We start from the raw sequence: 68,094 nt of genomic DNA, 5'->3' as shown, positions 1-68,094 counted from the left end.
AAAATATAATGATTCATTCATTAAAAAATATACTAATAAATGGAATATATCAATAAATAACAATTGATTATAATCAACTCACATTCACATGCGTGATAGTAATTCTTATCACATCAGTGGTTAGAAATTTAAATCACCAAATCTTTCTCGTTCTGCTGACATTTTCATTGTTTGTGATTGGTCACTCTTGCTTCTTCTCTCGCATCTTATTTTTATTTCTTGATGGTTGAAGAATAGAAATGAATTTATTATTGTCAATCTTTCTTTCCTTTTCTTTTCTTTTTTCTTTTTGAATATCAACCTGTGTTTTGAGCATCTACCCGTGTCTCTTCTTCCTTCATGTTTTTACATTATCAAAACAAAAAAAAATTAGATATATGATGGAATTAATTTAAATGTGAGATTTTAAATTTAAGATTCAAATCTATCAATACAAACATCACCTAAAATTAATTAACTATGCAAATTTCAGTAATAATTTTGTAAAATATAAAAAAAATCCGACTTTATTTAGTTATTTCAAATTAAAATGTCTCTCCACTATAACGGCCAACATGATATTAATTAATAAATAAATTTAAAATATTTAAAAATTATCCTCTAACATACTTCACTCCCTCCATTTAAAAAGGTAAAATATTTTTTAAAGAATTAGATGTTAAAAATATAAGATATTTTTAATATTTAAAAATATAATTAATGTGCTTTTAAAAAAAATTTCTTAATAAATGCATCATTTTATATTTCTTTTTAAATAAATTTTTTTATTAAATAAGGTAAATAAAAAAGATTAAAAATGTCTTGAATTTGACTCAGCTTTTTAATATACTTCAATGACTCATTACTTTTTTACTATTTTTTATAAAAAAACGAACCTCATATATTGACACATTATGAGGATAGTGACTGTAATAGTAGAGGAGATAGAAAAGTGAAGTAGGGGTGGAGTAAGTGGAGTGAATTTTGGTGGCATGTGTTTGTAAGGAGTAAGATGAAAGGAGATACCTTAAGTTACAACTACAAGGCTAGTATTGTTGCATTGGTAATCACAAAGTATAATAAAACATACATACAAGTAAGGTAAGTAGGTAGATATATAGGTGAGAGGAAGTAGAGTTTAAGGGTGGAAAGTGTCCTTGCCCTATCTTATAAAGGTTGCCTTATCCTTTCACTATTTCAAGCAAACATTAAAAAATGGTTGATTCATACTTTTCCTAAAACATAATCAGTCATTAAATCAATTAAAATTATCAATTTACAAAATGCTCATTCAATTCTCATCATGAGTTACTTTTACTAACCTCATCAACATTAATAAAAAAATAAAAGTATGTAAAACTCTAAATATGTTTTATATAACAAATCTAAAAATGATTTCACATTATTTTTTTTATGAAGAATAGTTTTAAAAATACTTTTTAAATATTACCTAAAAAATTATATCATGACTTATAAATGAAATTAGAGAAAGTAATAGTTAAAATCATAATTGAATCGGTTATAAATAAAGTATTTTATTAAATCAGTTAAAATTTTATTTAATGGTTTATCGATTTAATAAAGTTAGTTGATCCATATTTACATGCTATGAGATTTTGCAATGGGTTGACACATACTCCTATGTCACATTTTTTTTATTCTATCAAAAAGATGACATATATAGGACTTTAAAAATATTATTTACAATTAAGGATCTAAAAATTTTAGAAAAGGACTGTGGTATATAATTAAAATAAAAAATTTCATGACTTAATTTTTTCTATGCTAATTTTTTTTCATTTTTAGTATTCATTTTTTTATTTTTAATATTTTTAATAGTCATCTTTCATGTTTTTAGACTTGAAAATTTTTCTAACATTATCAACTAAATTAAACATAAATTGGTGTCTACTGTAGAACAAAAGTTATGGCTTATATCTCGCAAAGGCATGCGGTTTAAACCCCAAGATTAGTAAGAAAATCTCATTGATAAATAATTTATAAATAAATATATTTATGACCATTCTTTAAACTAGCAGGCCATTATTAACTTGGATAAGAAAAATTTTTAGATAGACTGAATGCATTATGTTGTTTGTAATCTATCCAATTAAAATACTCTAAATAATATAAATAAAATCTTGTATGATATTTTTTAAATTAATTTTATTTTCAAAACAATGCAATTTGATTTCTTTCATTTTCTTTTTCAACTATTATTAATATCAAAATTAATTATATTTAATACTATATTTTTATTGAAAAGACCATAATACTGACACGGTATATCAAATCTACCTAAATATTCTTGATTAGATGAACCTTCAATTTATCCAAACTTTAAAATTTTTAATAATATACTTCCTTGGTTCTATTTATTAGGTGTGGAGAGAAGGCTTTTTTTTTTTTATCATACTTATACACGTCATTAAATTTTTATCATAATTTTTTTTCTTCCATAAAATATTAGTAGAGAAACTATATTATTAAAACATGTATTACCTCTATCCTAATTTATGAAAAACTTTTATACAAAGTCACACAAACATGTACCAATAAAGGTATTAAATATATTTTATAACTTTATTTTTGAAAAAATAAAAATATAAATTTTTAAAAATGCCTTTTATTTGAGGACCTCGTTGAAAATGAAACAATCAAACCACAAACACGCACACAAAATATTCTTCATTGTTTCGCATCCTCTGAAGAATTGAGTGTAATGTTGTGACCAACTGACCATCACTTTCTCTATATATTAATATAAATATAAAATAATAAATATAAAAAAAATTAATATTGTTCACGGCTCCACAGTGTTCACAGCTGTATAATTTAGTTTGGACTCCATACAATTATATAATAATTATACAAGACTTCTTTAATTTTTTTCATGAATTAAAACTCACAGTTTTAAGTTTGCAAAATTTGTAATCGAGACACCTTTTAAAAAAAAAATTAAAGTATCTTTTTAAATTATACAATTAAGTTTTTTTTAAAAAAATTATTCATAAGAGATCAGGAATTGCCATGATAATTTTATGTCTTGCTTGGTAAACAATAATTAAAATAAGATTTATCTAAAATAATTCTTTTTTAATAAGCTTATTTCAAAATCTAATTAATTGACGCTGCTTTTGTGACTTCTTTTGTAAAAAAGCAAAAGTTTAGATGAATTAGGATTCAAAAACCTACTAGAGTCATGACATGCCTTCAAAGTCAAATAATGCTTATAGAAGTATTGACAAATCATTTACCAATAAGGGTTCTTAGCTTATTTGATCTCATTAATATAGTATATTTAGAAATAAAGCAAGGACATAAATTGCTTCATAATTATTCCATACCTTTATTGCACACTTTCCTCAATTAGGCATGCATAACCCATTCTTTCATATCACGTTCTCTTATAGAAAAAAGTAATAAGAAAATGATGCAAAACTTTCCCAAAAAACTAAAGTTTAAACATAATCTAAAACAATCCGACCGTTTTGATTATTATCAACCCAAAGTTAGTGTAAGGGGACACTTTTGAGTGTACGAATTCTGGACCAACCCATTAGGGTTATTCCCACAATAAAGTAGAAAAAATGGCTAATTTACAGCAATACATTAATATCATTTTTATACAATTATCTAATATGAAGTATTATGAAATCCAATCAAATTTAATTATATTATCATGCCAAATTAGAAAAGCTCTTTCGACATTTTGTACCATATTTACGATGCTCAAATCCTTAATTCTCCTTAAATCCCTTTCACTCATCTAACTCAACATTAGTTGTAATTTTTTTTCCTTAAATTTTTATATATACAACCAATTATTAGGTTATATTTTAATATTGTTAAACCCAATTAGGTAAAATTTCCCTAGCGTGATGTCTGCATCCACATATAAGATTCAAATTCTTAATGATTATCTCTAGATTAGTTATTACTAATTTATCATTGTCAACTTCACATCATTACTACTCAGATCTCCAAACTGTAAATTTGCATTATGACAGCTTCACAATCTAATGACCAACACTTTTAACAAACCATAATTGATATAACAAAAATTAATGGAGTTTGTAATTATTTGACTTATAACCCACAATGTCATAAATTCATATCTCACTACTAAAATCTTTTATTAATAGGTAATTTGTAAAAAAATTTGTGAACACATTTTAAATATGAAGACATGCTCTTACCTTAATGGAAACCCAACTCACATCAACTCGTTAAAAAAAAAAAAAAACTACAGATAATTGATGTTCCACTATCTTTCACTGGACATTCTTGTGCTACTGCTTAATCACGTGAGTTGGTAATGTCCATCTGCTTAATCATTTGTGAAATTTACTAAAGAACCATACAACTTTCTTGATTAAACAAAATTTAAAACACAAGTAATTGACCATGGTCAAATATAAGAAGAAAGAAAAAGTTAGGTAGGCAAGTTCTGATGATGTAACAGAAGCAGAATCATGAGGATGACGGATGACATGAAAATCAACATCTTCTCTGCTAGTTTCTGGAGGAGGAGGAGAAGAAAACTGAAAAAGTAAGAGAAAGAAATGAAGGCGAGTGAAGCAAAGTCGCAACCTAATGATAAATATGAATAACGTTGCAGAAAAAGAACCGAGCTGGATATGAATAAAGTCGCTGCTTCTGCCACAAAGACGTAAACCCACATACGGACAATTCGTTGATTCTCATTTCAATGCATCATCACTCACACACTAACACCAACATTGTACAACACAAACACGTATCTCTGTGCGTCTGTGTGTGGATACATCAGATCTTCATGAAAATGGCTTCTGATTTAGAGATCTCAGAAATATGTTGGAGGTGGTAAGAAATAAACCCAGAAAGTCTCTTACAGCAATAAGACAGACAGGAAGATCGTCAAAAAAGCAAAGAGGGCTCTGCTTCAGATATTGCAACTAATTAATTAACAAGCACGTTCGTTGACAAAATCTCAAGATTCATGTTGCTTAAGTAACAATGTTGAGATCACAAATGTGAAGCCTTACGTGGAAGGTATATATTTTTGTTACTATTCAAGGAAAGTGACAAGTAGATAGCTCCAAAATACAAGCACCAATTATTGAATGCAAATACTCGCTCAGAACCATGATGGATGTGAACATGTAGCATTTAGCAAAAGGTTCGATGCTATAAAATTTGAGATCACTCTTTAGGTCAATTTACCAAGTCTGCTATATCATTTTAAACATCACTCATCATATCATTTCTTTTGTGTGCACTCCCTCCCTCCCTCTCTCTATAGATAAACCTAGATACACCACAATCACTTCTTATACCGTGTAACAAACAACAAATCCTTTAAATCAGTGACAAGGAAGTTGAACAAGTTTCTTACCCCCCCCCCCCAAAATGTGCACCTAGTGTCTAAAGTCTTTTGACCTCAACTAATCCAGATCAAGCCAGGTTAAACCACAAGGGCGGCACATGCTCCCAATAAGTATTTAACACAACTACATACCCAAGGATCGAAATTGAAACCTAGTTAAGCTAGCACAGTTTCAAACCAGCTAAGCTACAGGTTTTTGGAAACAAAACATGGTATCTATTATCGTGGACCTAGGTTTAAGCATCAATGAACCTAGATAAGAGGAAACTGTACTAATAGTCTCTTCTACTAGACCTAACCAATGTTAATATACAGTAAAATACATGCAAAATAAGTGCCAATCAATGTGAGCATTCAGGGGTGCAATAAATTATAAAAGAAAGTCACAAGTGGGCTGTAAATCTTGCATGATCTTTTATTTCAGAACAAACAACACCACCAAATGCCTCAAAGCCAAGGAAAATAATAGACACAAGAAGAACATCATCACACTTGGAAATTTCAAGTGCTCTCATGTAATCCTAAATGTCATTTTCTGTCCAACATGAGAGTACCAACATTTTTGTGTGCGTGTGTGTGTGTGTGAGAGAGAGAGAGAGAGAGAGAGAGAACCAGAGACACTGCCCCTTCACCTACCATTTAAGTCATGGGGCAAGCAAGCAACAAAACAAAATGGCAAGAATATGCCAACCACATGATAAAATCCACCACCTTGTTATATATATATATATATATATATAATGTGTGTTTCAGACAACTAGAGGAGGATGGCATGTGCAAGAATGGATAATTCAGGCATGCACTGAAGATAGACAGTGATTCATTTTTTTATCAGAGACAAGAACAAGAATATAGGAAAAAATATAATAATCAACACACGTTTAATCTTTCAAGGACAGACAGGAATTTTCAACAATTATACTGTAATGGAGAAATGATCAGGATTAGTATTTTAATCCATGTTTTGTTCTCAAACGAAACAATAAAAAATTGATGGTGACGGCGAAAGAGATAAACAAATCAATGAAAAAAAGACGAGTATGATCAACATCATCAGTGCATAAAAATCAATTAAGGTGCTTATAATGCCGCTTAAAGTGAAGCATCAACAATCTCAATAACCACATTAAAGCTATTAGACAACAAATCTCTAAGAGCCTTTCATTTCAGCTTTTTGATCACACAAAACGAGCCGGCGGAAACACTTGCTGAGTCAAAACAAGTGCCCAAGAAGCATAATCTCTTTACCTATCATAGAAAACCAAGCATGTATCATAAATTGTGCGTTTCATACCTCAGAGACTCCTGCAACAATGTACATAACATACACCTCCGAAAATGTTGGATCATATAGAAGAGACAAAAGACAATGGTATGAATTCCACATAGAAAAAAGGAAATCAAAAGACTGTGTTTATTCATGTATATATACGTACAGGAACTTGGGGTTGTTATGATTAATAAACTACGAACTAGCATTAAAGTACAGGAATGAAGGTGACATAACAGCTACTTTTTAACGTTAGAGTGTAAAGCAGCTGTATTTTTTTTCCAATTTGTGCACTGAACCAAAACCAATAAAGCTGAAAGAACAGAAACAAGGGCCAATAATGTAAAATAATATCATCTTCTCCGGAGGAAAAAATATCATGAAAATAGTATATCATGCTCGCATAAACAGAAAGAAGCACATTCAATACTATGTACAGAAATATAAATTCTGATAACATAATATAATATTAAAAAAATAAGAACTTTCATGATGATCAATACTATTACACTGTGCATTTCCTCTTATGACAAAATTACCTCAATTCTTACAAAAGAAAAGGAAAAATGTAAAAATAATTAGAGTCATGAGTGGAAACAAGGACAAGGCAAACAGTAATATATTACAGATTTATAGTAGGCAAGTTCTTAGACTGTTCATGAAGATGAACATTTGAAAATAAAAAAAAAAACATGCTTTCTCAGTTTTCCTTTAATTTTGTTATTTTGGTGGACTATGCTCTCTACAGTCACACAATGTAGATCCCTCGTCATTAAATGCTCATTTTATGAAATGACAGAGACAAATTGGCTACATATATATATATATATATATTGTACGAATGAAGCCAAAGGAGTTCAAAAGTGGGGAGTGATACACATTTTCAATAAGATACAGGATTTGATTACAAGCCCAGAAGCTCCTCCAATAATCGCCACATGAAGAAGAATCATTTTAATTAGCTTACAAATTAGTGTTAATTTATTGGATTACCATAAGTTGATCCTCCTCCAAGTAAGCCACCACCTGAAGCTGCATAAACATCAGAGGGATCCAGCATTGGGGATGAAGATGAAGCCCCATTTCTCCCATTGCCGGAGCTGCCAGCGCCGCCAAGATGAAGCTCCGATAAATTTGGATACACATGTCTACTTTCAACCCCTTGGTCATACAGAAACCCTTTGAATACATGGCCGCAAATCTTCACAGTCGTCTGATAGGCAAACTCGTCCTGGCCGGCATCGTCCACCGCCGTCACCCGAACACACTTGAACACCGCCGGAGCTCGGACTTGACCCGGCAGTGATTCCTTAAAACCCGCATCTGCACATTGATTCAATCAAAACCCTCCTCAATTTTTCACTTCAATTTGCTGAACTAACTTAACAATTCGTATAGATATATCAGAACTTGACAAACTATAAGAAATGAAAAGATTAGCATGAAATATAGAGAAAGAAACACAGACCTTGATGGCTTGAGCTAGTATCGAAGCTTCTAGGAGGAGTGGTATTAGATGTGGAAGTGTGAGAGTTTGCTGTGGTTTGTTGTTGTGATGTGACAAGTCTAGGTTTCTTGGAACCAGAGGTAGCCCCGATGGATCCACCAGCCGTCGCTGCCCCAGCGGCAGCAGCCATCAGGCGGCGTTCCCTCCGTCGAGACTCCGGCACCCACGTGCTCTTCACGTGAGTAGGGCAGTCGTAATTCCGACTTTTGCAGCAAGTCCTGCACCTCCTGTAAGTACAATCCTTCTTCGCTTGGTTGCCACAATCCTGGCACGTCGTTCCACCACTGTTCGTGGCGGAGGCGGTCAATCCATTGTCGTCCCGAACCAGATTTCCAGCACTGTCGTTGAGCTCAAACATCATCGTACCTTGTTTCTTCAAATAATGACCATGCTCGGACTCCTGGTCTTGCCACAGCTGAATTGCGCCACCTCGGCTTCGATTACTCATCAATGTCTCGTTCTCGGCGCTGATGTTAGATGGGCCGAGACAAGGCGTGGAGGTGAGAAGAGGAATAACACCGACGCCGAGCGCAGTCGCGGGGTTCGAGCTGTTAACCGAATGAGGATCGGTCATGACAGACTGGTCATGGTGGTGGTGGTGGTGGTGGTGGTGAAATGACGACGCCGGCGCGACGACATAGAGATCGCGGAGGCCGAGCATGCCTCCCATCTCCGGCGAGAGACCGTAATTGACTGACCTCGCGGCAGCACCAGACCACATTCCTGAGGTGGGACCTGCGGCGGTTCCCCCGGCCGCAGCAGCGGCAGGTCCGGCATTGAAGCCGAGGGAGAGCTCGTCGGCGGGGACAGCACGGCCGGCAGAAGAAGCTACCCAATCAGCAAAAGCGCCAGAATCAGAAGGCAACCTCCTTGCGGTAGCCACAACTGAAGATATATACGAATACCTCTCAATAGGCGTCTCCCTCTATATATACACACACAAAAACACAAAAACCAATAAGATCTTCTTCTGAAGGCAGGAAGACAATTTATGTAATCAAGTGGGGTCTCTGCAAATTTATCAGAAGGGAATTTGCTGAGAGAAAGCGAGAGAGAGAAAATTTGTGAGAGATTGATAGATAGATCTTGTGGTTAGGGTGGTGGGTGGACCTTTTTAGTGTATTTTGTTGTTCTTGTTCTCTCTCTAAATGAACAAGAGAGAGATAAACGAACCCACTACGCTTCTGCTTCTTCTTCTTCTGGTTCTGCTGTTTCTTTCTTCTTATGCGATTCTGCTTTCTTCTGCTTCTTTTTTGCTGCTGTTTGTGTTGGAGGGTTACTACTATATCAAACTACGACTGTCTGTCACTTTGGCTTCTTTTTACAGAAAAAAGAAAAGGTTTTTCGGTCTGTGAGAAAGAGAGAAAGAGAGAAGTATTAGTGAGTGAGTGAGAGAGTGAGGTAGAACAAAAACGCAATAACGACATTTCTTCTTACTCTGTATTTTACTGTCGTTGTAACTGTTGTCGCCGATCTCAATCTCTCTCTATATCTCTCTTATCATCACCATCATCACTATCATCTCCTTTTATCTTTCTCCTTCAATCTTTAGCCTAGCTTCGTTCGTTTCCTTCTTCTTTTCTTCTCTGTGCTTTCTTTCTTTCTCTCACTATCAAAACAAAACCCCAAGTTTTATCTTCTCTGGTTGGGATGATCCCTTTTATTATATATCTCAAACTTTTGTTCTCTCGAAATAATCCTAATCGGGTTTCCTATAAAGCAAAACAGAAGGAGGTGGGTTCCTTCCAAACAGGTCTCTCTCTCCAATTATATAAGTCTGATAAGATAACTATTCTAGTACAGAGGTAGAGGGAGAGGGGGGAGAGAGAGTGATGAAAAGATGAATGTAGACTTTTGTTGTCTAGTTTATTGTAATCTTACGGACACTATCTCTCAAAAGTCACATGAGGCCTCTCATTGCTCCTTGGCGCGTGGTGCATTCGCCACCCCACGAATTTTAATTTGTTTTCAATTTTTTTATAAATATTTACTGTTAAAAATTCTGCCTTTGATTTGTGAACTTTTCAGACTTAAATTAATCTTCAAATAAAATAGAATATCACAAGCCTAAATATAATTATATTTTTTAAAAATAATTACTCCCTCTGATATTAGTTAGTTATATGGTGGAGGGAGAATAATTTTTTAATACTCCCTTCATCTAATATACTTCTAAACAAACTTTTATATATTAATAAATTTTATTAATTACATGTAATAATTTTATTTTTTTAAAATAAAATATAAACTTTTAAAAATATCTCTCATTCAATATGTTAAAAAAAGAAGGGATAAAGATTAATTATAAAAGAAAAAGGTTAATGTTAAAATTAGTTCATTTAATGAAATTTTAATATACCCAAATCTTTTATATTTTGAGACAAAAAAATTCTTTTAAAAGTGCCCTATAATTTTGAATAGATAGTGTTATTTATAAATCACATCATTAATAAATGTCTCTAAATTGGGGAGAGAATTTTCTCTCTTCTTTGGAGAGCTTTTATCTTTCTTTTCTTTACCCTAATTGTCTTCTACCTTTGCTTCTTGTCCTTACTATTAGCCTTCTATCTTTCATCGGAGAGTTTGTCTCCATACTTTCTCCTCCCTGTTCGATTTTTTAGGTATTCTAAATCTTCTTCTTCCTTTATTTCTTTCATCTTTTTTTTTTCTATTCTTAACTCAACCGCCTTCTTTTGCAATCTCTATCCATCGCCTTACTTGACCATCGCTTCCATATTCTTTGTATTGTTTTGGTTTTATCACATTTCCCATCTCTACTAACTCTTTCGTTGTCCATCGTTCCTCCTTTTTTCTGGCATTGCCTTTCTACTTTCTTTAACCTACACTGCCTTTCTCTTTTTTATATTATCTTCTACTACTCCTCTGCTTATACTCTCTTCTTTAGCACTTTAATTTTCCTTTCCTTTCCCTTATCCTATGTCTTTAGGTTTTCAATTGTTTTTTAATTCAGGCTTTATTGTTTTTCTCAACCCTCTTGTCTTATTGTTAGATAATTTATTGCTTAATCCTAGATTTCTTGGTTTGAGTTTGCATGAATTGAGTAGTGTCATGCTTTCCCTTATTATTCTAGGGTACTCATCCCTTCATTTTCTAGTTTAGCTACCCATCTTCTACGTAAATTTTCTCCAATTGCCCTACTAATGGAATTTTGGTCATTGGATGAACCATGGTCTTTGAATCAGTAGTTATGGGTCGCTATTTCTAGGTTTTATGCCTTTTATCCGAGATCTATTTGTTCTCATTTCTATGCCTTTGTGGCATTCTTTTCATGAAGATAGGTTTTAATTATTTTTGCATATGGTTTCATCTCATGCTATAATGTCCCAAAATTTAAGAATTAATTAAATTAGTTGATGAGTTTAAAAATTAATTAAGGTAATTATGGCTTAATTGAGGAGTTTGGATGACCGTTTAGGTCCGTGGGGAACCTATATAAAGCTTAGAATAGGGCATAGGAAGTTATTGGACCGCTTTTTACCTAAATTATTGAGCTTTAGCAGGGTTGTTGTTTTGGGCAATTCACCGCGATGGATAGTGTTATGCGTCATGGCAAATGTAACATCTCAAAAAATTTTCTCATGATTTTTTAACCTAATAAAGGATAATTATGAAAATTTAAGTATAATTGGATTTAAGGATAGTTGGAGATATCTATTAGGTTTGGCTTTAGCATTTGGATTAGGTTCGGAAGTGAATTCAGTCACCCAGGCTTAAATTGTAAAGAGAAATTAGATTTTTAGCTCACAGTGCGTTATGCTGCAGCATAAAAAAATTATGTCATAGCATAATTTTTTGAATTAATTTTCAAAACATGAAAATCAATTCAAAAAACAAAGTGTGGGATCTGAAACAAAGAGGGGGCGATCAATAGAGTGTTTTCTCTATTAGGACATCAACTCTTAGGCATTTTAGAGGTATTTGAAGCTTGATTTCACCTAGGTATGCCTTCTTTATCTTTTCTTCTTCCCTCTACACGTTTTGGAAGTGAGATTCAAGGTTGGAAGATGATGATTTTTAGATTTAAGGCTATCAGTCCGAACCCATTGGTCTAAATGGGACTAATGGGAGTTGCTTAAGTATTCTACACATGGTTTAGAAGTTTTTGCAAGGTTGTAAGCTTGGGTCATCCATTTTGAATGAATCCTAAACCTCTAAAGTGTGATTTTGGATGGTTGGGTATTATGTTAGTGATTATTTAATTTAATAGAAGCTAAATGGAGTTAATGAGAATTAACAAACCAAATGGTTATACTTAAGTGCAAGAGATTGAAATTTTGAGTAATTAAAGTGTTGGTTTATGGAAGTTGGAAGAGTGTTTATGATGATTTTAATAATGATTGGTATAATTAATTATAAATCAATCATCTTGTGCATCATTAAAGCTTTGGTATAGCTTGTGAAGGACTTTTATTAAGAGGTAAACTTTTGACCTCTCAAAGGTTTGAGGTAACTAGAGGAAACCCAATTTTTTATAGTTAAATATTAATTAATTATTTATTAAAATGGTTGATTTGGAATATGTTTAATATTTTTAAACTCATGATGCAAACTTGGCATGGTTGGTAATATATTATTATTGTAAATTACATGTATGTTCATATACATGCTAATAGTGATAATGAATGAGAAATTATGATTATGTACTAGTTGATGTATAGAGTGAGTTAGGTGTGAGTATGGATATTTGGATTCATGATATGAATGGTTGATTAGAATGCATATACATATGTGATATACGTGCATAGCATGATCATTGGCGGGAGTTCGTCTAGGAAGAGGAGTAGTTGACTAAACCCACATGGTATTAACAACGACCGTTAGAATCGAAAGCTTGCCTTGGCATCAACCGCTGGAATCAGGAGGTAGCCCTTTTCCCATGGTGGATCTAAGACTGTCCCACTTGTTTTACGAGAGACTTGAACCTAACTATTATCCACCAGTTCATGAAAAGGTTAGATTAAATGTACGACACCCCATGGTTGTTAGTATTTGGGGAAACTAGATTACACAAGTGAGTGAGTTGACTATATCCTAATAGTTCCTCATAAGTGGAAGACTGGGTTAATCTATGAAGGGCATAAATCGGAGCTAATCAGGAGGATATAAGGTTGGCATATGATCATGCATTTAGTTCCGGCCACATGGTTGTTAGTATTATGGTTCGGTGCTATTTAGGGGTGCACGTTTGATATTATTGCGATCCCAAGTTGTGTATTATTGATACACACACACACACACATATGATTATATGTTTAAAGCCTGGTCATATAGTTGTTACCGTGGTGGCCGAGGCTATACGTTATCTTACATGTTTATGTGTGCATTTATTGTCAATTACATTCGTTTCTGATTGATATGCAACTATATAGATTAGGTGAAACTTAGTTATTGAGTAGTTATACTCACCCTTAATTCTCAATATTTTTAAGGCCTAGCTTATTGGGTCAAGACCAGGGAAAATGAGTTGAGGCATAGGATTGTAGAGTAATCCTTTGTATGCCTCTTTATGTTGCTTTATGTGTATTAAGAATGTTAATTTGCCAACTAGGAATCACATGAATATTTTTTGCACTACTTGCATTATTATTGTATCACACTTGTGGGTTAGTGAGTTTTGGTTGTAAACCCTAATATTGAGCCAAAATACTTATGCAAGTAGGAATATGTGTATTTTGACTGGTTTGGAGTGAAAACGATTGTTTTGTTTTGTGCAAAAAATTTCTCCCCTTGTGTTTTATGTGTTATGGGGTTGAGTAGTAAATTTGTGATATATGTGTTTTTGATTAAGTATGGTGTATTGCACCAGTCTTATAAAGTCTATTGAGTATGTAGTCTATGGGTGATTATGAGCTTACGGCACTTGGTTGTGATTTTGAACACCCTTATTATGTTTTGAAAACACAAAGGGGTTAAGTTTGCAATTTGTTGTCTAGATTTTGATTGAAAAATGATTTGAATACGAAACTAGTGCCATCAGCTAGAGCTTGGAGAAAGCTTTCTGTAGACACCTAGATTGTCTCAATCGGACGTCGAACGGAGATTTGGTGCACGTCGAAAGTCTAGGCAAAAAATCTACTATGACAGCTTTTTGCTATCATGAATTCTATAGTTTGTGCTGCAGCATAAAATTTTATGCTATAACGTAATTGTTCCAAAATTCTTTTTTTTTGCTATGTTGGCCCCATTTGATCTTATCTTACCTTATAAGATGTTCATGCTTTCGTATACATGTTTTGCTCTGATTTTATTTTTTTAAAAATGATTTTAAATGATTTTATAGCTTTTTAAGGTTTGAAAACTTGGGATCCCATTTATGTATTTTTACAAACTTGGTAATTTACTTAGGTTAGTCCCATAATTACCTCAATTATGAAGTTAATTATGGATTAGTAAGGAGAGGAACAAAGAGTTTAGCGAGAAAGGGTTGAAGGAGCTCTACTAGAGTTTCGCTTTGGCATCTATTTGAAGTGTTTTTTGACTTTTAACCTCTTAAGTAACTTTCCAGTCTCTCTTCTCTTCTCTTTCTATGTTCTTGAGTTTTTTTTTTAGATTAGGATCTTATGTTCAAATTTATAGGTTGGTTCTAGCCATTCATATGACCTCTATATGGTCTAATGATGGTTATCTACACTTCTAATCTCAGGTTTAAATTAATGGAAATGATTAAAAGCTTTAATGATAGGTTTAAGATTAACCCTAATGCTAAGCAAAATACTTTAGGATGATAAGGTAGGAGAGCGAGGCTAATCCAGTCACACAAGTTGGTCTTTTGTAAGTTAGAAGTCATGGATTTGGTTAGATGATATAACGAGACGAATAAGTGGTTGCACATAATCATGCATTATAACTAAAGCTAATGCATATTATTGCTAGTTTTTAAATCGACAAATGTGACTCTATACCTTGGTTGCTTATTCTTGCCTCACTTTTATATCCTTTAACTAAACTACTTGGTTATTGGAGGTTAAATAAGTTAATAAAAGTGAGAAATGGGACTAGTTTTGCATGATCACACTTAACAAGGGGTTAAGGCCTTAATCATGATTACGGGTTTATTAATGACAATTAATCATTAATTATGTTTGCTAATCTTAATCTACAGATTAATTGCTTCAAAGCTTGTTAGAAAGCTCCATTGGAATCTAAATTGTGCTCTTAGGGATGGTAAACATAAAAAGTTAAGGTAACCGAGAGTTGAATTTTACTATATAATTGTACATACAAATTATGAGTTGGGATGTTGTAGCATGAAGTATGTGGCAATATATTGATCATGATCATTTGCTTATATGAGTTATCGTCATGAGTGGTAATTCTTGAATATGTTGAAATAAAGTTATAATTAGTAATAGTATATGTTATGTGATGGTTAGAATGTGAATTGTTATGCATGGGGTGGAGCATGTGATGAATTAAGTAATGCAAGTTTATGATTTTTTGAGATTAAATTGAGATGATTATGAATATGCCTTGCATATGTACAAAATTATATGTTCATGTATGGGTGGGAGTTCACTCGAAAAAGAGAGAGAGAGAGAAAGGCAATATTGGAAAATTCATGTGGTGTGACCTCCATTAAAAGTTGTGCATAATGGCTAACATACATTATTACTTACACGTGCCTAGTGTTTTCATTAACTTATGAGTATAGCATAGGTTGAGTGTGATACTCAATATCACAGGGTCTTACAAGTATGGTATAGGCCAAGCAATTGTGATGCCTAATTATTTGAGAACGGAGAAATCATCATCAAAGAGTAAGTGTGGGAGCCTTTGACCAAGCAACTCCTCACAATTGGAGAGCGAGGCTAATCTGATCACACAACTTGATCTTATATAAGTCAGTTCCATGGATTTGGTCAAATGATATAAGAAGAGGAATAAGGTAATTATATATGATCATATGTTATAACTAAAGCTAATGCATATTGTGTCCGTTTGTGAATTGAAGAATGTGACTTCATGCCTTAATCACTTATTCTTACCATACTTTTATATCTTTTGACAAAATTAGAGTATATAATTTGGGTTGGGCTTATTCAGATTATGCTTAAAATATTATCTCTTTTTAAAAAGCCTATGTAGTTAAGCCTGGCCCTAACACCTTTAGACTTATTCAGGCCGGCTCAAATACTTGAAATTTTTTAGAAATATTTTTTCTTTATTTGTTAACTAATTTTAATTTTTAAATAATTCTGTTAAGCATAAAATATTATTTAAACTTTAAAATAATAAAAAAATAATAACTTATCAACTTTGTACTTAAATAACTATGTTACTTTTTTTTGTATCATGTGCAATTTATTGATGAATGTTTTCCTTACTTATAAATTAATGTTTTAGTTGTTCAAATATTTATCTTATCATGGTCATATATAAATATTTTATATATTTTAAATTATAATCAAATTGATCTAATTCAACTATGCTTAAACTACTAATTTAAAATTATTGTCCTAATTAGTTTAAAATTTTTAATAACTTTTGGGTAAACTGAACTTTTTATTTTTAAAAATATAAAAAAAATAGCATCATTATATTATATGAAAAAAATCATTTAATTATGATAAAATATTATTATTTTTTGAATTGTTTTTCTTTAGCTTTTTATATTATTTAATCTTACATATAGGGGATTTTTACTCTATTTTATTTTTAATTTTTAACCAAGTTTGGCATGGATAATAACCAAATAATTATTCAAAAATATTTTTTTATTTATTATATTTATCTAATAGTAGAGTCAGGTAGAGCTAGAAAACAGGTAGGCTCAATCATAAGGGCCTGTGCCCTTAAGTCCGATTTTCATTCTTCACTCCTTTTTTTAGGCACATCATTTGTTTAAAGAGCTTAACATCAGGTCGAAAAAGCCCTATTCTAAAAAAATTAAAATAAAATTAAGAGCTATAAATCAATTAAAATATTTTAAAATTCAAAAGAAAAAATCGCAACCCTCATAATCTTTTAGAAATTAAACAACACACATTTAAAAGTTTATTAATAAAATTCAAATCTTGGTTAAAAAGGCAATTCATTTTTTATAAATACGCAAACATAATAATTATAAAAAAAAAAAAAAAATATTAAAAATTTTACGCTGTACATTGATATTTATTAAATTATATTAAATTAATTTTAAAATAAATTAAATTTGATATAATAATAATATAATTGAGTTTGAAGGGCCATCGAGCCTAAATCCTTTTTTACAGGGCCAGTCCTCAAGTCCAGTTACTTTAAAGAAGTTATTTTTAAAGATCAAACTTTTATTTAAACAAGCCTCCAAGCTCAGCCCTTATTATTGGATCTAGAGTTAGGAATTTGTACATGCCCAAATTTATTTTTATTTTTAATTTTACTTTAAAATTAATTATTTTATTTTATAAAAATATAAAATAGATTTTTTTTATACGCAAGTGATGTATAGGACTCAAAACCTATCAAAAAAATTAGGTCTTAAAATATGAAAATATATTTTAAATATTTTTTGAGATATTTTATTGATTTAAAATAATAATAATATGAAAATATAAATATTTTTATTTTTCTTAAAAAATAACTATAATAGCACTCATATAATAGCACTCAAATAAGTAGTATTTTAGTATAAAATGACATAAAACATAAAGAATTAATTAATATTTATTATATTTTAAATTTTTTAAAAAAATTAATTTTTTATTCTAGGATTCAAGCCAGCTCGAATAGGCTCAAACATTAAAAATTAATATTTTTTCAGGCTTCACCCTAAATTTTTCAAGTGGGTTCGAACTAGTTTGTCGACCTTAGCCCAAATTACCAGCTCTAGACTAAATTGCTTGGTTTTTGAGATTATATAATATCACTCTCATTTGTTAATATTTTTTCAAAAGACCCTTAGATTAAGAACAAGGGGAAAGCTTTGGCCGCTAGGGATACTTAAGCTTCATGGTAATGTCTATAATTTAGCTTCTTTGTGTCTAAATAGTATATTCGCCACCATTAGGGATTGTATTGTTTGTCCCTTGTAGACTTAAGCATTTTTTTTATTAGTGGCCTCTTGTGTTTTTGAGTTGATGCTAAGCATGGAAGTATGTGGTTAAATTCTAATTGTGCAACTAGAATAGCATGTTGAGAGTTTAAGCATGCATAGTATGATTGTAATTTGTGTTGATCATGGTTGTTATAGCTAATGGTTAAGTGTTGGGTTGTGACACTTGGTTGATTGGTGAAAAAGCGTGACTTGTATGTCTTAACCCGAGTGTCCAATTTACCCATACAATACTAGATTAAGGTATGATTGAGGTGGACTACTCTGTTTTTGCATTAATACCCTTTTTAACTTTGACTATTTTTAATGCTTAAACTAATTTCTATGCTTCTGTAATTATTGGTACTGTGATTTTATGTGCTTTTAAGAGACTTACCTACTTGTTTCTAACCTTAAGTCATTTTTAGGATCCTTTTTGCATGAAGGTCTTCTTAAATTAATCTTTAGAATTTTTGAATAGTCAAAATAGATCATATCTTTCTTTTGTACCTTTCTTAATTTAATTGATTGGCTTTACATGTGGTGGTTAGTTTTGAGTTAATGTCTTGGACACTACACACGCTCATGGGTCTTCCCTCAGCTGGTAACCACTTTTCTCATATGACCACTATTTCATGCTAGGGCTTTCTTTTAGAGTGATTGTTTTTTTTCTTGCCCTTAAATTGGTCTTCCTCATTTTTCTCATATAATGGAGATGCTGATATCCTTGGGATATTAGTTACTTGTTGCTACTATATGGCTTTTTAACCTACCAAATCTATTGTTTAGACAAATAAAAATTCATATATTGATTTATTCTTTATAATTTAGGATACTTATTCTAACATGGTTATTCAAATATGAACTCTAACCTTTTTAAAAGGAAAGGACATGAAATTTGAATAGCCTATTTTATTGCATCACTCATTTTTTGCTAATAAGCTAATAGATGGTGAGACCCTTATAGTGTAATGGCGTTGGCACCCTTCCTCTAACAAGGATGTTGTGTACTCGATCCATATGTGTGGGAAATTGTGGTGCACGTGTGTTTCTACCCACCAGTAGGAGTGTAGATAATATTGATAATTGGCCTATACCAGAAGAAGAAGAAGAAGAAGAAGCTATAGATATCTTTAATTCTTTTCTTTTCTGTTTCAATGTTTTTCAACTTCAATCTCTTTCTTGTTATCGTTATTAGTCACCTGTAAATATAAGATTCATAGTTTAGACCTTTAAAATTTAAATGTGAAGTTTTAGATTTGGGATTTTAAATATAAATCTATCTATTTAAATATATTCTTGACTCATTCAACTCATTAATAAGGGTAAGGTTCAGCAATGTAGTCTATACTACCTCTGTTTTAACACATCTTTCATTCAAACTGCGGATTGGGTATTATAAACTTTTTTTTTTGGAAAACATCAGTGTATTGGTGTACATATTACTTCTGTTATAATATATTTGTCATTTAAAACTATAATTATAAATAGTATTTAAAAAGCCGTTAAATAATTTAAATTATAGTAAGAGTTGATATTGTTTGATTAGTAACTCCGCTAACAACAGAGAATATTTCTCCTAAGACGTTGATGATTAGAATATTTTTTTATTAATGAATCGAGAAGATATTCAGTTTGCTTTAAAATAATTGTCACTTTGAAATTGTGCGTATAGATTAGGGAGAATGACAGTAAAAATACTTTCAAAATATACAAATGATAAATAGGGTCTGCAAAATGTAATTATTATTTTATAGTCCATAGAGATGACCTAGAAACTTGTTTGTGTTTTAATTTCATGCAAAATGACATGTTTGCCCCCCCTTTCCCTTTCTCATTCTAACCCTCACTTCCTCTCTCTTCCTCTTCCTTTATGTGTCTCCCTCCCATTCTCTTCCTCTCACCATCTCCAACCACATCTCCCACCTTGAACTAATTAGATAATCCAATAGGATCAAACAATTTGAACTACCAAAACGATGAACACTACTATATTCTTTGGTTGTAGTTAGATGTAGGGTTATCTTTTTCTTAAAAGATTGCAACAATTTTCATGCTCTAGAAATTTAAACTCCCCTTAGCATCTACATTTCATATCCTCTAAAGGCGCAAATCATAGAACTATGATTTACAACATCCTCAAGGTGAGATTTAAAACAAAACTAGCCCTCTCCAATTAGTAGTTGCAACCATCTGAATTTGGGGAATCGAACCTTGGAGTGAGCCTTTGATCTTGTTGATGACAATCGACGTTTTGATGAAGATTGCTAGACCACCTTGCTACAGCTAGAGAAAAATCTAAGGAAAGCTTGGGGTGGAGGATCATGTGGTGGTCAGGTTTCCCATGGAGGGATGGTGAGGTTCAAGATAGTTGAGATGTGGCCGAAAATGGTGAGAAAGGAAGGGAGAGAGGGAGAGACGTGAAGGAAGAGGAAGAGAGAGGGGAACTAAAGTGGGGGTTAGAGTGAGAAAAAGGGAATAGGGTAAACATGTCATTCCTCATAAAATAAAAAGATAGATTACTGCCTAGAGACTAGAAAATAATTACTATATTTTGTAATATCTATTTGGCATTTATATATTTTATAAGTATTTTATTATTATTTTTTCAATAGATTAAGTAGTTAGTAAATCGCCAAAATTTTTATAAACGTCATGCTATATTTCAAAAATACCTTTGTTGATTTATTATGGTCAAGATGAAAATTACCAATTGACTCCTTCGTTTTCAAATGACTGATGTAGGCAATGAACCGGCAAAAAATGCAGGTAGATGCCTAAATAATTTTTTTTTCCTTACAATACTTGAGAGATCTAAAATAATATGGTAAAAGTTAATTTAATGGACTTGGCAATGTTTAAAAATAACTCAGTCAAATAGTCATAACAATATGATTTGATGATGTGAAAACTTTAAGAGAGGCGAGAACTTTTCACATGTAAGGGCCATATGTATTTCGGGCTCAACCTTCAGCCCTATCAATAAGAATCTAGTTTGAGAAAAGTGTCAATTTTAAAATAGTCCTATAAAAATTATGTCATACTCCTTTCATCTTAAATTATAAAATACTTTTAAGAAAAGATCAGTATTTTAAAATATAAGACACTTTGATAAAAATAAAGTTTTGTTGGTGATACTTTTTTAATATTAAATTTTTCATATATTCTCTTTCCTTAATATTCTTTTATAATGAAGTATTAAATGAAGAGTATCTTTAAAATTTTATATTTTCATCTTAAAAAAGTAAGATTGTAAAGCATATTTAATGAGTTTTATTAGTATGTGAGATTTTGTCTAAAAGTATCTATAATTTGGGACAGAAAGAGTAATACTGTTATAAGATTATTTGAATTTTATTCTCATATATTAATTAAAATTCTTAAGTAAATTACATAAATAAAATTACAAAAGAATTATAACAGTTTAAGGATTAGTCAAAACTAAGTTCGTCATTGCAGGGCCTATAAAAGTAAAGCTTCAGACCCCTTTTGAACCAAAATATTTAATTTTTTTAAGTTTAGTCTTCGAAAAATATAAGGTCTACAAAATGAAGAGAATTGCTGTAAGACAATCCTAATTCACAGCTCTAATGTTTTGGATTGGGAGGATGATTGACCCGATTTTATCAACATTTTTAAAACTTTAGTGTTTGTGAAGAAAAGGGTGCAGGGCTTTTTTTCACAATTAATTAATATTTCAATAAATAGATGGCCAAGAGAAGTTTTGAATTGAATAGCATGGCGCGTGCGGCATATAATTTGACAGCTGTTTAGAAAGAGGGGGAATAGGGGTCTATAGTCTAACACTATTCTGTAGTCTATCCATAGAGTCTCATTCATTCGTATCTTTCGCCCTTTTGCTCATCACATTCTCCCCCCCCCCCAACCACACAGTTTCTTTTTATGACTTGTACTAGTGAATTAATCATCAATCTTATTTTATAGATAATTAAATTTTTTAATATATAAAAACTAAGAAATTTTTAAAAATAAATCAATCTAAAAAATAATAATAAAAAAATTTATAAAATATATAAATAATAATTTAATTTTTTAAAAGTATCATAATGCATCTAAATTTTTTTAAGATTTCTCTATCATTAATAAATTTAAAAAAATTATTAAATTATTATTATTGAAAATAAATAATTTATAACTTTTTTTTATATTTAGAATAATGCAACAGTAAATAAATAATTTGACATGTAAAATTTTAATTTGTCATTATATTATTATGAATTTGAGAAAAAAAAATTGTGAATATAAAAAGAAAGTTATAAATCATTTATTTTCAATGAAAATAATTTAATAATTTAAATAAATTTATTAATGACAGAAAATTTTTAAGACTTTAAAAAAATTATAATATTTTGAGTAATTAAATTATCATTTATATATTTCAGAGGCATTCTTTTATCATTTTCCCATCAATCTATCTCTCTCTCTCCACAATTTCATTTTATAATTTATGCTAGCAAATTAATCATGAATCTTATTTTATAAACATTTTTATAAACGATTTAATTTTAAAAATATAAGAAGTTTTAATAAATAAAATCTCTTAATTATTATTTTAAAATTTATTTATTTATTTTCATTTTTAAAATAATAATTAAAATACACTACTTTTCTTTTTTATTAATTTTGGTATATATAGTATTATAAATTGAAATATAATATTCATATTTTTGTAATACTAAATCTATATCTTGTAAAAAATATGATGCATATTAAATTTTATATGACAGTAACACAGGCTTATGTGTGTGAACAAAACAAAATTATTTATTGTTTAAAAAAGTGTTAATATTTTTGTAATCAATTAATTAATTTGTTCATTACATCTTGTTACACGAATTCAGATTTTTTTTCTTTGTGGGTCCAAGCATATCAAAGCCCCGCGATTTTTTTTTTACTGTTTTCAAGCTATAAAATTTGTAAATAGCAAAAGCTCTTATGAAAGAGTGATTTTTAATTGAAGGTAATAATATATGAATTTTACTTACTCAGATAATCAAATAAAAAAATTGTGTCTGCCAAAAATGAACAAATAAAACTGAGTTATGTATGGGTGTCATGTATGTAAGAGTTTTGGAAAGAGTTAGATTTATATCCTTAATATTCTCATATCCAATTAAATCATGAAAAGTAAATCTTAATATGTTAATAAAATTAATAGCAAGAATTTATTATAAAATAATTAATTTATTAAAGATTCATGTGTCTTAATTTAATAAAACACAAGCATGTTAAATATATAAAACTAAGTATATAAATTTTTTTCTTTAATAAATTATTAAAAATTAGGTTTTTTTTTTCCTTTTCTCCCAACAAGTTTTGCCCATTACAAGTTTGTTATGTTCTATATTTATAAAGACTTGTCAATTTAAGAAAGTTCAAAAAAGTTTAAAATTAGAAATCTTGCTACAAATTATCTCGTTGCTACTGCATCTAAGGGAGTGGAGCCTTCAAGCTAGATTTGAGAACCTTTACTCTTTTTTTCATCAATACCCTTTAAAGATTCATGCTTGTTTTAGACTACCTCACAATAGCTCTCTTCTGATCATGATCCAGAGGGGATTGCCTAAGTTATTTTATATCTTTTTGTACTATTGCCTTTGTCATTGGCTTACGGTCTAAACTCTTTTTTCTTTCCATTTAATGCATCTTTCCGCTTTGCTCATCAAAAAAGAAAAAATGAAGTAGATGAAACTTGGTATTTTTTAAATAAAATGCACTGCCTTTATGAATTAAAAAAAAGATTGATTGTTTTATTACTTAAGCAAACTCTAGTGACAATAGTATGTTGGACATAGGTAATTATCAAAGGTTGAAACTCTCTTAATATAATAAAAAATATTAATATTTTTATTAGAGTTACATATCATTGGGCCAGTATATTTAAGAATAAAAAATAAATCATTTTTAAAAAATTTATGAATTTTATAAAAAATATTTTATAGAAATTTTATAAAAAAATAAACATTATTTTATGTTTTCTTACAATAATAAAAAATGATTATTAATTATTTATTTTAAAATTTTATGATATCTTTTTTATTTCTATTTCATACAAATGATTTATTATTATACTATTTTAAAATTTTATAATATTAATATCTTTGTGTATCTCTTTTTTTAAAACATTCTCTCTCATCTATCACATTAAATTATTTTCGAAAGCTAATCAAAATAATTTTTTAAAATAATCAAAAATATATTTTTTCATATTCTAATTATTTTTAAAAATTTAAAAAAATATGATGAAAACTCACAAAATATATTTTTTAAAAAAAGCAATTTTTTTCATAAAATAAGCTGAAACAATGAAACAAGTGGCACATTATCTCTAAAAAATAAATCAGCTCCTAAATTATAGATTTAGAAATATTTTACTATAAGGTTAAAGCACAAAAATATTTTAAAGCTTTTCATGAGGAGTGCCTGATATTTTAAATTTTTTTATAATAATGTTATCCTAAAACTTTAAAAAAGCATGCAATTTCATGCTATCCTTAAAAACTTTCACCTTTAAAATTGAGATTCGACTAATTTACTCTTTTGACCGGTTTTCGGTCTGCCTTGAATCGAACATTATCAGACGACCACATACTCAGACGGTGCTGGGGTGAGAATCATTTGCAGAACAAATGGAAATCACAAAATCAAAAGTCGCAGGAGAGAATTATTGAATTGGGATGACATCCAAAAGATGAAATACTCATGGAACTTGGCCTGTGAAGTCATCAGATTTGCCCCTCCACTCCAAGGAGCTATCAATCACTTCATCTTCAACGGCTTCACAATTCCAACGGGCTGGAAGGCAGCGCTCATCACATTACAATTAATCTTCTTAATGATTTGGAAATATTATTGTTTTTCAGAGTAATTAATAAATGTGTTTCTGATTATCTAGTGATGAAAATAGTTGTATTGGAGTGCAAATTCAACTCACAAGAACATGGGCTGCTTCCTAAAACCAAACATACTCAATCCAATGAGATTTGAAGGCAAACGGTCTAACCCTTTAGTGTGTATTTGGTTTTCAATTTACATTCAGCAAAAGCTCATTCGGACCCAACTATTTGTTGGATCTGATAAAAATGCATTTTAAATGTTGTTTAAATGTGCTTTTAAAGGTTATCGAAACAGGCTCTTACACATTTGCGCCATTTGGTGGAGGTCTGAGGATATGTCCTAAGAAAGAGTACATTTGTGCCATTCGTGCACGCACATGTATCATCTCCAATTGATTCACCATTGGAGGAATGAGCTTGTTGTGGATCAAATCTAATGTTAGACATATTTAGAAGTCGAAAAATTTGAAGTAGATGAGAAGGAGAAAACAATCAGACAGAGGTTGAATCATGCTTGGATTGAATCTAATATCTTCTAAGCCATTCAACAGGAGTTGATCGAGTTATCTTTGTTAAGCTCCAACAATACTTGATCAAGTTATCGTATTTGGCGATTTTTTTTTTTTGGTAGAGAATTGAAAGGAGGGAAAAGTAAAAAATTCCTTTGGTCAAATCTTATTTTTAATAATCATTGTTTCTAAATTTAACAGTGAACAACATTTCATCTTTTTTAAAAGTTTTAAAGTCACACTGCTTTAAAAAAGTTTAAGATACTAAATATCATTTACAAAAAAGTTTGAAATATTTTTTCTCTCCGATCTTTCATTATATAATAGAAAGAATACTAGTGAACGTTTAAAAAGGGAGCGCCATGATCATGGAACAAAAAACAGTACCCTAAATCAATTCATTATTCTTTAACTTCTGTTATCTTCTCTACATTTTTTTGTTTGTGTTGAAGTATTTTAGTTGGGAAAATAAACGAAAAATGTGTTACTATATATATATATATATAAAGGACCTGCAAATGCAAATAATGAATTTTGCTGTTAAAAAGAAAAAAGAAAAGGAAGTGCAAAAAGAGGTGGGACCAACAAGAAGGGTAAAAAAGAAAAATCCTTATTCAAGTGCCGTACACTACCTCCCATGTTACAATTAATCATTGTCCAAATTCCATAAATATAATTGAAATTCGTAGATGATGATAGGTAGTAAGCCTCACAAATTATCAATTCAATATAAAATGATGCCTGTTTAGAACACTAGGCTGGATGGGCATCCATTTTAAGAACTAAAATGATAATCATTGTACCCTTTAAGGAATTAAAGAATAAAACATAATTTTTATGATATATATTTTCTCAATAAATATTTAAATGAAGGGAAAATACAATAATATATCTCTATGCTTTCATTGTGTTTTATTTTTAATATTTATAATTTTATTTTTTTGTTATCAGTCCCTTTAGTTTGACATGTCTTTAGCATTAGTTCTTATAGTTTTAAAATGCACATAATGACCATGAATAGACACTAATGGAGTTAATTTTACCATAATCTTACCAATCCTTTGTTGATATAATAAAAATATACAAATATAAAAATAAATTGACTAGGGATGATTAAAAATAAAAGGAAAGGGGCCAAAAAAGATTCCTTGAATATTTGGACTAAACAAAATGTGACAAATGAAAAAAAGATTAACTACACTTCAACAATATGGTTAACAAAATCAAGTGTCGTTGTCAACTCATAACCATTATGTGCATTTTTTAAATTATGAAGACTAATGTCATGTACAAATCAAATTATAGGGAATGAGAATAATAAAATAAAACTATAAAAACTAAAAATAAAATATAGTCAAAATTCAAGGACCTATTGTTATATTTAGGATTCGTGGGCATTCTAAATATTAAACTATTATGCAAATAGTATCATAAATCCTTATAACATCTTGAAAAAATTAATCAAGATTAAATAAGTAAGAGAGAGTAATTGAATAAATTAAGTAAATTAATGTGGTGTGTGATCAAAGAGCCTAATTGGTGTAATTGATTATAATTTCAACTTTAAATGCGAGTCCAAAGTGAAGTTAAGCCACTCAGGCATCCAAAGTGGATGAAAAATTGAAGAAGAGTCTTCTGTATCACATGCTGTGATGTGAGGAATGTCCGCTACGGTGCACAGAAGCAACCAACCTGAGCTGGGCCTCTCTGTGTCATGTGCCACGACGCATGGCCAAATTTTTTTATATACTGATCTCGAAACAGATTGAAACTAGAGGGGAGAAAAAGGAGAAAATGAAAAGCACGCTCATTGCTTTATTAAGGCACGAATTTAGAGATCATTGGAGATATTTTGGAGCTTCCTAACTCACAAAGTAATACATTATGTCTTCCTTTTCCCTTTCCTTCCATTTTTATAAATGTTAAAATTAGGGTTTAATTTATGAGAGTAATTTTCAATCTATATAAGCGATGGGTCCAAACTCATTGACTAAAATGAATACAATGGTAGTTGTTTAGAGTGTTCAAACCTATCAATAAATAAAGTTGTTGAGAGTTTTTGATGGCTATTAATTATGGTTTAATGACTTATTAATGACAATGTGTATTATTAAAATCTAGTAAACCCATTGGTATGATGGGTCATGAGTTTAAAGCTTTGATGAATAGGGGTATGTAAAGCTATGATATGGGAAATTGCCCAAATATAGGGTGATAATGAATATCCTTGTGATTTGATTATAAATTATCAGTTTTGTCACTATTCAAGTTATTTAGAAGCTTTGAAAGTCAGTATTTTAAGGGGTAAATCTTTGATCCTCAAAAGTTTGAGATAATAGGAGAAAATCTTATTTATATAGTTGTATGTTCATTATTTGTTTGTTGAACTAAATTGTTTATAGATTCATTCGGGTGCTTGAGAACTCATTAGTATAAATGTTGCAATGTGATGTATTGTGATGTGGATTTTGTGTAGGAGTGTGGAGAAATAATATGCATGTTTATTCAATTATGACTAAGGTTGATGTTTGAGAACATGCTTTTATGAAAATGATGAATGAAAATTAGTATGTGTTGTATGGTAGAGAGGATATGATTAAGGATGAGATATGAGATGATTGTTGGTTGAACTGCACAATATGTGTAATATGTGCATAACGTGATCATTAGCAAAAGTTTTTTTAGGGAGAGGAGTAGATTGACAAATCCACGTGGTATTGACAGCTTATCGTTAAAATTAAAAGTTTGCCTTGGCACCGATTGTTAGAATCAGAAGGTAGCCATTGTTCTATAATTTTTGAGACTGTCCTACTTGTTCTTTAAAAGACTCAAACCTAATTAATCTCTAGCGATTCACTTCAAAATTTGTTTTGGCCGACAACTTTTTGGTGATAGAAGATGATTCAAAAGTCTGAAAATTTTAATAATAGTTGAAAATAATGATAAAGAATTTCAATGATTTTCAAATAAATTCTCCGATTTTAATTTTGTAAATCGGAAATATTATATTAAAAAACTTTCTTTTTAATTGAAACAAGACCCAAATTTGAGTAAATCAATGCTACAAAGTATCAAAATAATTCCAGATTAAAAAAATAAAAGTTGAAAAAGCCAAGGAAGGAGAGTTACATAAAAAGAAATAGACATTAGTACTAGTAAAAAGGATAGTAAGTAATAACTACTTAAATATGGGAAATTTTTGCATGGATCGATGCACCCTATCATCCGTGGTCTTTTCAATAAAAATATATCATGTCAAATGATGATAAATTTAAAGGACAATTATAATCAGGTTTTATATAAAAAATTAATTACTGTAAAATTTATTAACAATTAAATTAAATTGCATTGATAATCAATTATTAATGGATCTTATAATAATTAATTTTTTGTGTGTGAAATTTCAATGTAATTCTTCTTAACTATAAACTAATTCTATCATTGATGATGATAAAAAAAGAAAAGCCAAAAAATTAAAAAGTCACTCTATTTTAAAAATAAAGTCATTAAATATAATGATACATAAGATTTTATATAGTTAAACTGGTGCAACATGAAATACTTTTATTAAATATATCATAGATGACATAGTACATTCAGTTCATATAAAAATTTCTCAGTTAAATATGGGGCCTATAAATTCTAATTAATGTGACTGAAAAAAAATATTTATTATATGGTGCCTAAATAAACTTCTTCACCTCAATCACTTGTCTTAAGGTTGATTAAAATCATGCTTTCTTTCTCCTTTTCTCTTTACAGGTTTGAATGCGAGTTTCAAAGTAACCCCTTTTTCTCAGTGCATTGCAAACACTTCACTCTCTTTCCTTTTCTTTTGTTCACCATCCAACTCTCTTTCATTGAGCATCCTCACAGTTATTATGCTCCACAAACCTACTTCAAGCTTTTTTAAAATTGAGCAAAATAACAGTTAAGTATCAAAATATTAAATTAGTCATATTCATATCTTAACAAAAATTTAAAAAAAATTTGAAGATGTGTATTCAGATAATTGCAAATTTAAAATTTTATAAGGCAATTAAGATTTAAATACAACTATCATATCATAACTACAATTTTTATTTATAACAGTGTGAATCAATATTTGCAAATTAGTTTTCAGAATTTTTTTCAGCGCTTAATTAACTGTTTTTATTAATTCACTTTTTTTTTAAATCTAACTCCATTCTCTCTTCTAATTTCTCTCTTTTGCGGGAAATGACACGTAATTATCATGAAAAAAAAATAATGATCTTAAAAGATTACAAATTTATAAAACCAAAGAGAATAATTGATCTTTTTAATGAAAAAGTTCCCGCAATGATTAGTCTGGATGATAAGGGTTTTTGCTTATAACATAAAACGCAATGGGCTCAAACCTTGATGTGATGGCGTTACTGATGAATAATATGTAAATTCCTCTGAAAGAAGAGTAAGTATCTATTTTTCCATTGATAAATAATTAATACACTACTGTTATTAATAAATAAATATTCATTCAATTTTATTTATAAATTAATTTTAATATATTTTATTAAAACTAATAAAAATATTAATACACATTGATTTTGTTTAAAAATTTAATAAATTTTTTAATTTTTTTCTTTTTAGTATAGATACTTCAATTTAATAATATACTAATACTTTCTTTCACCAATATTTAATAGAGATAAAAAAAATTAAATAAAAAAATTTAAAAAACGATGATATGCTTTTTAAATACGACAACAAATCATTTTCTTTATATCATAAATTAATAAAATCATATGGATTATAAATTAATACTGGCTCTGATTTTTATTATAAAGCACTTTCAATGTTTTACATGAACTAATGAGAGGTATTTAAATTATTAATTCTATTTAAAAATTAAATAAATTTTTAATTTTATTTTTATTTAAAAAAATTTTTAAAAAATTTTGCGTCACATTTTTCTCATAATTATTGAAATTAAACAGAAATAATATTAAAAAGTATAATTGATGCTGCATAGTATACTTCATATTTAAGAGAAAAACATATACTCTCTTTGTTTTTATTTGTTAGAGAAATTACCACTTTTAATTTGGTTTTTTATTACAAACAAAATTACATATTTTAATGAGTATTTATTATATATTTTTTAAATTATCTCTCATAATTTATATTAATGAAAAACAATTATTACATGCTTATGGTGATTAATACAAAAAATTTTAATTCAATTTTTTATTTTCAGGCATAATTATTATATTTAATCGATTTTCTTAAATTGTAAGATAAATTTTTTTTATATAAAAATGGAGTAATAGGAACTATAATTACTATCAAAATTCAAGCCAAGCCCGACAAATCATTCTAAATTTGCTTAAAAAAGTTAGGGTCTAACTTGACTATATAAACTTTTTTAAGAGAGTGAGATATTTTAAACTCAATTCAAATTGAACCTATCACTGAAATGTACAACTCTATATTTATATAAAGTTTGTAATTTTAATCAAGTTCAACAAGTCAGGTTAAACTTATTCAAAAAGATTAAAAATGAGCTTGACAAATACTTCAAGCTTAATATAAATAAATTTAATTTAATTTGAGTTCTATTTAAATAAATCAATTTCGTCCAAATTACGTCTACTACCAAGTTACTATTGTTGGGCAACTCTTTTTCTCTCTGGCAACCAAAAAGCAATTTCTGCCTTTTCTTTTTGGATAAGGTGACAAGCTGCATTTATTAGTGATTGCCACTGTTTCTGACTTGCGCTTCAGTTTACGAGTTTTTGGCATCAATTGTCCTCCACTCACACCCCACCAAGCGTTGTTTCTTGCAATGAGTTTCAATTTGTTTGTGTCAAGTGCATTAATTAATTGAAACTCTCAATTATACTGTGCCATTCTTTATTACTATAATATACAGATAAATAATTCACGCTTCAGAAACTCATTAATTAACAATTAATTTTGGAGGCTGTGCATCGATACCATTCCTTAATTGTTCATTTATGGAGTGGAATTTAATTGCATTAACTAATCAGTTGAAGATGCCATCGCCATTACCAAAAGCATTTTGTTATTGTTTAATCATAGAGCGCATCAAAAAATTCATTATTACTAGTATATTTACATAATTTACAATTTTTTTAATGAGATAAAAAAGCAAAGTAACCCTTATATTATACATAGATCAAGGAGCGTTTAGAATTTTAAATTTATTTTTAATATAATATTTTTCTTTAAATTTTGAAAATGACTCAATCTGGTTGTTACAGTTAACAAAAATTAATTTTGACAGTCAATTGATCAAAAAGTAAAAAAAAAGGACTAATAAATTTTTCTTAGTAATTTTTTTAAATAAATTTTGGATCCTTATATATAATTTTTGAGTCTTTTACCATATGTTTTTGTCATTTTTTAAGAAAAGGAAAATATAATTACATCCTTTAGTTTTTCTAAAATAATAAAATGATAGATTTTTTTTTATTTTCAAAACCTTTAATTTTTTTTTTCCAAAAAGTGTAGGTGAGTGAGATCTCGAAAACTTATTAGAGCTATGACATACCTTTAGATTTAAAGAGCATTTAAATAAATTCTAATATATCACCCATTAAAGGTCCTCAAATATGCAGCAAGGTTTGATTTCATGATCTTTAGATTATGTGTCAAATTCTTATTAATTGAATTAACTTTTAATTTAATCCAACTTTTAATACCGGTAACAATATAATATTAAAGACTTTAAAATATTTATTTTATTAATTGAAATTAAGTATGATTATATTTATACAAATGTTTTGAAAAAATGTTAACATTAATGCAAATGAATTACATTAAATTTAATAAAAATTGAAATTATATTAACTAATTATCCATCTTTCTATTAAATCCCATTCCTTATCCTAATATATTAAATTTTGTGCACTTGCGTGTTTTAAAATATCATATTAACCGACTCATGTATTTATATTATAAAAGAGTTACTGAATGAATTGGTTTATATAACTAAAAAGTTTTAAATATGGTGAAAATTTTAAAAATGCTTGTATTAAATTTTTTTCTCTTATTAAATATTTTAAACTTGATTATTATTTCAATATTAGTTCTCATTATTTTACTATTTAAGTAAAGTTCATTCATTTTTAAAAGTTTATTAAAAATTAATATTATAAATGGTATATTTAATGAACTTCACTAATATGCATAATTTTGACAAAAAAAAATACTTTGTAATTTGATATTATTGGAGTATTAGTGTAGTTTTAACATATTAGGCTCAACAAGGCACCAAAAAAAAAAAAGCATATTAGGCCCAAACCCTTAAAGCTAATACTTCCTCCAATCGTCTCGAAGGAATTAAGAAGAGATGGTTAAAAAATTAATTTTATTTAAAAACGTAATAAACTTCTACTTCTAATTTTACTTATATTTAAATGAAATTTTTTAAATTTACATTATATCTTTTCTCATATTTAATAAAATTAAATATACATAATATTTAAAAATATAATTAATATATTATCAAATATCTTATATTAAATGTCAAATAATTTTTTAGAATAGATGTTAAGATAAAGACGGGAGCTGTGTTAATTAAAATTAAAACCATGCATCAAACTTGTAATTAAAGAGTATCTGTACTGTTTCTGCCCCTTGGGTCACTAGAGTGGCTTTTCTTTAAATGGTCACTGACCGTGACCGACATTCTCGTTTCAGCCAAACAGACAAAAGTTTAAGACATCATTTAGTAAAAATGTGCCGACTAAGTTGGCAAAAAAAAAAAAAACAAAAGAAAAGAAAAGAAAAAACGTTTTTGAATACAAGACAAATTATTAGATGTTCTTTGTCTTTATTTATAGATAAAAATACAAATTTTAAAAAATATCTATCATATTTTTTAAAACTATCTCTCATAAAATTAATGTTTATTTTTATTATTGATTGTTTATCAGGAAAATTTGTTTCGTTAATTATAAGAATATATGGGGTTAGGAATGAGATTTTTTTTTTTTGGCCTAACTAATTTTAATCATCACATGAACGATTGGGATTTGGGAATATGAAATAGATTTTTTCAAAACATTTTCCATTTTGTTACCAGAAAAGAGACAATTTCATCAATCATTAAAAAAACATTATAATCACTAATAGTTGAAGTTAAAAAAAAAACACTTAAAAAAAACTTAATACAAACTAACACATCCAAAACTCGCCAAAACGCTATAAAAAAAAAAACCTCAGTACAATCTAACACACGAGCTTACCAAAACAATTAAAAACGAGCAATCATGAAACAAAAGCAGCAAATTAGCCAATACCAACTCTATTCCAACAATACAAAAAAGTTATTATCGGAACCTCTAGCAGGCTGCAAATCAACAAGTAAAAAAAGAAAAAAAGAAAAAAACACAAATAAAGAAGATGTTGCTTTTGGAAGCTATCTAGATGGAGATATCTTTCTAAAACTCATCACCATTTATTGTTGACCAATCAACTGCTTCATTACCTTAGTGAGCCATTAAAAAAAAAGAAATTTTTTTATTTAACTTATAATCAGCTAAAATATCTTGTAAAATTTTAGTACAATGCCAAACGTAAGATTTAGATAGCTTGCCTATAAGATGTGATAAATCACCTCACAATTCATTTCAATGACAATTTTTTTTCCTTCAAATTTATCAACAATTTTTGAGCCTTCCAAAAGACTTCATGAAAAAAAAGACAATACATGAATAAAAGATATTCAATTCGGCCACATAAGAAATCAATATGTTGATACATATTATTGGCGTTTAAATAAGTTGAATCCAGAGACGGATTTACGGGGGCCCCCCAAATTACAAAAAATTACTTAAATGTACTTGATTTTTTTGTGTTAAAAGTGTTAAAATTAATTTTAAGCCCCACCATAATATAGTTTTGCATTTTTGGCCCCCCATAAAGCCGGTTCTAGATCCATCCCTAGCCGAATCTAAATAGACTTATCTAGTATAAAGGCTTGTCACTCAAGACGAACCTAGTGACATACATACAGATTACTTGTTAATAATGGTCTTAAGATGGGATTTCATTAATTAAGTCCACGTCCTTGGAAGATTTGAATCATATTTTTATCAACTCTAAATTTACTAATATTGATTGTTATTTTGAGAGTTATTGAATAATTTTGTTTTAAAAATTTGTCTAAAGAAATAATTAATATATTAAATTTCAATTGGTGCAACCTTTTTGAATTATCAAATTTTGAATTAGAAGGACCAAAATATCGTTATAACCTAAAATCATTAAAAGATTTTGGGTTGAATTATTCTAAATGACACTAAGTCATAATTTGAGCTAGTGTATGGTCCAGCTTGATTGCTAGAAAATAATGAAATGAATTAAAAAATAAAAATAAAAATAAAATGATCAAATTGTAAAGATAATAGGTAAACTATGCTCATAAGGGAAGAATAATAATTTAATTCATGAAATTGAAAGTCATTATTCATGAAGTTTTTGGAGGAAGGTGATGATTTTTACAATTGTGGCATATAATATTGAGTTGTATCATACTTGACATAAAGAGTAATGGTGATTTAGTTTTTTTTTTTTTTCAATTCATACAATTCCTATCATTTATAGCAACCAAGAGGGACTTGTGTTACTCAAAAGCATGCAAGTACAAACAAGCTAAGTCTGTATTTAGTCATGGTTAAGCTTGCGCAAGCTAAGACTTGTCTATGGCCAAAATAAAGGCAAATTTGGACTCTGCTTAATCAAAAGTACATGGAGTGTTTAAAGATAAAGTCAGTTTTGCATCTAAATAGCTTCAAGTAAGGTATCTAAACAAAGTTCAGAAATATGAATCATTGTTAAACATTGATATCAACTTGTTAGATTTTTCTTCTAATTTAAATACTGATGATCTAAAGATATTGCATTAATATAAAATTTATAATACTAATTGGTCCTTTAAAAAACTTCAAGGGCAAAATTACATTTTAACTAGAGTCAGAATTTTTCAATTAATGGTCAGCATTGGTTAAAAGTTACTGCAGGAAAAAATTACATCATTTTTAAAACTTCTTAAATAATTTTACACCAATGAAAAGTTAAAAATAATAGTTATGCCCGGCAAAACACTTCTAAGATGAATTTGCCTTTTAATCTTTTTTTTTTTCCAAATTTTACCATATGCTAATTCTTCTTCAAATGAAAATAGGACATACATTTATATATACATAAACATGTTAATGCTGAGTTCAAACTTAAAACTTTTTCTAAAGGGGGAAGGGTTCAGTTTTTCTTTATAGTAACATTTGGCCGATGTTAAACATTAATTGAAATATTCAGCTTATATAAAAATTTAATTTTATTGTCTTGTGACATAATTATAGTTTAAATCTATGCATATATGTTAGAACCCCATCATTCAATGGGAGAAGTTTTAGCCTATGTTAGTTGCTATACATGTGGCGAGCTTATAATGAACTACGAAATGAAAAATTGTCACATCATTTAGAAAGTGCTTTAAGTTAAAATATTCCAACATCAACATCTTTTATTCTCTGTTCTAATTTGATGACTTTTACTTTTTATCCTTCACAATGATTGTCCTCTTCGTGATAAAAATGTTAAATTATGAAAATTCCTATCTTAATTTATTTTTGAAAGCACGAAAGTTATAATGATTGTCTCCAATAATAACTTCACGTCATATTCAGCATTTTACGTTTTCCTTTAGCAATTTTTATTTTTAAGTGTCGCCTTCGATACTTGGACCTGCTGGTTCAGGCTTAAAAAATTAAACGGGACCCGGATTAATTTAAATTGAATACTTTACATGATTGCATTTTCAAATTCAAACTTTTTTAATTAGGTTGATGCAACTCTTTTAACAAATATTTAAAATAACACTTCTTCTTACATGCATGCATTTTTTTCTTGTTGCGGGTTATCATTGATACATTATTGAAATAATTATTCTGAGCTTCCTCGCATTACAATTAAATTCTACAATGGATTTTATAGTATTTAATTAATTTTATTGTAACGAATTTATATGTATTTTTTTTCTACATTATTTTGTTACATTCACTTAAAGCTATGGTTAGTTTCCTCTTCAGTAATTAGTGAGTAGATAATTAATTTTTTTGTGTTAAGACAACATATAACAGGTTTTAACTTTGATTCATGTCCTATTTACAAAAAAAAAAAAAAACCTATCTTCGTTAACTTTGGAAGTAAAACACAATAATAAAATTTTACCCAAAAAAAACACAATAACAATTTATGATTCTCGAGAATTATTGTTTGCTCCTTTATAAAAAAATATAAAATATTTTTTAGGTGATATTAAATATAAGGCATTGTGAGACTTTTAAAGTATAATTAATGAGGTTTTTTTTTAAATACCCTTAATATGAGTAGGGAGTGTAATTAATAAGGTTTTTTAACTAACATACTATTAAATAAGAGTAGACATAAAAAATGTGTAATTTTACAAATAAATAAGAAGAAGAAATTAATTAGAAATGGAGTAGTATAATATTAATATATTTTTTGCTAAAAAATACTTCCTCCATTCCAAAATGACATAACACTTTAGATGAAATCTCATCTATTAATAAATTTTATTAAAATATACTTAAAAATTTTATTTTTTAAAATAAAAAATATAACTTACAAAAATATCCATAATTTAATATATTAAAAAAGAGAAGTGATAAAAATTAATTATAGAGGGAGAAATAATAATATTAAATTTGATGCATTTAATAAAACTTTATTCCCTCTATAAAAAAATAGAAGACATTTTTAATCAAATCTCCATACTCCACATAAAGTAACTACGTACTTTTAAACTACTCCTATTTTTTATTTTATCTCTATAAAACACCCTATAATAAATATAAAGTCATAATTAATAAGGGTACCTTTGAAAAGAACAATAATTATACCTTAAAAAATATAAAAATACATTCAATTTCTTAAAAAATATAAAAATTTTAATGAAGAGAATAATTTTTTTAAAAAAATTATTTAAAAATCTTCTATAAGATAAAATCGTACTTCCAACTCAGTAGTTTGTAACGCGGCAAAGGCAATGCTGGTGGACGCTTGGAATGCTGGTAGGGGAGTGCCACGTCAGAGAGAGAGAGAGAGAGTGAGAGAGATGTGAGGTCTAATCAAAACGCACCGTTGACCATGCAACAGTAACCCTTTAGTAATGGTATTAATTACCATTGTCCATAATTTTTATTTTTTTCGGACCAACATTGTCCATGATTCTTTCACTTCCCAATGATCCATGGCCTTTCCCTGGTAAAGGGATATTCCATGATCCATCCCACCTGCTACTATGAAGCATCGACTTAATTATTTTACCCCAAGTGAAAAAACAAAAAAATATATTTTATAGACTTACACTTTATTCAAGTAATATATAAATTCTTGTATTTTTTTTAATATTTAAGTTTCTCTATGAATTATATTATAGAGATTTAAAATATTAAAAAATATATAAAAACTTATAATAAAACTCGAATAAAATATAAAAATTTAAAATTATATTTTTTAAAAAATAAAGAAATAAATATGAAAAAATAAAAAAATTACATGATAAAAGTAAACAACAAAATTTAATTAAGTGTAAAAATTTAAAATTTAATTAATCATTATTGAATTGGTTAAAGTATTATTGAAAGGGTTGGATAGGTCCTCTCATATGTGTGGCTTGCTTTTCTTTTTATAACCAAAAAGTGACCACCTCTCTTCTTGAAGTATGAGTTGGGTTAGGAATAAAATTATATTTTAATCTAAATAGTTAGATTTGGGTTAAAAATTATATTTTAGTTCAAATAATAGGAGTATCATTGTAACTGCACAAAAAATTATTTACAATAAGGGATTTAAAACTTGATAACAATTTGTGCATTTTTGGGACTTTATGATAATTGGAATGGAATTATTGTAAAGGACTTCACATTATTCTTCCTAAAATTATTGGATCCTTTCTCATATCTCTTTTCACCTAATTGATTAATGTGAAGAAACTAAGAGCATTTTTATGAAAAAGTAATCACTGCCGGATATAATTTTAAGAAAATATTAAAGAATAGCCCAAAAAATTAGAGAGAAGTATACATAGAATAATTAATAATATCATAATAATAAAAAATAATTTAGAGCGTAATGCACATTTTTTTTATTCCAATTACCTTCAATAAAAAAAATATAGAATGTATTACACACTCTTTATTTAAATTTATTTCTTTTATCTTTTCTCTGAATAGGGATGTTTGCAACCTAGCAAGGTCAAGTGTATCAAAACCTGGCGTCTGACTTCAGTCTTCAATCACACGCTCTCTGAATTAATTCCTCAAGCTATAGTCTAAGTTGTTGATCAAACGGCAGGTCATTCCAGGTCAATGCAAAACTCGGGAGACGTGATAAAAAATGATTAAATAAAAATTAATTTTATTATGGATTAAAAGCATGACCCACCTTATTCAATATACATTAGCTTCAAAGTACAATATATTTTGGGGTGAAAAGTAATATTATTACTCAAATTTGTAGATGCATAATAATTCAAAAAACTGTGTTGTATCATTTTTACTTAGTATCAAGAAAAATAGTTTTAAATAATAATAATAATAATAATAATAATAATAAATGAGTAGTCACTGTTATTCATTTTAAACTAACTTTTATTTTTTTTCAGATTTGTAGTCACTGTTAAAATTTTCAAAAGAGTAAGGCTTAGATAATTAGCACTATATATTCATATATCTTTATTTAATGAAATCAAGACAAGAAAATTTTAATAAGGTAATAATATTAGTGACAAGAGTTTGTTATAAAATAAATAATTTATAAACAAAATTTAAATATCTTAATTTAATTAAAAATAGGTATTTTAAATATATAGATTAAGTATATAAGTTTTTATTTTTCAAAATTTTTCCAAAAAAGTTAGAGATTTCAAATTAAGATGCTTAATTTTTTTTTTTATCGCGTTGTGGTAATATCAAATTTTGACGTAGAGAACTTGACTGCCGTTTTGCATCTCAATGTATTTGCGTTATTTTGTTGCATTGCTGACTTAAAGTTACCATCTTTATTCTTTAGTGTCGTCGGAAATGATTTTAAATACTTTAAAATAATTTTAAAGTACTCATTTATATTCGGTGTCTTGGAAAATGACCTCTTACGAAATTTATAAATCAAAATCATTGTCGTGTGTATGTAAAGGAAATCACACTCAGTAAGCACAACCTCATATATAAATAATATTGTTAATTATTTTTTCACTTTTAAATTTTTATCACAATTTGGTTATTATTATATTCTTTATATTAACTTGCTAAGTATGACTAATGATAGTCTACTTCATTAAAATAATTTAAATTATTTGTTTAAATATATTCTAAATTTTATATATTCATGATTTATTTTTAATTTTTACATATGAAGTTTCTTTTATCTCTAATATTTTTTATCTGTTACTTTTTTGTTTTTTTTTACTTGGCCTTGAATTTTTTAAATTACAAATTCCTCAGGCCGTCTATATTATTGTTGTTATTGTTATTATTTGTACTTTTATCTTCGTCATCTTCCATTCTTCCCTTTTCTTTTCCTTCTTTTCAACTGTTTGAAGGAACTAAATCAACTTATTTGAGATTTTAAATTTGAGTTCTAAAATAAAAAATAACAGTCTTATATAATGGGGATTGATATTAATTTGAGTAGGTGTTGATAATATCTTCAAGCTTCCCTTAACACTAGGCGATGGAATGAAAAACAAGTTTTTATGTTAAAAATAATATAAATATTGATTTATCAAGTGATTTCCCCAGAGTACAACTTAAAATCAAAATACTTTGTATGATATTTTTAATGATGGCAAAAAGGAGATTATGATTTTACTTTCAAATGAAATTTATTCAATTAATTAATTGAAAATACTTAAATATATTCAACGTAACTTTTAGTCTTAATAAGCAAATGAAATTTAAATTATTACTTAAAATATATTCAACATGAATATTTTTACATATATAAATCGGAATCCGTTGTGACAAGACCATTCCTATTATGTGTGTGTGTCTTTTAATGTTTTGTGGGAGACAGCTTGCCAAAATAAATGTGTACCATTCAAATCAGTTGCTTTTATATAGTCTCCTCCTTTAATACTTATAATATTGTGAATGAGAGAATATTTTTTGTTTGTTTCTATTGCATGTCAATTCCATTCAACAATTTGTTTTCGCAGGGATGATGTATATAATGGATTATGGATGATCTAAAGCCAGAACAATTTTTCCACCAAAAAGTAAAAATATAATTTCAGAAAATTTAATATATTTGTGGTTGTATAAATGGTTATGCTTGATTTTATTTGAGAAATAATTATGCAATTTTTCATAAATTTAATTTTCCATTTTCTTGAATTTTTATTGTATAATTAAATACCTCCTTTTATTTTGAATGTGCGTTTTGTTCATTTTATTATAGTAGAATGTAAGCAAAAAAAATTCTTCTATTTCAACAATACTGGACTTTTGAATCTTGTTAAGGAATAATACTTGGGATTTCAATTGTTAACGCATATAAGATCACTTGCATAAAGAGAAGAAAATAAACACAGACGTGGAATGTGGATGATTATTATGATAAAAATTATAAAGAGTAAATCCTTCAATTCAAGGATCATACTACTCCTTGATCCTATTTATAGATAAAAAAAAATATTTATTTTGATCATATTCTATGAGACATTTTAAAAATTATTATATTCTTATTTATCATTTTGCTCATATTCAATGTTGAAAAGTTATTAGATGTTATAATATATTTTTAAAGTATGTATATTTAATGAAAGTAAAATTAAAAACTTGTTGAATTTTAAACAGAGTTAATGAAACTTCAAATTTTTTTTGATGCCAATGAAAATATTTGAAAATAACTTATAAATAGAATTAAAAAGAATAATTTCAAAATACTTTATGATGTAACATATAAGGTGAAACCTATATTAACCTCCCTTTTTAAATAAGATTCAACCTCCCCACCCCTAACATATTCATTTTGGTCTATTATAAGGCACCTATAACTATCTTATCACAAACAAGAAAAAATGATTAAATCATTAACTTTGTATAAAAAAAAATAAATTTTCAATTTTACCCTTGTTTAAATGGATAAATTCCAAATTTGAAAAAATAAATATTGAAAAAATGTAATTAATATCCCACAAATTATCTCATATTAAAGACTAAATTAAAGAACCTTTCTCAAAGGTGCCCTATAACAGGCACTGAAGGGAATAATTTGATAACCTTTGTATAAATTTTAGGATCACCGCTAGCCATATAATTAACACTAATCAACTTGACTAATCCAACATCCTTAATGATGATAAGAGAAAAAAAAATATTTTCCAAAGATATATATAAGAGTGTGTGTGTGTATAACTTTCGCACATAATTGAAATCATGTTGTCAATAAAACAAGGTTTAGCAAAAGAGGATGAGGGGAACTTTTGATCCAAACAGCTAAATTGCTTTATTAAAAGCTGGTATTTCAATAAATGACTCGATTCTAGAAGTAAAAGCTAATATTTCTTCAAACAAACAATCTCATCTACAACATTTAAAGATTGGCAAAGTTTGTTTTTATGATGAGTTATTGGTAATTTGACCATTAATTATGTTCTGAAATCTGAATTCAAATAATGATAGGATCTATACTATACTCAAATTTCGATACAGAAACATATTATTTTTCCTAACTTTTTTAGGTCTTTAGCTAATGTTAAATGAGATATAGAAAAGCTTATACAGCTATATATGCTTGATCTTGATATTTTGGATTCAAGCTTATTCAGATTGAATTGAATATTAAAATTGTCAACTTTTCCATTTTTAATCATTTTTTATTTTTTAATTTTAAAATATTCTTATTATTATCAAAAAAATATAAAATATACTTTATGGGATACTTTGAAAAATAAAAAATGTAGAAGACCCGATTTTTTAAACATAAATTTTAAAAATCATGATTAAAATACAAATTAGACATTATTTAAAGATATTTTGTAGATTAAGACTATAAGAATATTAACATTCTTATTTTTCTTAAAAATACCTATAAAAATATACTTAAATATATGGTATTTCAATATAAGATGAACTAAAACTTAAAAGATTGATTAATATTTAATATATTACATATTGTTTTAAAAAAAATTATCTGGATATTCGAGTTGTTTTAAGCCCTTCAAAATGTATTATTTTGTTAAGTTAAACCCTAAATTTTTTTTGAGTTTAGTCATTATTCTATCATATATAAATTAGTCATTATTCAATTTGAAAAATATTGTCTTTCTCAATTTTTTTGATTGAGCATTGGTATAGTCCAATTTGTGACACCGTGAACATATTTTTTTAATAAAAATTCTATTATCTTCCTCAATTTTAATCAAGAGTGGACTAATAGAAAGATGCAAGTCTTTTTTAGCGATTCCTCCACTTTTGCAAACAAGAATATCAATTAAAGAAAATGATCGTACTATATTTGATATTTCACTTCTTCATTCATTGTTCTCTCAACAAGAGGTTCCTTTTTGCACATTTTTTAATACAGAAAAATGAATATTAAAAGGGATTATAAAGCAAAAGGCAATGTGATATTCTTTGATTCACAAGATCAAAGAGATTGGAATGGTTGGAAACTTGGGATTTATAAACACAAAGAAGATTCTCAAGCAACGTGAAGTTGTTATTAATGTGTGTGTGAGGGGGAGAGAGAAAGAGATCAAGTCCTGAAAAAGCGAACATAACTACGATACCAAATCTTATTATAAACAAAAAGAGACGAAAAGTTTAAAAAACATTTTGGTACAATATAACGCAAGTTGTTGCGTGTTGGTGAGGCTAAACACCAATAATTGCCCATAAATTTGCATTTAAATATCTAATTTCACCTCAAAAACGCAACCCTTCTTGTCTACACACTTGAGTACACAAAACATATATGAGATTAAATTGAAAATTAACTACATGTTACTGCATTAGAATAAACATCTTAACACATGAGGAATGTTCCCTTGGTTTTTTTTTTGGCTGCAAAAACGCTTAAGGGTCTGTTTGGATTTCAGTTGGGTATAATAGATTATGAAAATAATTGATTAAGTGGTAGATTTCAATCATAATTGATTATGTTATAACGTAATCTGTTTGGATATTGTTTTTTTAAAATTGATTTTAACAGAATTGAAAATATTTGGATAATTTAATCAAATTAATTTTTAAATATCAAATATTAATTTTTTAAATATATAAAGTTTAAATTTTATTAAGGAAAAAAAAGAAAAAGAAGAGAATTTAATTTTATTTTTATTAAATTATGTGCTTTCTTTGTAATTTTTTCTTGGGCCTGTTTTTGTAATTTTCTCCAATGTTTTTGACAAACTTTTGGCAGAAAGCGGACGGAGGGAGCTTCTGGAAAAACGCCATAATCGATTTTTGATCATTTTCAACTGTTTGGATAAATTGACAGAAAAAGTCAATTTTGGATCCAAAACGCGCGTTTTCTTCTTATCCAAACGGGCACTAAATGAGTTGGATTTAGGGGGCTTATCTAGGTTAGATGATGCTTATAAACACAGAGAATTTACAAAAGTGCTTATAGATTACTCTTCTTACAAGATTCTCATATAAAGAGTGAGATTTGCTTATGAGTTATGTATCAAATAATTACAACTGGACTAGCTTTTATTAGTGAATGTTCCCTTAGTTATTAGGCATATAACTCATTTCTACAATGGCTTGAGCTTCTCTCATTCTTTTTTTTATTATTCATAATCAAGTGCTTGAGATATGATTAGGTGTTAAATTTGAGCGCCTCTCTCAATAGAAATTTAAATTTTAGTTTGCCACATTTTAAATAACTAATTTCTTCTATTAGACTTAATATCTATTGGTATTTTCTTTCTTATTCCAGAGTTAATAGTTTTTTTCTTCTTCTTTTTTTTGGCTAGAATAGATTTTCTCTTTTACTAATGTGTGAATTATTTCTTTTAACTACAAAATTTTTTTTTCTACTGGAAAAAAATTCAATATGAAAATACGAATAAAATTACAAGTTGAGAATAAATTTGTGTTATAATTGACAATATTTTAAAAGTGAATAATGCTTAATTTTTAATATGATAAATAAAAGGGAAAATATTATTCAAGAATCAATGGGAGCATTTAATATTAATCAAAGATCAAAGATGCTAAAATATCATTGCAAGACTGGAGGCTTGATTTAAAAATAATTTTAGATGAGGAAAAAAAAACTATAATACCTCTACGTAAGGTATTCAAATTTACAAGTTTACTTAAACTTGTAACTTAAATGTAATCTTACAATGGTGGAGCTAAGACCTAAAGTCAGGAGGTGTGGGATAATTTAATAAAAAAATTAATACTATATTAAAAATAATAATTATACTATGAGACTAATATTATAGTAACATAAATAGATTGATTATCGTTTTTCTTCTTAAAAACTATAATGACTAAGTTGATATGATCTTTTATATAAATATGCTCTTCATATCTTATTTTATATCTAATAACTTTTTGAGCTCAAATATTTTTTATTTAGTCTAAAGGGGGCAAAGTATTGAGAGTAAGAGTGCAAAGTTGTAAAATTTCTATACCATACTGATAATATTTTTCAAAGTGAGGGGTGCATTTGCCTCTCATTACCATGTGACTACACCATTGTAAACTCGGATCATAAACTCATAAGAGCTTATTTTTTTAATAAATATCCATAAAAATATATAATTAAATAATTAAAATATACAATATGATCATAATTTAATTTAAATATATTTTAAATGTGAACCATTAAAATTAAATATATCTACATTGATAGATTTTCATATAAAACATAAAATTTTTGGAATAGGGGAACTTTTTTTGGTATTTTTTATTTTTTTCATTAATATTAGTTTTTTTCTTTGAATCAGATCCTATTGCTTCTATGAATCGAATTCTAGATAGTATATACTTGATCCGCTCAACGCAGTAAAAAATTGACAAGCTTAATAAGTTTAATCAAATTTGCATTTAGTTCGAGTTTATAAATAAGTTAACACAGTTTTATAAGCTAAAAATATAAAAATGGTAAGTTAAACTTGCGAGTTTAATTAAATTTGTATTTAGTACAAGTTTATGAGTAAGTTGACACAATTTTATAAGTTAAAAACATAAAAATATTAAATTCAGAGAATCAACTCAAAAGTTTGAGAAGTATGCCCTCATGTTGAAATATCAAATCAATCACCTGATTTTATAGTAATATTTCAGATTTTTTTATCCTTATTTCGTAGTAAATTTTATTCATGATTCTTGAATGATATTTTCTTTAAATAAGATAGAAACAAAGTGATATGATTTATGTTTTAAATTTTTTTGGGGCCTCCCTATGCGAATCGTTGACCCAAGGGCTTTGCTGAAAATTTTAGGCCCAACATCCCCCAACCAAAAAAAAAAGTGTGGATTATTTTCACCCTACAAGTTCTCATATATGTAAGAGTAATAGTATATCATTAGTCTCAACATGTAAATAATCAAAATTAGTTTAGTAATTATTAATAATATATACTCTACCTGTTTAAAAATATAAGATATTTTTTGAGGTATTGGATGTTGAAAAATCTAAAGTATTTTTAGTCTTTTGAGGTGTAATTATTGCATTTTTTTAAAGTGTTTCTATTGATAATGAATTTATATTTATTGTAGGGTATTTAATAGGGATAAATATGAAAAGATAAGGTTAGTTGAAAAATAAATAATTATTTTATTAAAATGTGAGATTTGATTAAATTTTTTTTATATTTTTAAACAGAAAGAGTATTAAATTGGACAGTACATGCATAGATTTGTTATTAGTTAATCTAACCTGGGTTTCATTTTAATTCGTGCACGATTTTATCGTGACTATTGATATTAAAAAAAAAATCTATTGTTGCAACAGATTTTAGGATCACTGTCAAAACTCTAGTTAGGGATAAAAAGTTAAAAAAAAAAAAAGAAGTCATGACTAATACCTTTTTTAAAAAATTTGTACGACAAATAATGGGTTCAAAAACAAATAACGATATCTTTTTTATTTTATTTTTAATACTAAGTATGATATTAAAACGATTTTTGTAAATAATTATGAAATAAAAAAAGGTTAAAAAGATCGAGGCAGAGGGCGACTTTACCGAGGAGATGCAGTGTCACTGTCAAGAGCCCACTTCCCATTTTAACACTGTAAAGGAAAAGTTACTCCGTTAAAAGTAGAAGAGAGGGATCAAGGTCAAGATCACACTTTCAACTTTTTTGAAGAAAAAACTGATAACATTGTCCAAAAAACAATGCATAATAGTTCTCACATTAGTCCATCTCTTACCATCATTTACCACCTCCTTATAATAAGGTGGGGATTGAGGGTTGATCATAAGAACAAAAAAAAAAAAAAAACTTGTCCAACTAGTAGTGAAGCTAGCTAAATTATAAGCATATACATTGGCTTCTTTACAAATAAAATCTAAAAAAACATGATTGCTTCTAAGCAATAAAAATCTAGCATAATCAATAATGACTTCTGTAAGGACGCGTAGAAGCAATCTAGGCGAGTGATGATGTTAATCGCCTCAGCACAGTCAGTATAGACTTTCACCTATTGAAAACCATAACTTGCACAGATTTCCAAATCAAGTATGATACCTAAGACTTCGGTTATTGTAGGAGGGAAGCTACTTAGAATTGAGTTGAAACCCACAACCCAATCTGTTAAGAAATTTCTTATGACTCCACCACATCATGACTCGTCCTCCTTGAACGATCCATCCACATCTAATTTGACTATCGATGCCTTAGGTTTCGCCCATCTTGTTTGGGATCTTCTAAACTGATGCCTCAAGTTATGTGACATGTTGAACATTCAAAAGTCATTCAGATCATGAAAATCAATTCCTAGATCATAGTTCCCTTCTTCATTAACATCCACAAAGATTTTTTTTTTTGGCACCGAGAACACCAAATATTCCATCACATGTACCCAAACAAGACATCCCATGACACACCTTTCATTTCTCTACTACTTATCTCATGTTTAAGATTCCAAAACACCCAGCCAATGCCATTTAATCTCTTAAATTTGTATCATTTTCTTTCTTTAACTAGGTCCTTGCATTTAATGTTTGCACGTGGATAGTCTTAAAGCAAGTGCATGATGTCCTCAGTTTGCCCACAACCTGACGAACAGAGATCAAATTCTTATAACCCTTTATATGCTCTCAGTTCTATCGTATGTTCTTTACCCGTAGCTGCTAGCCAAAGGTGAATCTTCATTTTCTCAAGTCCTGACCAGCTATAAATTTTGCTCCATAATTCCTCAACAGTTGATAATGTACTTGCAGTAAGAAATTTGTATGTAGAAGAGGCGTTAAAATTACCATCTGAAGATGGTTTGTAGATGAAGGAATCCTATCCCTCTCAACTCTCAAAATAATAGTGTGAGTAGTATGGCTAACAACGGTACTAGGCAACCAGAATCCCATTTTTTGAAGGTCCCATAATTCATCAGTTATAACAAAATCAATCACATGGCTCTCAGCATCATAATCATGTTCCATAGCCATATGAGCGAGTGGTTTATTACAATAAGCCCATGAATCAATCCAAAAAAAAGTGTTACACCCATTACCAACTCTTTTACCAACCCTAATGAGGAAGCTCTCCCAACATTTAACAATGCTTCTCCATGTTAAATAGGCATTTTTCTTTCATCCCTACCTTTGGCTAGACACCACTTTTGCATTTGTATTTAGCCTTTAACACTTGAACCCATAAAGCTTGATCATTTTGAATGCCATCTTCCAACATATTTTGAAGGTAAAAGCTCTATTTTGTAGGTTCAAATCCTTAATTCCCAATCCACCTTTTGTTCTTATCAGTGATAATTTCCTTCCAAGCTAAGAGATGCACCTTTTTTACTATCATTGGAGTCACACCAAAAGAAATTTCGACAATTCTTTTCAATCTCAAATAGTAGTCTCTTTGGGAGTAACATTATTTGCCTATAATAGTATGGCATTACTTAAATAATAGATTTGATTAAAACTGATCGCCTAGCTGTTGTAAGAAAATTGTTTCTCCAAGCCTCTAATCCTCCTTTGACCTTGTCTTATATGGGAGCAAATAAGTTATATGAAGCCCTCCGATGAATGAGCGATATCCCAAGGTATTTCCCAAGATCCCCCATAAGCTTGACATTCAATTTCCTATTGAGATCAAGAGCTCTATTAAAGTTAACATTTCTTAAACAGCACGTTTTTATTTTTTCCTTGTTCATCTTTTGTCTTGAGTAAAAAAAAAAAATTTCTACATGCATTCTTTAATGATTTTCACTTGTTCAGTAGAAGCCCTAACAAATAACACAAGGTCATTTGGAAAGAAAAATGTGTACTATCAGGTCCTTCCTTAGACAGGAGAACTAATTTCCACCTCTTCTCATCAATTTCATTCATGATGATGTAGTTAAGTTGCTAAAAGATATGAAGACATTGGGTCCCCTTGTTGAAGACCTCTAGTAGAATACAAAGCATTTAAAGGAACCCCCTTCTAAAGAACTCTAAAATTTGTAGAACTAATATAGGCTATGATTACTTTAGCTATATCATCTTTTACACCCAATTCAGAGAGAGTTTATTAAATAAATTGTTGATTCATTCTATCATAGGCCTTCTCAAAATCAACTTTAATGGCCATATACCCTTTTTTTTCTTTTCAATCTCTTCATTGAATGGGTTACTTCTTGTACCACAGTAATATTATTACTACTTTGCCTTCTACGTATAAAGTTACTTTGATGGGGACCCATCACTTTGTCCATAATTGGTTTGAGTCTATATTGGCGATCACCTTAGACACAATCTTGTAGTTTATGTTGCAAATCAGTATAGGTCTAAACTCTGATTATTTCAGGGTTATTCACTTTCGATATAAGTGCTGAGGGAGTGCTATTTATATTTTTATACCTTATCCGGCTCTGCAAATATCTCTTTGACTTATTGACAAATGGATTGACCCACAACTGGCCAGTGTTCTTGGAAGGAGAACGCTTGAATTTTGCCCAGACCTAGTACTTTGAATGCCCCCATTTCAAATACAATGCTTTTTATCTATGCGTCACTAACTTCCTCATGCAAGTCTTTCAACTCATTTTCAGTCAAAGTTGTGAATCCTCTTCTAGTTACAAGCTACCTATTATCTTCAAATTCTCTATTAAACAAATCATTGTAATAGGTAGAGGCTATCATCGTCAAATTCTCTTTTAAACGCTTTCAATTTTAATCTTTCTTAATTTGTCCCATAATATATAACTGTAATTTTTTTTTTATTTGGTGAAATACTGCAGAACTTTTTAAAGCTAGACGTCGATGTAATGAATTACCAAAAAAAAAAAAAAACAATTTTAACTATTTATTACTATTTAATTGTGATTTTTTTTATCAAACTATTTACACGTGTTTAAATTAATTAAATTTTATCAATTCCTAAATTTAATATGAGTGCTTTTAGGAATGTTAAGGAGAATTAGTAAATTACTATTGTGGAGTTATTAATACTTCCTCTATTTTTTTGATATACTCCTTTGGTCTCTATTGTAGAGTGCCTTTTAGAAGAATTCTCTAATCCTTAATACAAAATATTTCATTAATTATATTGTTTTAATATTACTTATATTTAAATTTATTAATTAAAAGAGAGAAAATAATGCAAAACTAAAAAAAATCATTCAAGCAAGGGTACAGTTTATTATATTCCAAAAAAAGAAATTCATAACTCTGCTATTTCTTTTTTAATCTAATAAAATAGTTAGAAGTGTATTATAATAATTTCATAAAAAAGTAATTTCTAATATTAAAAATACACAAGTCAAGGAGTTATCAGAATGTCTCCGTGCCGTGAGAAAAATTAAAATTTCAAAAACTCATTCAAAATTTTAGGTATAAAAATGACATGTTTTCAATAATGTCCTCGAGAAAAATAATGTGGTCGGATAATGAAATTTTTAGGAAAAAATTACTTTGAGATCTCATACAATCCAATTAAATACACGTTATCATTTTTTCTTGTTAAATTGTAAATGAATTTATGGTATTTAAATATATTATATGGGAGTTTTATGTAATTCTTCTAATTTTTAGACTCTTGAATTTAATTCAATTTAATATTTATTTGGTCACCTATGTTTTTTTAAATTATCAGTGCAGTCCTTCAATATTTTAAACGCAAATTGTCTCTCAAATTGACATTGGATATTAAAATATAAATCTCACATTTTGATAGATTTTCTATCTTCTTAATTTTGTGTGTTTTATTTTATAAATGTAAATAATTAGATATGGAAGAAATATTCTCTTTGGTATTTGTCACTTCTAAAAAGATTATTTAATCCCTAATATAAGAAGCTTGAAAGGATATTAATTATATTTTTTAATATTATGTATACGTAAACTTGTTTTTACTAAATCATGATATAAATCATTGATAACTCATTTGCGCTTATAAAAAAGAGCTGGTTAAAGTCTTGATTTGCTATTTTTTTGTTACATCTTTACAATTGTAACCTTAAGATAAATAAATATAATATTTAACTTATTTAAAATATTTTTATTAATTACTTGAATGAAGTAAAATACTATGTCATTCCAATTTAGAAGTTATTTTTGGAAAAAGATTATATGTTTTAAAAATATAAGTCATTTTGATAAAAATAAAGTTTTATTAATGAAACTTTTCTAATGTTACCCTTCCCATTATATATTCTCTCTTTAATATTATTTCACTAATAGAGTATTGAATGTAGGACATTTGGGAAGTTTATGTTTTTGTTTGGAAAAATAAAATTGTAAAGTAAATTAAACAAGCCTTATTTATATATAAAATTGTATTTAAAAGTATATTATAAATTGAAACGTTGGGAGTAATATATAGAAGGAAAAATTATGTATAAGTTTTGTGGAGCATGTTTATTTACAAATAAGTCCCTCAAAATTTAGAAACTACAGTTAAATTCCTTAGGACTTGAGTATAATCTAAAATTAAAGTTAAAAGATAATAATGCCCCTATTAAAAATATATTATATCAATTAAATAATTTACACCTACTTCAATAGTAATTTACAATTATTATTTCAGTTTTTTATAACTGTAATTTCATATATTTAATAGTTAAACTAATTATATATTACTAATAAAGTTTAGTACTTATTGTTTACAACTATTTTATCATTAATTTATAACTATCATTTTAACTTTTTACAATTATAACTTCATATAAAATATTCAAACATTTTAATTATTAGATATATGAAGTTATAGTTGTAAAAATTTAAAATGATATTTGTAAATTATTGATGAAATAGTTATACATTATTTGATTGGTGCAACATCTTTTTAATAGGGGTATTATTGTTTCTTTATTTTAATTTTAAATTAATTCAGTGTTGATTCTAACTTTTGTCAAATTTATTTGTAAATAAGCCTACTTTACAGGGCTTATAAGTAATTTTCTTTATATAAAACCTATTTAATATCTTATATTTTAGACCATATAAAATTTTAAATTTCTTATACTGTGGCCTTGAGGGAGTATTCACTATGATTAAAAATATAATACAAATTTAAATTTTTTTATTTAATTAAAAATAAAATTCAAAGTTTATTATATTTTTAAATAAAATTAATACCTTAAATATGTCTCTTTAATTTTGATGAGATAATTAAAAATATATTGTACTCCCTTGAGGCTTTTTTCATGAATCACTTTTAACTGACACACCGAAATTAAGGTAGATTAATTAGAGTAATAAAGTTATTTTAAAAATAAATTATTTTTTTAATTTTATCCCTACATTTTTTAAAAAATATTTTGGTTGATGTACGAGAAGTTTTTTTTTTTAAATAAATTATTGTATTTTTTTTAATTTTGCCAAGAATAATTTTATAATTGTACATAAAAATTACAAAAATTAAAAGAAAACTTTCTGAAATGTGAAAGATCGGAGGGAGCAAACTAGGACGTATTAATAAAAAATAAAAAAAAAAGGCAAAAAGATGGTTATAACGAGCGTGTAACTCACGCGGCCCTGTGAAGACAAGAATGACAAGAGGGAGCGTTACAGTGTTAGCTACGTCAGGCAGAAGAAGCGTAGGTTGTGGGTAGGGCCGGCCAACAAGCACGATCGCTCTTTCCGCGGCCACAGTCGCACATTACGAGGAGACTGCCTCCTCGAGCCCTGCGACACACGCACCATCTCTCTCTCTCTCATAGACACACACACACACACACACACACACACGAGACGACGCAATAACAACCCCGGCGATCTGGGTACCTTGTTCCGAGTGTTCGTGTTCACAACACATCACAACACTGCTCTTGTCTCACGCGCGCCTTCCCTCTCACGCATCCTTGTCTCCATCTGGATCTGTGTCCGCCTCTGGGGCCCACCTATGCTGGCCAGACAGACAGTCGGCGCGTGTGCTGACTCTGCTGTTGGCAGGGGAATTTCGGGATTTGTTGGGTACGCAACGAGCGCCCTGGAAGAGAAGGGTGGCTCTGCTCTGCTGCGGTTGACTCTACGGCCCCAGACTGTACCTCTCCTTCTCCCTCCGTACGCGCGTCATTGGTTCCTTGCGAAGTTCCTGGTTCCCAGTTCATTGTTCAAGTACTACTCCAAGTATTAATTGCACAGCCCCTAGTTTACTCTCAACTCCAAATAGATCAGGAAATAGGAGTTGGGTCTATGGAGCCCCCATTTAAATTTGTTTTCATTAAAATTTGGTTTTGGAAAAAAAAAAAAAAAGAAACCATAAGAGAATCGAGCTTTGAAGTTCTATGTTAAGAGAATTTCTATTATACATTATAATTGAAAATTTATATTTTTAAAAGTTTAAAAATATAAAAAATAATGAAAACTGACTTACAGTCTTGATCCTAAACCTTTATAATAGTTCAAGCGAAAGAGTTCGCTTCATGAATGGGACAAACATCCTTTGGTAGACAACAATATCATCAGTACAAAAAATGAAAAAGTAAAAAAAAAAAAAACTGTAATTTATAACAACGATAAAGACAACAAAACCCTCCTAATGTATAAAAAAATTAACCTCCTAATTTATTTTTTACTCCCGTTACTATTACTATTATTATTATTATAGTGACACTCTTATCCCATTATGATCAATGCAACTTGATGTATAAACAAATTAACGAAGCAGTACCAGTATGGTGTATTAATATCAATTTTTGAAAATATAGTAACATTTTTTACAAAGCGCATTAATATTAATATTATCCTTAATATATTGTCTACAGTGCATGGTGCAATGTTTGTGTTTAAGAAAACAAGGCAAATTCAATAGGAAGCATCATGCTATTTACTCTGAAAACCTTTGGAAAGAGACCAACAAGTATTTGGTTTAACCAGAAATAAAATTATATTAACTTAATCAGACGTATCGAGTTTGAGCAATGAAAACGCAGTATCATTTGACAGTAAAGTTTATACTCAAAAGGCTCCTAACTCAGTTTGATTCAGAATAGTTGCAGTCTTGACTTCGGACACCAAATGATTTGCTAGAAAAAAAAACAAAAGAAAAAAAATTCCTCATGAAAGATTAAATTCTACCTAGACAAAAAGAAAGATTAAACGCCACCACCATAATTCTTGTCCATGCCAAAAATGAAAGGCAACATCAACTTTTTTTAATTTTTAACAACAACAACAACTTTCAAAAAAATAGGTTGAGGATGATGAGCTATAAATTTGATAAGAATTTTTTTTTATAAAAAATTAAAGTGAGTTGGATTAAGGTCTCAAAGAATCACCATGACTGATGCATGTCTGTAAACTTAAAAAAATATTTATAAATTATTTACCAACAACATTCACAGATGTAAATTATGAGTCAGATTTTTGCCAAAAAAAAAAAAAACCATTTTTTATTAACAATTTGGTGAAAAATTGATTTGGGAAGAAGGAAAGGGTACGTTGCTGAGAGGGAGGGGCATGTGGATGGGGGGGAGAGGAGAGAGAGGGATTAGTAAAGACTGTGCAGGCGTGGGAATTCATTAATCGCAATACCAAACAGAGCCTAGGCTGGTCCCTCACTAGTCCACGATACACCAAACCTGTCTTCATTGCTTTCTTAGCCTACAGTATCCTTCTGCTATAAAGACAAGTCTACTCATTTATCACATGTCTCCTATACTTGTACACACACACATGCATGCATAAGTACGCACATACAAAGTCCGCTCATTAATTATGTTTGAAAATAAAATCAACTTTCTATCACACCCTTATTTAAATAAAATAACTAAATTTAAATTATATTCTCTCTCATATAACTTAGTTAATAATTTAAATAAGAATAATATTAAAAAAATATAATTAATATTCTTCTAAAGGATATCTTATCAAGAGGACATGTGTAGTTGTATACTCTCTTTATTTTTTTTGTAGAGAAAAAACTGTATCATATAATTTAAAAAAATTATTTAATTATATTAATTGTGTCTAATAATAAAAAAATTAGACTATATTATTTTTTATTAATTATATTAATTAAGTCTTCATTAATTATTTCTTATGACGATGAGTGATAAAATTATGAAGAATAATTTAAAAAGTTTACAATAAATATTTATTAAAAAATATAATTTTGCTGATATAAAAAAAGGTAAAATTGATAGTTTCTCCAATGAATAAAAATGGAGAGAGTATAATATAGGGTGTTAGTAAACTGTTTTATGGATTTTTTAAAAAAGTGAGGTTAAATTTTAATCTCTTAAAAATTTTTATCTATCCAATATAAGTGCCTTAATAATAAGAATTGAAATTTTGATGCATTATTTTTTTTTTAAAGAGCAATAGATGAAGTAGGGGTGCAGTTAAAAAAATAATTATAAAAATTACTCAATATTTTATATTACAGAATTAAGAAAAATTTTTAAAAGATTACCTATATTATAGTGCCGGAGGAGTATATAGTTTATTGGGAGGACACTTTAATCTCAATATCTTGAAGGAGATTAATCTTTATTATAGGAAGAATATCCTTCTTGTGACTCGCTAAAATATAAATTTTATATTCTTCTTGAACACAAATTTTTGTCACCAAAGTTAGGGAAAAGAAGGGTAGGAGTCACATTTTAATACAACACAACACTATCATCTCAGTTCACAACAAATTGAGTGAGCATGATATATATATATATATATATATATATTGTTAAAACAAACGTTTTTTTCCCTCATACATTGCTTAAGGTTTGGGAAGTCAAGATATTCATGGTTGGTGAGTGATAAAATTTTTATTTTATCGTAGATTTGAATTTTTTATATGAAAACTTTTTGATAAGAACTTGCATGATTTATTAATTCTGAGCAATGCTGTTCATGGTTCAAATACTATGCAATACATATGACATGGCTTTTGACTCTTGTCTTCATAAGAATCAAAGGCAAACAAAATTGTAATTAATGGGCCTTTTAAAGCGCAAATGACCCATTTAGATTAATTCAGTGGGTTACGCTGTCGTAAAGAGTGAAACTTCCTCGTCCTTTTGTTATAGGCTTTTCCGTTTTTGAATAAAATGAAATAATCAAGTTGGGCTTCCCTATGCAAGCCCAAGCCCAAAAGCCCAGCACTAGATAAACCCGAGATAATTCAACAGTGAACATTCTCGATGCTTCATATGCTATACACATAATAATAATAATAATAATTCTGTTATACACGCACACATTATTTCCTGGTTTTGTTTCAAGTTTATTGATTAGCGATATTCTCGGTTTTTTTTTTCTCAAGCTTTTTGCCGTAAGTTTTTTTTTTTTGGTTAAAAGAAACGCTTCGAGAAAAATAATTTTATTTTAACACAATTTTAATTTTTTTAAAATATAACCCGGTCGAATCAATAACAAAATCTGATTTTTTTAAAAAAAAGTTTGATAGAAGATTTGGTTATCATTAACCAAACCAGGACATTTGAATATATAAATTAAAAATGCTCAAGTTTAGTGCACTGACAGTAAAGATGTGGGTATATGTCATTCATGATATCAGTGTTATAATCTTTTTACTATTTTAAGATTAGATGATTCAAAGTGATATATCATAATAATTTATATCATCAATATCATTGTCACTGTAATTTTTTTTTCTCGGTGTCATTTAACATCATATAAAAAATTCCATAGTGCTATAAATATATTAAGTTAAATCCAAATCAAGATACATAAAAAAATTAACAAAAGATCTTCAAAAAATTGACTATCATTATCTTTTTCTTTTTTTAATCTTTTTTTACTAGCATTCATCTTTACTCTTCTCGTTGCCATCTCATTATCTTCAACATGAATCGTCATTATATATAATCTTTTTCAATGTCATTTTCATTATGCTTTCACCTTCATTATAATTACCATCAATGTATACTCCAATCAGATCATAAGAGTGATGATTTTAATTTCTTGTATGCGGTTCTTCCAAAAGGTTTCTTAGATGCCTTGACGCAAAGTTTAAGTATTTAATTTATTTGGACAGGAGAAAATGAAAGGAAAGACAATACGAGAGAATATGAAAGAAAAGGTTGAGATAACATAATTTCTCTTCTTGTGTGTTTAGATGAACAAGATAAAACTAACAGAGAAAATAAAGCGATTAATTTCGTTATTGTAATACCGATATGGAAACGATGCTGGCCTCATATCTTATTTTCTCCTACGAGACAATTTTGGAAAGCTTGTTTTTTGTACAGCATTTCTCCAGTTTTGAACAGAAAATTTTTGTAGTAAAAAAAATGTGGATTCCATTTATCTTTTTTCTCCAACTTTTATTTTCTTTTTTATTTTCCCTCCCTTACTATCCAACAAAAATACAGAAAAATATATTTACTCTCAAACTGAGGGTCATGCCATAAATGGCAAGCATATATAGTGCCACTGGGCCAGAAGGGCTTTGGCACGTTGATTGATAATAATACTAGATATCAAATAATTCTATGTTAAGACTCAAGAAAATATTATTGCTTTTGATATTATTTATAAGTTATTTTTAATATTTTTATCCAAACTTTAAACTTTATTAACGCCGTTTAAAAACCTAATAAATTTTTAAATTTATCTTTATTAAATATACAGACTTTAAAAATAAAATAATCTAGCATTTAATAATATTTTCAACATTTAATATAATAAAAAGATAAATGTAAAAAAAAATTATTAAGATGCTTTATAAATAAATTAAAATAAATACCCTCTCTCAGTCCTAAATAACATAGGAGGAGAAGGCACTATGTGGCTGAAATTGGAGAAGACAGTATCCAAGCATAGTTTCATATATATTATCGATATATCGATCATATCAATGTTATTCCATAACATTAAACAGCACGTCGATCAGAACTATACAGAACAATCAACATATATAAGTACGTAAATCATAGTGTCTCTATATTCGTCGTTCGCTAACAACATTTATCTAACCATTCTGCAGACTGTTTAATATATTAACAAACACACAAAATAAAGAGAAAGAAATCGAACTCACAGTTAATTAATTATTTGGTTCCATCAGAGAAGAAACGAGCTGAAACAAGAAATAATTCTGCAATAACTTTCCATATCTGATCATCATTTACACAAATTTATGATACACGTGTACTATATAGTATAAAAACGAACTTAATAATTGACTAGTAGATATTACTCCCAGATTTTTCTTTCTCTTTCCACTCTAATCCAATGAATCTGCATGGTGAAAACCTGATCTTATACTCAGAAATGGTCTCAAGTTTAGGTGACCAAACTTGTTCCTTTGACCTCACAAGTTGTTCATAGTGCTTCTGCAACTCCGGAGTACTACAAATGAAGCTCTTGCTTGGAATGTTGTTATTATTATTACTACTACTACTCTCATCATTAGTAACAATAATCTCTTTATCATCTTTATTGTGATCTCCTTCAACAATTAGCCTCGTGATGAACTCTGGATTGACTTTCATGAGAGCCCTTCCATTGGGTCCCTTTAGGTACTCGAACGGGCACTGTCCGAACTTTATCGGGGACCGGTTAGGGGATGAACCGAGGGCGGCGAGGGAGGAGGCGGAGAGGACGCCGCCGCCGCAGCCGAACCGGTCGATGGGGAGGACGAAGTAGGTTTGCCCTAACATGAGCTCATCGTCGATGGCGAGGGCCGGGACAGGGTGGCCGATAAAGAAGGAGTCGGCGTGGCACACCATCATCTCCGGGAACTGGAACATGATCTCTCCGGCGATGTGCTTCTTGCCTGTGAGAGTCTTGATGGTTCCTTCCCAAAACACGAGCTTCACTGAGGATGATGAAGATGAAGAATTAGGGTTTTGGTGAAAGCATGGGGTTAGGGTTAGCAATGCGTTTCCCATTTTAGAAGAGGATAAGAAAACGTGGATGTTTGGGTGGATAGAAATAGAAGAAGAAGAAGGAAGAAGAAGATGATACACAGATACAGAGAGAGAGAGAGAATAATACTATGGAAAGAACATTTGACTTGGATATAGTCTAGGTTTGTGTCCCTTGTGATTATGAGTGATGATGTGGTCTGTGGTCAACCATGCCGGCGTTGAATTTTTTTTGCCCTCTCGTGATTTGAGGGGATAATGTTTAATTAAAATTTAAAATTAACGGCAATAAATAGTTCGCAATTAGATATAAAATTTATCAATTACCACTACTGTATACTACTCTAGTGCTTAATAAAAAGACAAAATAAATAAAACTGTAAGGAATGTTAGTTATAACTTTGAAATTGTAAAAAAATATAACTTTTCAATTTTATTTTTTTGTAATTAATAAACAAGGGGTTGAATTGAAAAAAATATTAATTATTCTAATTTTATTTTATATTTATGATTAAAAAATATTTTAAACTTCAACTTATATTGAGAATCAGAAAAATTATGATTTTTTCTAAAAAATATGATGCAATTAATATACGATATTCACTTAATTATTTTTTTAGTATAAATTTTTATGTAATTTTTAATTGCTATTGTTTTACTTCAAATCATTCGTCTTCTCCTTGTGAACATGTGTGTGTGTGTGAGACTAATATTGTTTTGTTAGATTAAAAGATTTAATTTTTATCACTATCCATTTTCTGTACACTTTTAAATTTTATGTTGAGCATCGGATATCATGGCTCTATCCCATATCAAACTGAAAGAATTTTAACAAAGGCCAAACTAATCCGAAAATGAGTTAGGATGAGAACTTGAAACCCTCTTTGTTAAACTAATGCAACTTTCTTAATTACTAGTTGAACCATGTGTAATCTGTCCACTGTCTGGTGGTATTGGTGTATAATGTAACGATACACACACATACACACATTAAAATCACAATGGTTATTGGGTTTAAATAAAAGACATTTGGTCAAAAACGAAAAAAATAGAAGGCACTAGTTTTTTTGGAACAAGGTCAAGAGTTCAAACTCTGTAAATAAAAAATTATATTGAGAAATTATTTTAAATTAATTAATTAATCTCAATAATGCTTGAATATGATGTATATGCCAAGTATATATGAGTAGATACACACACATATATTAGTTTTTTTTTTGAACATATATATACACAGATATTAGTTTTACTGAAACGTAGCCATTGATTTAAACAACATATTACTAACTTAGAAATTATTAATTTTTTTACAATGGTTGAATAGTCATACCTGAATTAATTAGTTTTGTCATGTTCGATGGAGTGGCGAATACAATTCTTTTAGTGGCCGTGGCATGCATTACGCACTTGAGTACTAAACCCATTTGACCATACATAAATAATAAGAAAGCAAACAAAAAGCAAAAAGAAGTTAAACCTTTTACTTTATATTTTTATTCACAATATGGAATATTCAAATCTAATCATGTTTCTTTCTTAATATCTCAGTTTATATTGAAGATGCTTTCGTGTAAAGTACAACGTAAACGCCTGAATTTGGACATGCTTAAGGTCAGAAGCTAAAGAAAATGGATTCGGACAAATATGGTCAGAAACAATGGAAAAATAATAATAAAATTATGATTATTGTTATAAAAATATTGAAAGTTAAAGGGAAAAAAAAAAAAACGTCTCATTTCGCATAATCTGCCTGGCCAGTGCTTTTGGGGTATATCCACAATGATTATGGTGTGTGGCGTTCAACCAAATTTAAATTTTCTTCTTTGGTTTGGTATTTAAAAATTAATATTATGTCATACACGTTAGAATATTCATATTTTGTTTAATTTTTAGAAAGCAGCAACATGCTTTATAAAACTATTTCCATTTCAAGAGTAATACTATTATACTGGTCAAAATTAATATTATAATCTCAAAGTGTTTGATGTAATAATATGATATGTTATTTAAAATATTTATCTAAAGTTCAGAGATATATTTATATGTTTTTGATTAAATCGTTCAAGAAAAGACAAATTGATGACATAACTATAATTTGACATCTAAATGATATAAAGCTTAAATATTTTAGCTGATGCAACAAGAAATTGTATTGGCATAAAAAATACAGCTACTCTATCAAGATTACCAAACAAATAAAAAATAATTAATTAACTTGATTGGAATGATCGATGCATAATTTTTTTAGCTACATCAAAAAATTTGAATATAATCATGCCCACTACCTTACTCCAGTTTTTTTGTTGCTGCACACCTTTCTCTATTTTTGCCATCTAAACAGTCTCCCATAGCATGATTAGGGATTAGGATACAATGCAAACATATTTGATGATTGAAATTTCTATATTGCGTTCGGATTAATGAAAATTAAAATTTGAGACTGGGTCAAATCTCTTATTTAAATACATGCAAATTTATAAATTTAATGTGATATTTTAAATAAAATTTAAAATTTAAAATTTAAATCAAAATCCATCCATATCACCTAATAAATGTTGTGCCATTAAAAGACAATTTTGTTAAAAAATAATAAAAAATTCAAAAAAAGACCAATAAATAAATAAATGATAATAGAGACTTTTTTCACTTCGTCCAAAAGCGAGAGAGAAACTATTTGCACACATTTTTAAATTTAAATATAACTTAGTATCAAATTTTAAATGTCAGAATTATTTCTATATACATCATTCGAAGTTCAAGAGATGATCAAGTGCAAATTAATCACGTTCAAAATAAAATAATACAATGATTAATCAAATAATATATCTTTAATTTTTTTTGGTGAAAATATCTCTTTGCACCATTTTTATTGTTCGCATATATTTTTTTTTATCAGAGGTAATTTTATTTAAGGCATATAAGTCTTGAATGTGAGTAATTTTTCCAGTCATAATTTAAATCTTGAGAATCAACTCCTTCTGCCAAGCTCTTTCTATAGCTCAAATGATTAAGTGCTTGTTTGAAATTTCATTTAGTCAGTTCAAACTGCAATTTGTAAGTCTAAAGACTGGTCGGGGTAAGAAAATGTGCTTCGATAAGAATAATTGACAAGTGGACCTTTCTTTAGAAACTACCATTAGGTTAAAAATTAAACTACTTTTTGAAGTTCTTACATTAATTGCTTTGAGATCTAATGTAATGGCAATGATGGAATTAACTATAGTCAAAATTATGGTTGTTTGGATGTCCAACATCAATCGCCATCTCAACAATAAATGTAATTAGATGTGTGTTTGCTTTAATTTAATAGATAAAACAAATGTTTATCATATTAATCTCACTATAAATACTAATCTAATCATCATAATATAAGTTAGTCTCGTTCAGAAAGTATGAACATGCACCCAATTAAAACCATCACTGGTCCAAGCACAAAATAAAATAAAATTAAAACCATCCACAACCCCTAAGGCATCTAAGCTGGATTCGTTGACTCTAGTGTAGACTTTGAAAATTTACTAATTAATTAATTGATATATATATACAAGCACACCTTTAGAAAAGGGCACTGTATTTACACTCAAATAATTCATTCAATATTCATATTCATACCTACAAAGCACGTGATAATTAATTGAGAGTGGTTATATGCTTCTCACAACACTATTGTTGCTTGGTTCTCACAATTAATAATGTTTTTTTTGTAAGAATGTAAAAATACGTGCTTATTATTTATTTTATACCCAATAAATTTATTCAAATATTTTTTCTAAGGCCTATGACTTTCACTTGGCTATTAATAATTTTCTCTTTTTTCATTGAAGCGTTTTTCGAGGATAGATGATATAATTAGAAAGTCAATTTATAATTCGATTAAAGTTGAAATTATATGCAACAATATATGTAGTACGTCTTTATTCAGAAAATTCATGTGCGTTTATATTTCCCATTTTATCCTTTAAATAGGGATTCTTCAAACGTATATATGGAAGGTTAATTTAGACAATAAAATGCGCAACTACTTATTCATAATATTTTGTTGGAAAAATTTTCTAATTTCAGACTTAAAGATAATTAACAAAAACTCTGACTTTTGTTATTCGAAAAAAAAAACTAAAATTTCCGCGTATTTTTTGTATTAACAAAATAGTTTTATTTATTTATTTGTAATAAGTTCGAAAAGTAGGCTCAGCCAATAGTAAAGATTTTTTTTTTTTGAGATATTGAGAGCAAATGGTGAATTTCTCTCAATTAAGTTGTTACTTGTTACATAAAATTTATTTATTTTTATTTTCAATCACAATAAACAAATATCATTAAAATTTTAATAAAAATAATTATTATTAAAACACTATTTAAACATTTTTAAAATACACATAGACACTCCCTTATCTATCTCAAACTTTTGTGTATATTCATTGTGCATGGTCTTTGCTCTAGGGATTTTATTGAAGATAGTTTACACAATTACTGGGTCAAATAACGGAGAAGAAATTAAAACATCAAAATCAAAAGAGAAGGTTACTTACAAGGATTATACATTAGGCCTTTACATACATCACATGAATTTAGTTAACTAATTTTCTATCCATAAATTACACGCCAAAATTTTTTGTAATCAGGTGCGTCACATTACTTGTAGTATGTCTAATTAGGATATCTTAAGTCATCTAAATAAAATCTTACATGACATTATTTTAATTAATTTTATTTCTATACATAACAAAATACATATTTAATTTCTTTCTTCTCTCTCTACTATCATTAATATTAAAATTAATTTATATTTAATACTATATGAATATCATGTTTTTATTAAACAGATTGCAAATGATGTGGTCCACTCGATCTACCTAACCCAAGATAATGATGCATCACAAAAATACTCTCATTCAATATATATATATATATATATATAAGACTTTTTTTGAGATTAAATGTTAAAAATATAAAATATTTTAATTTTTCAATGCATGTAATTAATAATTTTTTAAAGTATTCTTAATAAATAAATAAATCACTTATTGTTTCATCTTTAAGTGAGATATTCTATTAAATAAGAGTAAATATAAAAATATTATAAATATTGTAAGTTCAAAGGCAATATGAACTAACCTACTGGGAAAGATAATTCAAATAAAAATACTTTACTCTCTCTAATCCATATTATAAGGTACATCTAACTATGTCATCGAAATCAATGAAAAGTGATTAAATTATTAACTTTATGAGAAATTAGAGTAAATTTCCAACTTTATCTTAAATGAAAAAAATTTAAATTTATTTGTATTACATTCTCTCTCATAATTAATACATTCTCTCTCATAGTTAATATATTTAAATAGGGACAATATTAAAAAGTTAAAATTAATACTTCATCAAGTGTCTTATAGTAAGGATCAAAAAATTCTTCTAAAAAATGCTCAATAATAGGGACAGGAGGGAGTGCGGTATTCCCCCTAATAAAAATTATGAATATCTTTTAACAATAATTCACATATCAATAAAATCTTTATTTCTTATAAAAATATATATTATTTTTCTTTTGTACTCTTAGTTCTAATTTATAATAAGTAAGAGGAATATCATAAATTCAAATACAAAAGAATCTAGGTTAATAAATATAAGGAGTAAATTGAAAAGTTTATTTACAAATTATAATTTGCTTATATTTTAAATTAAGATTAGGTGAAAAAAAAAATTATATTTTGAAACAAATGCAGTATTTTTGAAGAATAGGAGCAATTGATTACTGAATTTCTGTGTTCTTAAGACATGTATTTTTGAGTTTGTCCAATTATTAATTCAGCAATCACAAGACAACATTAGTTGTTGACATTTTCGTTGTTATGACATTTTCAGTCCTCAAGAGCCAATCATTCATCGTCACCGTCGCCATTGATATCATCAATTATCACCCTCACTCTCTATTTTCATCTACTCGTTATTATATCGCTTTAATTTCAACCCCAATATATAAAGGGAGAATATCAAGTACGGCCCCAACGGAGAGACGTAATTGCTCTGCAAGCCCAACAAATTCTAACATTTCTCTACAAGTCTAAAGTTTTCTTATGCAATTATTTTCCTCACAGCCAAATGACCCAATTATCCTTAAAAAAAATGAAAAGATCACAAGTGTAAACTCAGATATGCTCGTGTAAACATACGGACTCTTTGTTGTGATAATTGAAAATTTTTTATTATTTACAAACCGTCTATTGTTAATTCTTTTCAGTTAACTTATTAATTTTCTCCTCCTCAAATACAAGTATACACTTTCATGAACTAATTAAATAAACTTCTTGTTATAAATTAAATAATTAGACTTTTCTTGTTATTTTATCTGAACCTTCTGTTGTTAATTTTCTTTAGCTAACTAATACATTTTCTCAAGTATAATTGTAAATTCATATGGACTCTTGTGAATAAATAAACTTTTTGTTGTAAAGTTGGGGTTTTCTTGTTATTTATAGATATTTTGTTGTTAATTTCTTTTGGTTAACATGTAACACAGATATTCTCACTCATTAGGGATAGTTTGGCCTTTTCAAGTTAGAAAATTAATTACACTTGAGACTTTTGAATATGTAACAAAATATCAAAATATATTAAATTTGTAGAGAAATTATGAGGCTATTTGAAATTATTTTTATTTTATTGTTATGAAAACTGATGTTTTGTAAAACATGTTCTGAGAATAAAAAAATAATAAAAATATATATATTTTTATTTTTTTTATTATTCTCCAGAACAATAATTCTAAAATACCTGAAAGTTATTTTCATTTTTCTGTTCTCCAAAATAATATTTTTTTGTTTTTTAAGACACTTTTTAAAAATATGTTGCCAAATATATTTTTTTATTTTTTTTATTTTGAAGAATAAAAAACTATTTTAAAAACAAGTTGTTAAACAATCGTATTTCTTTGACGTGCATATATACTATTCTCCCGTATGTGAACTTATCCATCCACCTAATGATCCATCATTATGGCCTTTCACTCCAACAACACCAACTTCATCAATAATCAAATTCTCATTCTCTTTTCTTTCTTATGTCTAATTAATATTAATTCTTCTCATATATATTTCATATATTGAAACTATTATGAGTGGGATCTTAATAATCAACAACACCAACTTGACAAAGTTGAAACTATATATTGACTTGGTCACTTACATATATATGTTTCACACAATATGATAATAAACCAAACTATTCAAAGCATAACCACCTAAATCTCAATATCCCCGCAAAATGAGAAGTTATATTTGACTTCCTCTATTAGTACTATTGCTCAGACAAATATTGTTTAATCATCGCGTCACATTATTTCAATCATTTGATATTCGCAGCATCTATGTAGAAATGTTGGGACATGTGACTTTTTGTGTTTTAAATGTCTTGAAAATGCTGTAATAGAGAAGTATGGGAGAATGACAAATAAGGAAACTTGAAATATATTAAGTACTTTTTATTGCTGAAATGTCATAAAATTATAACTCAAAGATTTTCATTTTAGATTAATTTTTTTACAAGATTTGTAATTGTTATTTTCCTTATAAATATTTCTTGATAAATGTCATTACTCGAGGATTTTATGCAGATGCCACTAAAAATACCTATGTCTATATGTCCCTGTTATTTTCTTTTTTAAAAAAGAAAATGACTAAGGCTATACCTATAACTAAATAATGTGCCGTACTGTAAGTATTTAATGTCACATATTTTTGTTCAGTTCAAAGAATTAACAGACTTGCATATTTTTGGTCAAATTACTAATTAATAATCACGATCTCCTTACACCTTTAATTGTTTTATCCAATATTAAACTAATCATCTCCAAAGTCTGAATGAACCTTGCAGCTTTAATTTTTCATTATATAAGAAAAATGATATATATATATATATATATATTGTTTTCTAAGGTTGTGGTAGCTGTGCAACTAATTTCTCAAAGAAACCAAGTGCCATTTAAGGTATTGAACGGCATCTTCCAAGCGATACCCTTTATACACACCTCCAGGTATTGAATCCTTAAATAATGTTAAAAATGATAATTAATCTATAACATATCCAATGTATAAATTCTAAATCATATCCACCTTTGAAAATATATATTATTTTATTTTTGTCGAGTACAACAATTTAATTCATTTATTTTCACTAACAATAAATGATTGTCATTAAAGTTTGAATGATTAAAATTATTATTATTGTAAAAATACAAATATACACTACTTTCCTATATCTAGCTCAAACATTTGCATAATTAATGGTCATTGATTTAAGTATATATTTTTAAAAGGTGAAAACTTATATACTTAATCTAATATATTTAATGTGCTTGTTTTTAATTAAATTAAGAAATGTGAATTTTATATAAATTGTTTATTCTATAATAAATTTTTATTATTAATTTTATTAACATCATGATTTGATTGAATGTAAATATATTAAATATATAGAATAAGTTTTATCCTTATTAAAAATAGTCAATGAAATCACTCCATCAGGAAAGCGTCAAATCAAAGAGAGGATTCCTTACAATAATTATCCATTACATATGTTACATGAATTTACTTAAACTACTTTTCTATCCATAAATAATTATAAGCCAGTTTTAAAGATTAATTTTAAAACCACAAGTTAAAATGATACGTCATTGTAATGTAGAATTTTTTGCTGCCAACCATGAACCATAATGATACAGAAATACTAAACGTTTTGCAATTTGAACAATTAATTATTAAATTTCTTTGTTATAAGGATATGCAATATGATTTTGTCCAATTAATTCAGCAATGACAAGGCGACATTAGTTGTTGACATTTTCGTGTGACATTTTCAATCCTCAAGAGCCGCTGAGCCAATCATTCATCGCCACCATCACTATCAATATCCTACTCTCTTTATCTATATATAAAATATTTTTTAAAAGTTTATTCTATCCCTAAACATAAGGGGTGATAATGATATTTTTTAATAATTAGACAATTTTAACCCTGTCTTGAAAAATGGAATAGATTTTTAATTTATATTTTCCCTACTACAATCATGATATTAATTATGATATTATTAGGGGCAAAATTAAAAAATCATTGTGCTTTTA

At 28.2% G+C, this 68,094-nt stretch overlaps 2 protein-coding genes across 2 annotated transcripts; both read right to left on the bottom strand.

Moving 5' to 3' along the window:
• Positions 1-7,386: 7,386 nt before the first annotated feature.
• Positions 7,387-37,842, bottom strand: LOC129317284 (protein LATERAL ROOT PRIMORDIUM 1-like). Its single transcript, XM_054961643.1, has 3 exons — positions 37,750-37,842; positions 8,086-9,049; positions 7,387-7,940 (listed from the first exon to the last, which is right to left on the bottom strand). The coding sequence occupies exons 1-3, from the start codon at positions 37,840-37,842 to the stop codon at positions 7,594-7,596; spliced, it is 1,404 nt and encodes a 467-aa protein (XP_054817618.1). The 3' UTR covers positions 7,387-7,593.
• Positions 37,843-58,205: 20,363 nt separating this feature from the next.
• LOC129317115 (uncharacterized) lies at positions 58,206-59,107 on the bottom strand. The gene has a single exon (XM_054961470.1). The coding sequence runs from the start codon at positions 59,001-59,003 to the stop codon at positions 58,296-58,298; it is 708 nt and encodes a 235-aa protein (XP_054817445.1). The 5' UTR covers positions 59,004-59,107; the 3' UTR covers positions 58,206-58,295.
• Positions 59,108-68,094: the final 8,987 nt, after the last annotated feature.

This window comes from Prosopis cineraria, unplaced genomic scaffold (genome assembly GCF_029017545.1).
Source record: "Prosopis cineraria cultivar Desert tree isolate PC_DT_omini unplaced genomic scaffold, ASM2901754v1 PC8, whole genome shotgun sequence".
In the NCBI taxonomy this organism is placed as follows: domain Eukaryota; kingdom Viridiplantae; phylum Streptophyta; class Magnoliopsida; order Fabales; family Fabaceae; genus Prosopis; species Prosopis cineraria.
The sequence above is the reverse complement of the archived record's forward strand: the minus strand, read 5'-3'. Positions and strand labels throughout refer to the sequence as shown.

Excerpts from the sequence above, each read along its gene's own strand:
- LOC129317284 (XM_054961643.1), bottom strand. The coding sequence starts at position 37,842 with ATGCTTCATAGTAGCAGGTGGGATGGATCATGGAATATCCCTTTACCA. Across the intron at positions 9,050-37,749 it reads GTGAAAGAATCATGGACAAT|AGGGAGACGCCTATTGAGAG; the intron begins GTTGGTCCGAAA and ends GTGTATATATAG. Across the intron at positions 7,941-8,085 it reads TACTAGCTCAAGCCATCAAG|ATGCGGGTTTTAAGGAATCA; the intron begins GTCTGTGTTTCT and ends ATCAATGTGCAG.
- LOC129317115 (XM_054961470.1), bottom strand. The coding sequence starts at position 59,003 with ATGGGAAACGCATTGCTAACCCTAACCCCATGCTTTCACCAAAACCCT.